At 43.9% G+C, this 72089-nt stretch overlaps 1 long non-coding RNA gene across 1 annotated transcript; it reads right to left on the reverse strand.

The window, feature by feature from the left end:
• Window positions 1-21185: 21185 nt before the first annotated feature.
• LOC147709483 (uncharacterized) lies at window positions 21186-50816 on the reverse strand. The gene is made up of 3 exons (XR_015296698.1): window positions 50679-50816; window positions 31226-31287; window positions 21186-21228 (listed from the first exon to the last, which is right to left on the reverse strand). It is a non-coding gene; the product is annotated as an uncharacterized LOC147709483 (long non-coding RNA).
• Between the last annotated feature and the right edge of the window lie 21273 nt (window positions 50817-72089).

The following is a 72089-nucleotide window of genomic DNA, read 5'->3' on the forward strand; positions in this document are numbered from 1 at the left end:
TATTTTACTGTGTTTTTGAGCAGTGGCTCAAATTGTTTGGCGATGGGATACTGCGTCACAAATGTGACAGATATCCTGTCTGCTGTATTACAAGTGCCCTTGGATATAATATTTTATTGGGAAATGAGGATGCCGCCAACAAGGAACAGATAATGCATTTTCCCCTGCTTTGTTGCATAGCCACTGGCATAGATAGTGGTCTCCACATAGTAAGCAGGGAGCTCTGATAACTCAGCAGCATGGACACAGGGCAGACAGGTGGAACAGGAGGTGTATCGATGTGTGCACTTCTCAAATTATTAAAGCAGGTTGACGACTCTGTCCAGTAACACCTACACAAGCATCAATGACGGGAACGTGGACCCCTTGCGGGGTTAAGGTTGTACGCATCCTAGAACCAGGCCACAACAGTTAGAACAATTTTAGCTAGCCTGTGGGCTCTGGGTGTAGGCGTGCTTTGGTTGTCCTTGGTGCTGAAAGGGAGCAGCAAAAGGCACTGAGTTTACCACTTACGCTGTGCTGCAAGAAACAAGGTGCAAAAGCACACAGGGGACACAGTTAACAACTTGTCTAGCCAGCAGAAGATGCTATAAAGCACAGGCTTTCCAGCCAAATCATAGGATAGCCAGGGCAACCAGGTGGGCACCATCTAAGGTCTCAACCTTGGTGCATGCCTTATCGCCCTCAAATATGAGAATTGTGGCAGAGGTAAAAAGGAATGTTGTTTGTTAGCAAATATAACATATTTCAGTGGTACCATAATGGACCAGAGTTATGGTCTGCCTGCCAAATGTAAAAGCAAGCAGAACTTAGATTTAATCACAGCAGAGACTACTCTGTCTCCACTCTGATTAAACCCCTTCTCCTGCCTTGTGGATTAAGGATTGCCAGAGGCAGAGTACTAATAGAGAAGGGGTTCAAAAGCTATGTGTTGTGGAGAAAGGACCTTCAGTTTTAGGATGGCTTGATAAACATATTTCATGTATCATATTAGACCCCAATAGGCCTGAGCAAGTTTTGATCACTAGCAAAATGTGGACCATGAAAGAAACATTCCAAAGAAATTTCCCTATATATTTTCGGGTGAAAGGTGATGTTTGGATGGAGTTTCCCATAGAAATCTGTTCAAAGAAAGTGTGGTTCCAGTGGCACACAAACAAGGACAATTCCACTGGGTATTAGAAATTGAGCAGATGTTGAACTGGACAAGTTACAGAAAAGAAACAAGGTATTAAAGCAGTGGAGCCTGCAGAATGGATTTCCCATTTGGTGATGACTTGGTGGGCCAGTGATCAGGTGGTGTGTGGATCCCAAAGACCGTAACAGAAATATTGGATGGATACATTTTCCTTGCCTAACATTAGATAACTTTTAACCAAGACCATATCAAAATATGAAACTTGACTTGGTAGCTAATTAGCATAGAACCTTCTTCTTTCTCCAGTGATAAGGAGGACTTAAGGCCAACCCAAGCCTTCTTTAAGCACGTGCAACAGCTGGAAAAGCGGTCCCTGCACCCCTGCCTTCGGGTTAGCCCTTGATGGGGAACCATCTACTGCTCATCTGCCTCTGGGATGCCCCTAATCGATAGAAAGTGCCACAAAAATGCTAGAGTGGAGGTCCCTGTGCATCTGCCTCTTGGTTACAGTTGGGAAGGTGATGTTTGGATGGAGTTTCCCATAGAAATGTATTCAAAGAAAGTGCGGTTCCAGTGGCTCACAAACACAGACAATTCCACTAGGTATTAGAAATTGAGCAGATGTTGAACTGGACAAGTTATAGAAAAGAAACAAGGTATTAAAACAGTGGGGCCAGCAGAATGGATTTCCCATTTGGTCATGACTTGATGGGCTAGTGATCAGGTGGTGTGTGGATGCCAAAGACCTTAACCAAAATATTCGATGGATAAATTTTCCTTGCCTAACATTAGATAACTTTTAACCAAGACCAATGGGTTGAAATGGTTCTCCATGATTGGCTTAGCCTTTGCTTACCACCAGGAACATTTTCTTTCTTAATCCTTTTGGGTGTTTCTAGTTTGCCCGCGTGACTTTTTGGGTTGACCAATGTGGCAGCAGTCTTCCAAAACTGCACTCCACCAGCCCAAGGAATAATCCATTATAATCCTACCTGATTGAAACCTGAAATTCCCGTCAACTAATGAGCAGCGGTCCTACTGTCTAGAGACATGCAGAAATGTTGTTGGGGGGGCAGGGGTCTCCGGACGGTGCTTCGGCCTCCCTGAAGGCGCAGCCAGGTCTGGAGCTTACATCAGAGCAGGGAGAGCTGAAGGTGGCAGGGGTTGCTGCTTCTCAGGGCTGTGTGGATGCTCAGGCAGTGACAGGATTGGCCTGAATGGAGAGACAGAGTTGGCCATCCCACTGTGCTGTGGTTTGGAGTGACTGGCACTAGTTAGGGCCTATGCCTTGGGCGGCGAGAAGATCGGAATGGCCTGTCCCCCATCCTGGGAGACAAAAAGGCTGAGGTGAGGTGATTAGGGGCTCAGGAGATCACGGGGTCCCACGTGTGGCAAACCTACATTGTGGAGGAGAGGTGGGACTAGAGCCTGCAACAGAGGAGAAACAGAAGGGTTGAGAGATGAAGGGAGCCAGCAACAGGTAGGCAGCACAGCAAGAGCTTAAATGTGCTAGCTGGGGACTGGCATGGGGTGGGGAGCAGTGAGGTGCTTGTCCTGACCTTTGGCCGAGCCTAGAAGAGGTGGTTTGAAGACACTCTCAAATGGGAAGCCCTGGTACATGAGAGATAGAAGGGACACACCGACAGCTGAGGAGCAGCATTACTTGAGAGGAAGGTGTATGAGGCAGATACTGCAGGGTGTGCAAAACAGAATTCTCCCTCTAGGTTGTGTGGCTAGCGGTAAACAGTCATAATGTCGATTCCAAAATATAGAATGGACATAATATTGAAGTAAAAATATAGAATTGACAAAATATCGAATGGACACAATATAGTGGTTAAAAATATCGAATTGAAGGTAAGTAATATCGATTTTCAAAATATAGAAGTCAAAATATCGAAGTATACAATATAGGCATAAAATATATCGAATTTTTAATAATATCAAATTTTTTAAAGTGTTTTGTATGTTAGTATATGTGTGAAAAGTGTATATTAATTTTTGTAATGTATGTTTAATTTATTTTAAGTAATGAATTTTATGGTATTTAATTTTTGTGTAATTTAATTCTGTAGTGGGTTGTGGGTTTATAGGGGAATAGGGTGGGAAGTAATTTAATCATATTAAATTAAATATTAATTTTTAGCAATTATTATACATTTTTAATTAAATTTAGCTTTTTAGTTCTGTAGCGGGTTGTGGGTTTATAGGGGAATAGGGTGGGAAGTAATTTAATTGTAATTAATTAAATATTTTTATTTATTTATTAGTATTCATTTTGAATTTATTGTTAATTTTTAATTCGTAATTAATTTTTATTAATTGGCAATTAATTTGTATTAATTGATTAATTGTTAATTATGTTAATTTTCTACATTTATTTTCTGTAGCGGGTGTTGGGTTTATAGGGGAATAGGGTGGGAAGTAATTTAATTGTAATTAAGTAAATATTTTTATTTATTAATTGGTATTGATTTTAAATGTATTGGTAATTAATTTTTAATTGGTAATTAATTTCTATTAATTGGCAATTAAGTTTTATTAATTGGTAATTATTTTGTATTAATTAAATATTTGATAATTATGATAATTGCATTAATGTATTTTCTGTAGTGGGATGTGAGTTTATAGGGGAATAGGGTAGGAAGTAATGTAATTGTAATTAATTACATAATAAAAATACTTTTTGTGTATTGATAATTAATTTACTGTTAATTATTAATTGGTATTAATTTTTATTATTAAATAGTTTTTGTTATTGAAAATTAATTAGTTGTTAAATAATTACGAATAGGTTATTAATTTTTAATAACTAATATGTATTTGTGTTCCTAATTAATTATTACATAATATTAAATTGGTTATTAATTTCAATTAATGTTTTATTGGTATTGATATTTAATTTATTTTTAATAATATATTAAATCATTACTTTCCCTACTGTTAAACTCACTGGAGTGGGAATAGTAATTTTCACCCTCCCGCTGTCCAACGCGTTCCCTACTGTTGCACTCTCTGGAGTGGGAATAGTATTTTTTACCCCTACGCTGTCCAATGCTTTCCCTACTGTTGCACTCTCTGGAGTGGGAATAGTAATTTTTACCCTTACACTATCCAACGCTTTCCCTACTGTTGCACTCACTGGAGTGGGAAAAGTATTTTTTATCCCTACGCTATCCAATGCTTTCCCTACTGTTGCACTCTCTGGAGTGGGAATAGTAATTTTTACCCCTACGCTATACAACGCTTTCCCTACTGTTGCACTCTCTGGAGTGGGAATAGTATTTTTTACCCCTGCGCTATCCAACGCTTTCCCTACTGTTGCACTCACTGGAGTGGGAATGGTAATTTTTACCCTTCCAATATCCAACGCTTTCCCTACTGTTGCACTCTCTGGAGTGGGAATAGTAATTTTTACCCCTACTCTATCCAACGCTTTCCCTACTGTTGCACTCTCTGGAGTTGGAATAGTAATTTTTACCCTCCCGCTATCCAACGCTTTCCCTACTGTTGCACTCTCTGGAGTGGGAATAGTCATTTTTACCCCTGAGCTATCCAACGCTTTCCCTACTGTTGCACTCACTGGAGTGGGAATAGTAATTTTTACCCTTCTAATATCCAACGCTTTCCCTACTGTTGCACTCTCCGGAGTGGGAATAGCAATTTTTACCCCTACCCTATCCAACGCTTTCCCTACTGTTGCACTCTCTGGAGTTGGAATAGTAATTTTTACCCTCCCACTATCCAACGCTTTCCTTACTGTTGCACTCTCTGGAGTGGGAATAGTAATTTTTACCCTTATGCTATCCACTACTGTTGCACTCACTGGAGTGGGAATTGTATTTTTTACCCCTACGCTATCCAACGCTTTCCCTACTGTTGCACTCTGTGGAGTGGGAATGGTAATTTTTACCCCTACGCTATACAACACTTTCCCTACTGTTGCACTCTCTGGAGTGGGAATAGTATTTTTTACCCCTGCGCTATCCAACGCTTTCCCTCCTGTTGCACTCACTGGAGTGGGAATAGTATGTTTTACCCCTACGCTATCCAACGCTTTCCCTACTGTTGCACTCACTGGAGTGGTAATATTAAATTTTACCCTCCTGCTATCCTACGGTAAAATATTGTACATTTTTTATTAATAACTTAAATTAATTATATCTTAATTTTAAGGTTATTGGAGTATTTTAAAGTATGTTTTAGTTAATTATATTTATTATTTCATTAATTTTAAATTACTTTTAAGACATTTAAAAAAAATCGATATTTTGACTGACTATATTTTTTACAGACTATATTTTGGATTCGATATTTTTGTACTTACCTGTTTGTAGATAGGAATTCGATATTTTTGCATTCTATATTTTGGCAACGATATTTTGGTAAGTCTATATTTTGTCATTCTATATTATGTCAGTGATCCGTGGCTAGCATAGACGAGGGGGTTGCGATCTACGAATAGTGGTTGGCACATGGCGGGATGCTGCAACACCTGAAGCGATAGACCAACCCCCCATCTTTATGCATATAGACTGCTAGACTGTGAGCCCCGCGTTGAGGGGGAGCACACACAACATGGGTAAAGATGAGAACCCTAAGACCAATTAGGGCAACACCATTATGCAATATGTGACACCCACAGAGCTCTACCTTGCGAAGTAACAGACAAATGGGGCCTTAGCAGATTGATCTGGGTGGACATATGGGAAGCTATTCATGGATAGTGCACTGCCTTGAAGGGAAAATAGATGCAGTCACTATAGAGGTTGGCCTCCTGCGCACAGACATACATAAGGTTGCCAATAGGGTAACGACTGCGGAACGATCACAGATTCAAATGGGTCCCGAGGTGGTGACACTCAAGGAGCAAGTAACACGGCTCATGGTGGAAATCAAAAGTGCTGGAAATTTGAGCTTAAGATGCTGAGGGTCAATCACATAGGTATAATCTGTGGCTGCTGGGCCTCTCTGAGAGAATGGAGGGTGACTCGGCTGAACACTTCCTAGAGGAATGGATCATACGTACTTTGAAACTGAAAGGGTTATCAGACATGTTTGCTAATGAAAGGGCCCACAGAACACTGACAGTGAGGATGCTGCCAGGGGCCCCCAAGGGGTATGATTAAAGCTCCCATTAGTTCCATTTTTAATGATTTTTACAGATTATACAGACGGAAACACATCTATTTTCCGGTCTATGTTTATTTCTAAATATAGATAAATACAGAAAATAGGTTTTCTTTTGGACAATACTCTCCTCTGTCAGTCATGAGGGCGAGGTCAATAACAATGCAGATTGACAGGCAGGGAAGCTCATAAAAAATGTAAAATGTTTTGTAATGAAGCTGAAATAACTGCAGCAGTGCAGCTGCCTACAGTGTTCAACAATGCAAATGGTTTCCAATGACTGTAAGTTACTTTAAACAACTAAAATCCATTGGACATTCTAACGTGAGTAAATATTTGTCGACTAAATAAATGTGGAAATATACCCATTACAGCATCAGATTTTACTCTTAGCACAAAATAAATATGGATAAATACAGATAAAATTGACAAAAAATATACATGGATAAATATAGATGGAAATGTAAAAAAAAATACCATAATACCAGAAGCCCTAGTTTTGATAGCAAGGATTTTTAACTATAGAGACAGAGAAAGTATTTGGGTTGTGCCCATGAGGCGGGAGAGCTGTGCTACTAAAATCATGAAACTGCTATCATCCCGGATTATGCACACAAACTGCAGCCACAGAGAACATCCCATGTGGACATTAAACAAAAACTCATAACTATGAATCTACCATACATATTGATGTATCTCAAACTCCTTCGGGTGAAAGTCAATGGGAAAACCAACTTATTTGGAAGACCAGAAGACATGTGGTCCTTTTTTGAGGTATGGGACTGTATTCACCAACACAACAGAGGGACTCCTTGATCCAGACGAAGTAGGAGATGCATAGGAACCACGAACATGGGTACCGTTAAGTTACAGAGATCGGAACACCTCCCAAGCCAGTTCACGCCCGGAGTGGTGGTGCATGAAGATGGTACACTGGCTAGTTAGCCTATAGAGCATGAGGAGAGCAAGCAGTCAATGGGTGAGGACCGCATACCGGAAAATCAAAGCTTGGCAGGGGAGGCTGAGCACCAGAAAAAGTAAAGAGGATACCTGATGAGTAGGAAGTGTTTAGGAAGATCTGAATACTATTTGTAGCCGAGGAATAACTGAGGAATAATCCGTTTAACATGCAATGGGTCCGGATTACATGTTCAGCAGGGGTACTCAAAAGGTAAAAGGGTTAGTGCTTTAGAGGACAGCTGGAGGGAGGCCCAAGTGGTACTTTGACCCTGTGGGACTGGAGACTGCTTAAAATTACCTCCCTTCTGCGCACTAAAGCTGCTAGTCAGTGTTTGGATGATCGTTGGAATTAAAATCTTGGTATCTCGATACCGGATGTGATAGGTTGTCTTGCGGATTCTAACCATATCTGATGGGCAAGCCTACAGTGTTGTTGTTGTCGTTATGTGTTTACCCAGTAGAAGGTAAAGCTCCCAATGCATGTCTTGTTTTGTTACTGAATATGACAGTGGAATCAGTGGATGTTATTTTAGTTTGTTCACTGCAGCCAAGGGTATAGTTTACAAGACACCAGGAAAGGAGCGGGAACGCCTGATCGGTTGGTGTGGGGGGGGGGGCCTGTAAGACTTACCACCTAAATACAAGGGATACCTAGCTATAAGATCATGACATGAAATGTCAGGGGACTCGGTGGGTATGTGGAGAGGCACAGAGTGAAGTCCTTCTTACACAGACTGGGGTAAGCATAGCATTCTAGAAGGAAAACATTTGGTGGATGAGGAGGTAAACAAGCTAAAAAAGAAATGGGGAGGGCAGTTATATTTATCAACATATTCTTCATATGCCTGGGTGGGTGTCCGTCTGATTGATGCTGGAAGTCCACTTTAAACTGTAATGCTCAGAAGCAGACCCTTATGGCAGGTATGTCCTATTACACGGGATGCTAGGTGATACAGAGGTTTGCATCCGGAATGTGTATGCCCCCAATAATGTTGATAAAGATATCTATTCGAAGATACTGGCCTTACTGACTGACTGCATGGCCAATAAAATACCGTAGGTCGGGAACTTCAATTGGATGCTCAATAGAGATGTGGATAGTTTGTCCCCAAGGCAATCCACAATGATGGGTATGACTGAGGCAGTGCGACAAGCAATGCAAGATGTGGCTCTGTATATATCTGGAGAGCAATGTACCCATATTCAAAGGAATACTAATGCCACTCCCTTACCCATGGCACATACAGCAGGCTGTATCATGCCCTGGGGGAGGCTGCGTTGAATGTTGGGGTACAGTCGCCCACATATCTGGGGCAATATTTATCAGACCACTCTACTCTGATACTCAAACTTAATAGGTTGGGGCTTCCTGATGGTCCCCCAAGATGGAGACTATTGTCTGAGGCTCTCTTTGACACAGACTGTAGGGATATGCTGGGCAGCCTAGTTGGCAGATGATTGGGGAGCACCGGCCAGCAGAGGCATGGAGTGGGAGGCACTGAAAGATTGTCCTGTGAGGAAAATTTATGAGTGAAATCTATGGTCTTATAAGGCAGCTTCAGAGGGAGCTGGGGGCAGTACAAGGCAGACTAGCAGATACACAAAGACTGGAAGCACATTCTTGTGATGCATGGATGGAAATGGTGACTATGAGATGGACGATGGCAGAAACTTGGCATGGACTGGACAGGCTCACAAGGAGAGAGCATTGACAGATATTGCACTGACAGTGCACAAACCTAGCAAGCTCTTAGCTTGGATACACACATGAGAAACTGCCAGGCCCATTATTATGGCACTAAAAGAGAGGATGGTAAAATTGTAACAACACAGGTAGAAATTAATATTATACTCCGGGACCATCTGATGGGACTGTATGGCGAGGAGTGAAAGACTGACCTTGAGTCTATCAATATGTACCTAGCTTGGGTAGAACTCCCAGTAGTACAGCCGATAATCCAAGAGGAATTTAAAGTGGCAAATTCCCCAGAATAGCTGAGGGAAGCAATGGGGAATCTTCCCCTCGAAGCAAGATATCAAGGGGAGATGATTTTCCAGTGGAATTTTATAAGGTCTTCTCCACACAGTTGGCCGAACTGTTGCTAAAGGTGTACTGGGAAGCTTGGAGGAAGGGCATGTCCCACCCACCCTTAGGTCTGAAGTGATCTGTACGGTGCCCAAACCAGGGGGGTTATACAGTGGACTTTTCCTCTTATAGACCCCTCACCCTTCTGTGCGCTAATACAAAAGTGCTAAGCAAGATATTGGCTGAGCGGCTGCAAGCATGGGTTGCTGCACTAGTGCATGAAGACCAGTGTGGAAAATCACAGGCAAGAATTACATTGAGTCACAGTAAAAGAAAACATCAACAACCCCCTACACAATGTGGCTTACTGACACACTTTTTTCTTATGTAGAATCCAAATAAGGTCCAGTGAACAATTGATACGCACATATAAGTGGTACTATTGGTGTCACTTTTTTATTAACTAATGACCTTTGGATCCAGCAATCAATAGTGGTAAAGATATCAGTAAGCCACATTGTGTAGGGGGTTGTTGATGTTTTCTTTTACTGTGACTCAATGTAATTCTTGCCTGTGATTTTTGCCTTATATGATTTTGATGTCTTATATTTGATTTCAACTTTTGTGTATATGCAATGAATTGTAATGAATTGTTATGATCAATTGTTTTTATTATATTCTTTCAAAGATCGTTCTTTGAAATTTTAAATTGTCATTTTGTGTAAACTTGTTTATGTTTTTATTAAAAGACTGTGAACGTTCCTATTTTAGTGTGGAAATTAAAATTCATTGTTTAGTTTTTTAAATCTGATGATTGAATGCTTAGATAGACAGGTATGGAGATATAGTAAGTCCATACATGAGTGTGCACCCAGGGATTTCCCTTTGACTGATTGTCACTGTACCCTGTTCCCTGGTGTTAGTGGGGTACCCTCTCTCTAGATATATCCATGCTGCTTGGCCCTGCCACCGCACTGTCCGCTGTTGCTGGAGCTGACGCTTGTGCAGCTGCTGCTCCACTACCTGATGGCGCCCCTAGGTATAAAGAAGCATTTGTCAACTGAGTAGAAATGTCTAATTGTCACTAAAATAAATGCATTGCACATGTCACTTTCATTACTTTCATGCCCCAGTGAGTATGGCGGACCTCAGTCCACCAGACTTGTAATTAGACCCTATGTCTTTAGTGTCCCTGAGATTTAGGGGACAGGAGGCAAGAAAGCAAGCCCTTGGAGTCACTCTGTGTTCAATTCATGCAGGTTCAGTCCTTATCGCCCAGGCAGAGAGAGAGCAGCAGCAGGGCAACAGAGAAAAGCAAGAGTACAGCAAACAGTAGTTCCATCAGAGTGACAGCCCTTTAGCAGCACAGCAGGTCCTCTTCTTCCTGACAGAGTGGTCATAGGTTCAGAAGTGGACTGAAGTTGTGGTGTCAGGAATCCAGTACTTATACACAGTTGTACCTTTGAAGTGGGGGAGACCTCAAAGAAATCTTTGAAGTGCACAGAGGTCTATGCTTCCTGCCCTGGCTCAAGACTCACTACAGGGGGTATATAGCCCTTTGTTTTGGGGCAGGACACAGCACTTTCAGGTGTAAAGTGTCAGCTCCTCCCTCCCATCCTGCTCAGGATGACCAATCAACATGCAGATGTCTACTCAGTTATACCTACCTTTCCTTTGTGTGTGGCTGTCTAGAGGGAATACATGAAGCCAGCTGTCATCCACCCCAGACGTGTAATTCAGAGATAGGCAGAAGGTGCCTAATGGCTAAAGTAAGTAAATATCAACGTTATAAAGTGCATTTAGTAAGCTGTTATTTACTATTCAACTTCATCATGAGTTGTGAGTCATTTGACACCAAACTTGAAAAATCTATCTCTTCAGAAATGGAAATTACACTTAAAAGGTCTAATAAGGTAATCATAATGTTATGCTATGGGAGGGAGGGATAGGCTTTCCAGTAGTGAAAAACAAATTGGGTGCTTTTCACTACCAAGACATGTAAATCTTAAAATTACATGTTCTGCCATTTAAATACACTGCCCAGTGGGTTATACAGGGCCTACCTAAGGGGTGACTTATATGTAGAAAAAGGGAAGGTATAGATCTGGCAAGTAGGTTAACTTGCCAGGTTGACATGGCAGTTGAAAACTTCACACACACGATCTTAAGTGGCAGGCCTGAGACATGGTTAAGGGGCTACAAGCAGGCTGCAGGCCCACTAATAGCATTTCATTCACAGGCCCTGGGCACATGTAGTGCACTTTACTACAGACTTATAACTAAATTAAATATGCCAGTTGGGTATGAGCCAATATTACCATGTATAGAGGAGAGAGCACATACACTTTAGCATTAGTTAGCAGCAGTAAAGTGCTCAGAGTCCTAAAGCCAACAAAAACAAGGTCAGACAAAAAGGAAGAGGAAGGCAAAAAGTCTGGAGTGTTCCTTAAGAGAGGGCCATTTTCCAACTACCGCCATAAGATCACGATGATGCTAGGGGGCCTGATGCAGTCCACAAATCTTTGGAACATGCTGCCTATCTCGGTGGCGGGCGGGTAGTGGTGGCAAAAAGGACCTTCCTGCCTTTACAAAATCCAGAATACTCTGCACATGCTTACATGTGATATTGTCAAATTATTGGATACCCTACTGATATCCTTTGTGTGGGCAAGAAAGAGAAGCAGAGCAGCGATGCCTTTACTTAAACTGGGCTTAGAGGAGGGCGGCATGGGGTTACCTGGCCTAGAGTTGTACCACTATGTTACTAAGCTGCAAAGCAAGGTGCATTGGGTGGCGAAGAGGACAACTGGGAATAGTGACTGTTGAGAGGAACTTGTGGAAACACCCCTCGTAAAAGAGTTACTTTTGAGATGGTCAAGAGTAGCTAGAAATGTCCTGTATATAGTACAACCAACAGCTGATATCTAGTTAAGGTTGTTTAGCAGGGTGCTGAGACAACCCAGCTTTGTGCAAGATTTGGATTTTTGGCCATTGTTGTCATTCTGATGTATTAGTGAAGATATGTAAGGAAGGGGGCTGTAAATCACTACGAGACCTATATGCTGGAGATCTTCTGCTTTTGCAGAAGCCTTTGGATGTATTCTCATTGGGAACTGGCTACTTCCTACAGTATGCTAAAATTGCAGGGACAGCACAGGAAATATGGACAGGGTTTCCGGTGACTTCCCCACAGTCGGAGACATTGCAGATGGTGCTGACTGTGGGTTCTGCCCGGCACCTGGTTTCGATCTTTTAAAAAAGCACTTTGAAGGGGCAGGGTTGAGGTAAGCCCTAGATTCTGACAAATCTGGGTGGAAGAGCTGGGGGAGTAGAAGACAGACAAAGAGTGGCAGACAATGAGCCAATTGATTAAAATGGTTTCGTGCAATGCCAGGTTCAGACAGATACATTTTAATTAAGTCTACTCCACATACCTGACCCCCATCAAACTATGTTGAACCTACAGGGACAGGGGTGTAAGTTTCCCTGAGAAGTGAATAGTTGGAGCCTCCTGTTTCCATTTGGCCTGGCAATGTCCAAGAGTGCAAGCATAAAAGATGACTGCTGTGACACAGTGGAGAGCAGTGACAGGCATTCTGTTGGAGGACACCCCGATTAAGTGCCTTTTGGTATTATAAAGCAGCACCATCAAAAGAAAATGCAGGGAAAATCCTTACAACTTGAACTTGCTAAACGATGCGTAGGCGTGGGATAGCTGGGTGGCACAGGCCCCTCGTGAGTTATGGCACGGGTACACTGTTGAATGGGCACTAGCAGAAAAGACGCGTATATGACGTAGTAGAAGCAACAAATTAATGCAAGAGGAGTTGGAGATGTGGGCGGATATGCTGGAAGCATTTCTGGACATGCAAGGGAACATACCTCGTTTGGGTGCAGACACAAGGTTCCAACAATGGTACACAATACTGATGCATGGGCGGAAGTAGACAGGTGGAGGGTGGATAATTTGACCTAAGGAGGGTCGTTATGACAAGGTTAGGACACACTAGGGACACTGGACGATTGAGCAGTTTCTGGTATTCCCACGGTAAATGGCAATGGGTGCTATATATGTAAATCCCTGTAACAGAGGGAGTGCTGCTCCACACCGGCAAAGGATATTAGACTATGATGTAAGTTGACACTGTCATGTTGTTGGTTATGGTTTATTGCTTCTTGTTTACAGCTCTATGTAAAAGTGAAACTGATTTAAAAAAACTTTTTAGGATATGTGAAGACATCCTATATTTTTAGTCTGATATCTTGATCAAGGGAGGGTTGAGAGGGGAATACGATGAGAGAATAAGTAAAGTTTTGAATGTGTTGAAAAGCACGAGTTTGACTGTAGAATTCAAAAGGATGTAAAGTTGTGGTACAATCTATTTCATATTAAGGGCATGAAGTGAGTGGCTCAGGAATATTGTTAGTAATACACCTTCACCTACATGCGAGCATGATATAAAATCCTTTTCTGATTTAATTGAATTTCACTCCAAGTTCAAAAGAGACTTTTTCAAGAACACCTTTGAGTTAAGACAACTGTTACAGATAAGAAACAAATGTAATGTAGTAAAATTGTACAAGAAATCTTTGTCTATCAAACCAAATATTTCACAAGCAACAGCTTGGTTTTACAGTGTGGTCGACATGTTTCATGCCCCTAATCCCCCTGAAGTGTTACAGAAGGTTCATCAGGACCACAAGCAATCCCAATATAATTAGCTGTGTTTTGTTTTAAAACAGAAAATTAGTGGTATCTCAAAAAAAGTGCTCAATATACTTCAAGTGACACAAAACAATATGTAGCAATAAATTTGTATTTCTTTATTTCAAGAAAGCTACATTTTACTTCTGCGATTTACCCATTGCATGTGACACTCATGATTAAAGCACACGGTGGAGAGGTCAAAAGAAAAATCGGGGTGTCCACACAAACATGCGCAAGTAATGCACATATTAAAATAAATCTACACATACCAATTTGGTCTGTAATAAAGGGCCCCTCAGGATACATTTGGAGTTGTGGACCCTCAACCAACTGTATTGAAGAACAGACTCACTAAACAAAAGATGCTGAAAGAACAAAAGTGGATTGGCCTTGCAAGGCACACTGATCTAACTATAACTTAATTGGATGAGGAGAGAGTATTGCAGACGCCAACCTTGCCTTCTAGGTCTCTGAATGGTAACTTTCAACTTTTGGGGAGCCATTTTGAAATCCCTTTTGTATGTGTTGGCCATAGTCAATGCATAATGTCAGAGCATTGCATGGGGCTGTGACTCCATTACTTGAAGAACCACCATTGTTCCTGAAGTGTCAGTAGTCCCACCAGGGCTTTGCATCAATCTTCAGTGTTCAACACCCTCCGCATGCTTTGCAAGATCGACAGATGGATCCCTACCGGAACCAGAAGGATGGTCACCATGGCCCTCGTCAGCAGTAGACTGGACTACGGCAACACCCTCTACGCAGGAACCACAGCCAAACTCCTAAAAAGACTATAACGCATACAGAACGCCTCCGCACGCCTCATCCTCGACATCCCCCGCCACTCCCACATCACAGCCCACCTGAGAGACCTGCACTGGCTCTCAGTCAACAAGAGGATCACCTTCAAGCTCCTCACCCACGCCCACAGAGCACTCCACAACGCCAGACCAGCATACCTCAACAAACGACTCACCTTCTACACCCTGAACTGCCAGCTTCGCTCCGCTGACCTCGCCCTCACCACCGTGCCATGCATCCACAGGAGTGCCAACGGTGCCAGATCTTTTTTCTACCTCGCCACCAAGACATGGACACACCCTCCCCACCCATCTGCGACAGACCCAGGACCTGCTGACCTTCAGGAGACACCTCAAGACCAGGCTGTTCGAGCAGTAGCTACACCCCCCTCCCCTCCCCCCCAGCACCTTGAGACCCTCATGGGTGATTAGTGTGCTTTACAAATGCTTGATTGATTGATTCCGCTTCTTGCCGAGATTCAAGAGCTATGGAGCGGTACCATGCAATGCTTGAGGCTAGAAAGAGGTAAAGAGCGAAGAGGCTAGAGGTAGGAGGCACTGCAAAAGCCAGAAGTAAGGATGTAAGCTAAAGAAGGATGTGTCCACCACACAGCTACGTAGGGTAGGGAACTTTATATTGAGTCCAGGTAGTACGGAGTGAGTATTGCAGGAGCCTAGAGCCTGCAATGGATGTAACAGCAACACAGTGATGCTGCAGGGGCCATTCATGGTAGAGCAATACTAGAGTTAGGATCAAGAGTGAGGGAGTGCGCTGGAGCATACTAGGACTGCTGCTACAGCCATCAGGAAGGAAAGAAAATTGCAGGGGCCTAGTGGGTGTGACAGATGCTCTTGAATCAAGGAAGGCAGAGTTTAATAGATACCTAGGATGGTTGCCGATGGAAGGAAAATGTTGAAGCCTGGAGCAAGGGAAGACTGCATCCACCTGGAGAACACAGCTTAAGCTGTTGTGTTGGCAAATAGATGATGTACTGTGTCCGATTATTACTGGGATCACTTAAGACATCACACATAAAGCAAGGAAATGTCAAACCTAGCCACAATGTAAGCATGGAAGTACCACACATCAGCACACTGAAACATGGCAGCTGTGTGCATGAGTGTGATGATGTGAGTGCACGAGTGGGATCAAGTGTAAATTCTTCTTGCAAAAAGCATCTTTGAGAGGTTTGATCTAACCACAGAATCAGCACCCGAGATAATGTTAAATCTCTTAATAGCCCGATATATACACAGTGTTTTCTTTCAATAATTGAGTATCTATTTTTGGGGCCAGTCAATAATCTGGACATGACCATGATTGTCTCTTCATCGTCGTCCTTTACTTGTTTGAGTACTGCGCCTAACCCTTTGGCGCTTGAATTAGAGACTAGAATGCACTGTCTTGTGGTGTGAAAACTCTGCAAGGAAGGAGCACCACTTGAACACCCTTTATAGCTTGCAACTCTGGGTCACAATGAGGAGATACCAAGAACTGGACTCCTTTCTTTAGAAGAGTTCCCAATCCATGAACCCGACTGGCAAACTGTGGTACAAATTTATTTTAGTACTCAACCATCCTTAAGAAAGTGACCAAAGCATTCCTGCACCCTGGAACAGAAAGACTCTCAATGGTCCTCACCAACTGCTTTTTGGGACTGCCACCATCCTTAGTTAGCCTATGTCCCGGGTACTCAATCTAGATTGAACCAATATTTTGTTTCTCTTAACGTGATGTCCCTCTTTCTAAACCTTTCCAAGACTGACATCAAACTGCAGTTTTATTCTTACTGCGAAGAGTCATACATAAAGACATCATCTGGTAAATTTTAACTCCAGGTATACCTCCCAGAACATTTTCCATTGCTCTCTGGAAAAAGGAGGTGGCTAAATTCAATCGAAAGGGCAACATTGTGAACTTAAACAATCCAAAAGGAGTGATAAAAGATGTTAAGTCTGTAGATTCACTGCCTAGTTTAATTTGGTTGTACGCAGCTTTGAGGTCCAAAGTGGAGAACACAATTGAACCATTGAATTGGGCAAGCAGCTCTGCTATGTTGGGGAGGCATTACCTGTCTGCGACCACAGCCCTGTTCAGAGCTCTTAGGTCCACGCAAAGTGTTACTTCCCCTGAAGCCTTAAAAGCCAGAACCACTGGTGCAAGCAATTTTGTTCCTTCTGTCTCCACAATGATACCTTCCTCTTTCAACTTATTGAGTTCAGAGAGCACCGCCTGTCTTAAAGCCAACAGTTCTCCACACAGTTTACATACCACCAGAGAAGGCTTCTCTTTGAGTACTATCTTGTGTAAATAATTTTACAGACATTCTAAGCTTTCACTAAAGACTACTTTAAACTCATGGCGTAACGCGCAAGTCAAACCACTCTCACCCTCATTGTTTAAGGCAGGGGTCTCCAACCAGTAGCTCGGGAGCTACTGGTAGCTCACTAGCACCCTTATAGTAGCTCTCAGAGGTGAAGCCAAACCAAGCCAATCTCAGAGATTCTGTGTATATTAAAGAAGGCAGCACTGCTCATTTCACTACCCATAAGAGTTACAGACAGCCAAACCAATGGCAGGGCCTGTTGATAACACTCAAATACACACTGTGGTAGCCTATCAATCAATCAATCCGGGATTTATAAAGCGTACTACTCACCTGTGAGGGTCTCAAGGCGCTAGGGGATTGTGTGGGTGGATTTGGGCAGCTCAGGTAATTCGAAAAGCCAGGTCTTGAGGCTTTTACTGAATGTTTTAAGTGTGGGGCTTCATCTGATGCTGCGGGGGAGTTTGTTCCAGCTCTTGGCCATGATGTAGGAGAAGGGTGTGCCTCCTGTTCTAGTTCTGTGGATGCATGGGATTTTGGCCAGCGGAGCAGAGGTTTCTTTTGGGGGTGCTGAAGGAGATACTTTTGTTGAGGTATTGGGGTCCGGTGTTGTGGAGGGCTTTATAGGTGTGTGTGAGCAGCTTAAAGGTCACTCTTTTTTTGACAGGGAGCCAGTGGAGTGCTTGTATATTCAGGGTAATGTGGTTGTGTTGTGGGATGCTGAGGATGAGTCTGGCTGCGGCGTTCTGGACAGTCTGAAGTTTGTGGAGTAGAGATTTGTTGATTCCGGCATAGAGGGTGTTCCCGTAATCCAGCCTGCTGTTGATGAGTGCATGGGTGACAGTCTTCCTGGATTGGGGGGGTGGGTCCATTTGAAGGTCTTGCTGAGTATGGAGAGGGTGTTGAAGCAAGTGGAAGCTGCAGCGTTGGTCTATGGGTCTGCCACATGAACCATCTTTATCCACTTTAAATCTGCCTAAAAAGGAGATTGGCCATGTAATCCGCCCTGCTCGATCAGTCGCACTGTGTGTGACATCAAAGAGTAGTAGCAGCAGTAACCATGGCTGACCCACCAAAGGGTGTGACTGCAAGAACTAGAGTGAAAATGTGTTAGTTGGGAGCATGATCAACTAAAGAGCTGAGGAGAAGAGAGTATGCATCCAGGGCAGAGAAAATTAAAAGCATCACATTAATTTTGTTTGTGTGTGTGACATTGTGTCCTTCCTAAATAAACAGTGTTAATTCCTTAAAGCTACTCCTAGCATCAAGGACTGCCAAATATGTATGCTGGTCTCTATCATAAGAGTGTTGCGCACATTCATGGTATAATTGTGCCATAGCCATAATATTTTCGTCCTTGACTATTTTGGGCATACAAGTCTAGTTATTACATACTTGCTGCCATCACTGACACATTAAGAGCACGACTGGCATGCTTTTAGCCATCCCTGATAGAGTGGCAACCGCTTCTCCCATAACAATGGCCATTACTGATATATGTTGGGCATCCAGATGTGGCACAGTGGTAGCCCTGGTTTAATGGTGGGCATTATTGGCATAACAGAGGCATTCTTAATGTTATGGTGAGGAAGCATGCCCTATGATTCCAATACCATGGTATTAGAAGAATTATTTATCCATGAGAGACATTTTTACATGGCGGTACTCATTGAAAACAAAGAAAAACAATGAAAACTGATTTGATTTTTAAAGGAAATAAATTATGCTTTTTCAGCAAAAGTTTTTCTTCTGGAAAATTGAGTTTAATTGCTCAAAGTGGAAAGGGATTTTGATAGAAAAATATGTATTTTCAAAAGCGAATATGCTAATGGCGACAAAATATCGCAATTCTAAAACACATTTAAAGTTGTTAGCTGACTGATAATTCAATTTGAGTTGGGGAGACTTATTGCTGTGGTAATACCCTTTGTAGCACACAACATGTGATGATTTGAATTTTACTTGATTACAAGCATTTAATATTGATAAACGTTTTCCTAGCATTTTGCTGATAAATTCACCTTGAATTTTTGGGTGGTTAATACTGATAATTGTGCTTAAGGTGGTCCTAGTGTAATGTTAATACATATCATCAGCATTGTACAGTGATAAAATATGCTAGTAGCTCAGCAGGACTTTCCTTGAGAAGAAGTAGCTCTCACTACAGAAAAGGTTGGAGACCCCTGGTTTAAGGCATGAACCTTCACCTCCCACTTTTCCTCCCATGGGCGATGTATCTTTCAAGACAATATAAGTTTCTTTGTTAGGATCTGAAATAACATTGAGGTCTTTTGGGTGAAACCAGCCAATGATGCTGTCACCCTTACATGAGATGTAGATCTTCCCTGCTGTCAAAGGTCCCATGTACTCAAGATGACCTATGAAGTCCCGAGTAGTTTTATTGACTGACCACCATAATATAAAGGTTTAATATCAGGGTTGAACACCTCAACCTTACTTTCAACCTTTTAAAATAGAAATCTTTGACAATAAAATAAATCTTTGCCCCAGATTTAAACTGCATATCTATCTCTTGACCATTCATTTGACACCATACACCATATAGAGGGCAGTTACCCATATTTTGCCCAACCTGAAGCACCATCTCTCCGCAATGTATATTGTCATGCTGAAGCTCACATTTATCATCAAACAGGACTTCATGCACTGTCTTAGTTTTTTGTTTTGATTTACAGTACTTGGCAAAGTACCCCAATTTTTTTATATATACAACACTTGGACAGCATTGAAGGACAAGAATTTTCATTCACTAATTCTCCCAATGTGTCGCAGCTAAAACATTTACCTTTAAAAGGTTTCTTGGGGTTGGAACTGGGAGCGCTGGAAGTGAGACTATCCATGTGCTTTGTTGGCACTTTGTTAATACAATGTACTTTTTCTATTGGTGCCAGGCCATTTTCGTTTTTTCACCTCCACACACGCAAGAGAATGTTTGATCTTTTTTGCAATTAGCAACACTTGGTCTAACATTCAGTCATACTTTTGCCACAATTCATCTATGATGTTTTCAGTGTTGCAGCCCAACATAATATGGTCTTGTATTTATTCCTCAAAAGTACCTACGAACTACATGCAGCACCCAATTTGCACAGGTCAGTGATATAATTCTCAACTGACTATTGTGGTTTCGGGATTATTCTCCCACAGTTGTGTATATTGTACTCACTTTTGGAAGATAGTGCCTGTCTAGTTTATTTATGCATAATTTGGACACATGCTGTTCTGTTGGGCATATGCAGTGAAGGGGCAGAGAGGCTTTCTTCTCTGCACTCAGAGATGTTCTGCAGAGACAGGCATAGTGCAAGAACACTTCTTCCTCTTGGACTGCCTGATGTTAGTTTTCCCGAGGAGGACAAGAAAAACTGTGGTGGGGTGATATTTTGCATCCGAACAGTAAATCTGCACAGAGTCTATTACTCACATCCATGGTCAGACAGAACTAAGATTCACTGAAAGATAAAATTATAAAATAAATGAAAAAATGTAACAAGAGTGCGTTAAATATATCCTGGATAATATAAAGTAAGTATGGGCGAAATTTGCGAATTCGTGTTCCGCGAATTCGCGCGAAAGCGAATTCGCAGTCCGCAAAATCCGCGAATTTGTGTGAACTTGCGAATTTTTTTATTCATGTGGTCGAGAATATGGGAGAGGAAAGGTTTAGCTTTTTTAATTTATTGTGGTGGATTTTCAATAGAGGAGAATCTTCAGAGAGAGAATTTGGCACTTCCGCCAATTTAAACGATGTGCCATTACTCACCTCTAATACCTAGGAACAGGTTTTGTATACTTTGAACAAGAGAAGAATAAGTATTCATGTAAATGTTTACCACACACACTATAGATATAACTGACTCCTAGAGAGATGTGCATTGTAGATAATTTTAATTCTCTTTGATATAAGGTTAACAATACTAAAGGCAAATATGTTTTATTTACATCCATGAAATTAACATTTCACCCCTAATTCTTTTATTTAAATATCAATGTAAAATGTGTCTCACAATTTTCTGCATGTCGCTGGCGGGTGGGACGACGCTTCGCCTCACTGCATTGTGGTTGCCGATAATCGTATCTTGAATCTCTATATTATCAGTGTCCAGTGTAGGATCTTGGCTCTGAAAAATATAATCAATGTAAATAGTTGACCTAATGCAGTCAGAACAGTATGCATAGGGAGCCCAAGTCACGAAGGTAAATTTAGACCAAAAGTCTAACTTTACTATTTTTCAATATTCACAAAGGTAAACTTAGACCAAAACTCTAACTTTACTACTGTTCAGTATTCACAAAGGTAAATTTAGACCAAATGTCGAACTTTACTAGTACTAACTTACCTTTGTGAATACAAAATAAAAAGAAGTAAAGTTAAACTTTTGGTCTCAGTTATTCATTTGGTCTAACTTTATCTTTGTGAGTCGGGCCCATACTGTAGTGTGCTAAGGTGAGGTTGCATCAACCATATAAAGGGTACAGACACAATGCAGTTCTCTTTACCCAGTCCTGCATCTCTGACAATCACCACCAATAGGCATTCCAGAGCGTTCCTTTGTTCTATGATGCCGGCTTTAGCTTTGAGATCTATTGTGACATCCCACACGGCTTTGGCCCTTTGACATATGTTCTAAGCTAGTTAAAGACATCGGGTTCAAAATCTGATCCAATCAAAACAAGACAATGGTGGATTTGGGGGCATCCACTATGTCAGTGCAATCCCTTATAATATTCAGTGTTTTTTGCAAGACGCAAGGTTTTACAAAACATAATTTTGGTGTGCACGCTAGTTTATAATGTTATGTTATGATATGTTATCAGTTTTGTTGAGCACGACAGCTGCCCCAGCAAGGGGGCGTCCCGGCGCTAAGAACCAAAGCATAACCAACTGAGGAAGGGGGGGGGACGAGACTACAGAGGAGGGAAGAGGTGCGTTTTTACTGCTTTGCGAAACGCGGACAAATTGGTGAGGCAACGAATGTGGGGGGCAGGGAGTTCCATAATTTTGCTCCCCTTACTCTGAAGGAGCGATCTCCGATTCGGCAGAACTTTGTGCGGGGGATCACAACAAGGTGTTGGCCCATGGAGCGAAGATTGCGTAGGGGGTATAAGGTGTTAGCAGTGATCGGACAAGTTCGGGGCCATCAGTTCTAAGGATTTTGAAGGCGATGGTAAGAGCCTTGAACTGGATGCGAGCTTCCATGGGCAGCCAATGGAGCCTCTGTATAGTGGCTCTGGCCGAGCATCTTCTGGGCAGGCCTACAATTGCCCTGGCTGCTGAGTTCTGAATCCATTGGAATCTGGATATCTCAGCTCTGTTAGCGCCCAGTAAGAGGACGTTAGCATAATCCAGCCGGGCAAGGATGGTGGCTTGGACAATGAGCTGCCTTGTCTTGGGGTCAAAAAAGCCTAAGATGGGGCTAAGGCTTCTCAGCAACCCAATACATGTGGATGCCACTTTCTTTGTGTGCGACTGGTAATTCAGTGCAGAGTCCAGCCATACTCCTAGGTTTTTTACCAGGGATTTCGGAGGGGGGGTAGGCCCAACAAAGGGGGCCACCAATGGTCGTTCCAACCGCTGGTGTTCTTGCCCAGGAGTAGCACCTCGGTTTTTCCTGCATTTAGTTGTAGACAATTTGCAGTCATCCAGTTGGCGACTGCAGCCAACCCATCCCTAAATTTTGTGGCAGTGGCAGTGGGCGCTTCCGTGAGGGTGATTACCAGCTGGGTATCATCAGCGTATGAAACCAGTGTGAGGTTCTATTCTTTGGCTACTGCCGCAAGTGGTTGCATATACACGTTAAAAAGGGATGGGCTAAGGGCAGAGCCCTGGGGGACTCCTTGGCCTATCGCATGGGGTTGGGATATAAAAGGGGGGCTGACACACGAAAGGATCTGCTCGTGAGGAATGATCGAAACCATTCCAGTGCCAGTTCACTGATCCCAATGCTTTCCAAGCGGCCCAGTAGGATATCATGGGAGACCGTGTTGAATGCTGCGCTGAGGTCGAGCAGTATCAGCGCAGCACTCTGGCCGGTGTCCATAATCCTCCGGAGATGTTCAGTGGTGGCCAGAAGGGCGGACTCTGTACTGTGCCCAGGCCTGAACCCGTGTTGGGAGGGGTCCAAGATGTTGTTTTTGGCCAGATGGTCAGTGAGTACGGCGTTCGCATGCGCTTCAGCTAATTTAGACACCCACGGAAGCAGTGAAACTGGTCTGTAGCTTTCCGGTTTTGCAGGGTCTAGAGTGGGTTTTTTAATTATGAGAGTAACCCAAGCCTGTTTCCAGCATGTGGGCACAGTGGCTGACGAGAAGGAAAGATTAAGGAGTTTGGCCAATAAAGGTAGGAAGAAATCCAACGCTCTTAAAAAGTGGGCTGGTCTCATGGGGTCTGAGGGGGAACCCGATTTCACCTTTCTGCAGATTGTAGCTAGGTTTTTAAGAGAGATAGCCGGTAGGAGGGTGAGCTTAGAGCCTTTGTGAGCCTCAATGGAGTCACCAGTGCGGACAGAGGGGGTATGAGAGAAGGTGTTATATATCTTTCTCACCTTTTCTGTAAAGTAGGTGGCCAGATCGTCGCACTGTTGCGTAGAAGAGATGCATGAGGCCGGGTTGCCACCATTTTGTAATTTTTGTACTAATTTGAAAATAGTTTTCGTGGGGTTGGGGCTGGACTCAATTTCTTTAGCATAAAAAGAGGCTCGCGACATGCGTATGGCTTTGTGGTATAGCTTGAGTTTAGCCAGATAGCATGCTTTCTCCTCGTCCCTGTAATCTTTCCTCCACAGGCGTTCAGCCTTTTTACACTCTTTCCTAATTTTTTCCAAATTCTCATCGTACCATGGATTAGAGGGGGTATTCCATCCTCGAGTCCATTTAGCTGGTATGATAGTGTCGAGTCCTTTCGTAATCCACTCTTGAAAAGCAGCGTATGTTAAATTGATGTCGCTCGCAATATCTAGATTGGGTTCACCTAAACTGGCAGGGAAGTTCGTACTGTGGAGTTTGTGCCAGGGCCGATTAAAGTGGGAGATGGGCAGCGCTTTCTTAGGCTGAGTGGCGGTCGTGATCATAAATGTGGCCAGAGAGTGGTCTGTCCATCCCATAGGTTTAGGGGGGTCCACCTTCACTTCCGGAATATTGGTAAAGACCGGGTCGAGTAGATGGCCAGCAGAGTGAGTGGGGGATAGTATGCGAGGGGTCAGTTGTAGCGCAGTAAGGTCTGCTAGGAGATTACTAATGGTCGGATCCTCGAGGGCGTCAAAATGGAGGTTTAAGTCCCCCAAGATTGTACAGTTAGGTGAGCTGGCAACAAGGGCATGGGCTGTCTCTAGGAGTTCCTCTATAAATTGGGAGGTGGGCCCCGGGGGTCTGTAAATGAGGAGGCCAGATAGGGAAAAGGGAGGGCTAGTGGTAATTTTGAAGCGAGCACATTCGCATCCCGTAATGTTTTCCTTCACAAAAGTACAGTTATATGACGTTCTGTATATTGCTGCAATACCGCCTCCTCTCGAGTCTCTATTGATAGAGGTCATGGAGAATCCTGCCGGTAGCGTGAGATTAGGGATACTGGTGAGTTCATCTTTGAGCCATGTTTCGCTTAGAAACAGTATGTCTGGGTTGTCCTCTATGAGGAGCGTATGAACCTCGGGATGATGTTTAACCAGGGACCTGACATTAAGGTGAGATATTGTCAGCGAGGAAAGCTTCATACTAGTATCCCTGTATCTGGGGAGATTAGGTTCAGCAATGAGTAAGTTACAGGACTTACAATTGAGGACGGTCTGTCCCACGCATCCCTCTAGTTTGTCACATCGCGGGCCCGGGTTGAGTGCCAAGAGTTGTCTTTTCCCATAACAGTGTGCCGCTTGCGTTTTTTGAGCAGGGGGACTGGCGAGAGGCGATGACTTGGCGAGGACCGGCGAAGACGGGCTGGCCTTAGGCGCGCCTTCGACGCGCAAATGGCGCGCCCGCTGCGCCCGTCCGCTGCGCGTACGGTGAATACACATGTTTTTATAGGAGAGAGAGGGGCGGGGGGCGTGGTCTCGGAGTGGACGTGGCCTCGCTGCACGCCGTGAATGGGGGCAGCCACTGTGGGTGTTTGTTTCCTTCCTGAGACAGCGCTAGGTTCGCTGTACACAAGGTTTCACAAGGCACGTCCTGGGGGTGCCAAGGAATCGACGAAGGTGCAGTATTAAAAAGAGTAAACACAAGATAATCGTGACACAAAGTTTAAAATTAGCAAAGCTCTCTCCCGGCTTTTCGCCTCAGGAGGGTAAGTGGTTCCGTATATAGCACTAGCGATCAGCGCTTTTATACAAGAGAGGTGGGGGCGTGGCCTCGGAGTGGGCGTGGCCTCGCTGCACGCCGTGAATGGCGGCAGCCACTGTGGGTGTTTGTTTCCTTCCTGAGACAGCGCTAGGTCCGCTGTACACAAGGTTTCACAAGGCACGTCCTGGGGGTGCCAAGGAATCGACGAAGGTGCAGTATTAAAAAGAGTAAACACAAGATAATCGTGACACAAAGTTTAAAATTAGCAAAGCTCTCTCCCGGCTTTTCGCCTCAGGAGGGTAAGTGGGTAATGTGACATACTCCCTCATGTGAAAGATGTCTATTAATTAATTTTTGGGGATATTTGTACATTTATTTCTGTATCTGGCCATGCTTTGTAGGCCCATATTGATTGTGAAGTCACTAGTAACAGGAGGGTTGTAAGGCAGTCTTAGTAAGTGAGTAAAAGTAAAAACTTTGCGTTATCACTATAGTTACTATAGTGATAACACAAAGTTTTTACTTTTACTCACTTACTAAGACTATAGTATAGTATATGAATGCTGTAAAAAGACGCCAGTGGTTTTGTTGGGTTAGATCGCTAAGCACAGAGAGTATTAAATGGTTTACCGAAGTCTATCCAATTGTCTTCACAGCACGAGTTCCTTTCCCATCTATTTATTTTGGTGTCATTTATCCTGTCTGCCTATTGATCTGCTTTTAGAATAAGATGTTTCTGGTGATTTAGTTACGTTTTAGTTTTTTTAAATGGACACACGTTGCTGAATGTGTCTATGAAGAAGAGTTCTCTGGTTTGCCTATAATCAATTGTCATGCCAGAAATGTCAGACACCACATCAACGCTGAGAAATGAAATTACAAAATGACAGAGGTAAGATGACTGTGGACAGCCCAGGTGAGGTAGCCTAACAAATGAGATGACTGCACAATATAAGAGACAGGTTATATGAAACCTGTTTCAGATTTAGCTTATATTGGAAACAAGTTCCATATAGCGATGGACAGGAGATTAAAGCTGCAGAAATGAAGATAAGCACTGCTTGCAGGATACTCCAGGATATGTCTTCGGGATACTACCGAGGACTGCACATGGTTAGTGGTTAGGGTTCAAGGAATTAAAGAGTTGATACCTCGAGTCAACAAACTCTAATGGCCTGGACTCTTAAAAAGAAGCCTAGTTATAGTAATAAAACAAAAAACTCTAGGAAATCCATTAGGGCCAGGGTGTAATGCTGTTTGTTGTAAGTTTCCAGGATCAGTTAGAATATACTTTATATTGAAAACATCCTTATCCCACAGTATCAACAACGACCAGCCTTTACAGTGCTGTTACTACCCGACTGCGACGTTACCACCCATTACTTTAACCAGTACGTCATTACAACAACTTGCTGAAGGGTGAACATTGTTGGGATGGTGTTGGATTTTTAAGTCCAACACCTTCCCTACTGATCTGTAGACTGGAGTTAGAATAGTAATGTTGATTAGTCCAAAGTCTATGGCCCCCCAAAGCAAGTCATTGTAATGACATACATGGTAAAGTAACACATGGTAACATTGCAGTCGGGTAGTGAATGCGTTGTAAAGTCATGCAGGTTAAATGCATGCAGGGTTCTGTCACACAACCTCTTTATATATAAGTTCACTGTGACCATTGATGTCTAAATGTGCAGAACACAGGTAGGCACTGACACAAACATGCCTCAGTATCTGTGTACTCGACTCCCAGTTAGAGCACATTTTAAAGGAATTCTGAAGAAGGCCAAGGAAAACAGAAAACAAAAAGGCAGAATCAAAGAGGCCAAAAACATAATTGCATTCAAAAATTATTCAGTGGGTGCACACAGAGTCCACTTACAGGTAGAATGAAACTCTGCATTTTTGAGGCAAAATGAGACTCACAACCACTCACCCTTTGGAAAGTGACCACATAAACATGAGAAAAGCTCATCTAACTTCGCAGCACAAAATGGTCACAAGAAAATCTTCAGGGCCATCTAAAAACAATATACCCAGTGCCACACTTAAGCCTAATCTAAGTATCTGATGCCAAATGATTTTCATTTAGTTATGGTATTTGAGGTTGTACGTGGCATGGACAAAATGTGCTATGATCCTGCACTCAATGATTATTGTGACGCCTGGGTGGAACTTTACTATCTCCTGCAGCTGAACCACACACACACATCCTGTTTGGATTTACTGCATTGTTGTTTATTTATGTGTATGTCTGGTTTGGACCAGAAGCCACTTTGCAGTGCAAAAAATAATAGATGATCAATTGACCTAGGCCATCTTTTTCCAGGTAGTAGGTATATGACAGACCTTTTGGAGAAGTGGGATGTCAGACATTTACTTCGGGCTCCTAAAATAATGGGAGATAATGGCACCTAGGCCAGGATGAAGAAGCGAATTTATGATAGTTGTAATGTTTTGACAGAGTGTCTGCAGATGATCCTTGAGTAAGAATGTAAAACATGATTCAGATGTAAGATACAGAGCTTTTAGTTTTTCTACTAAGAGGAATACATTGATGGCTGGTGGAATTACTGATCCATTGAGATGGCTCTGATTTGTTGAAGATATTACTCTGATGTTTGTAGATCTTGTCTTCTAAGACCGTGTGTATGATACTGCTAAATTGACCAATGAAGACTGTGGTGCTTTTGTGGACGTGTTGACTATCTAAAGAATTTAAAGATCTCTGTTGATTGGCTAGGAACATTTTTCATTTCCACTTCCGCCTAAAGTTTCAAAAATGAATGATCACAGCCAGGAAGTCCACAGGAGAATTTACCTTGTACAGTCCTTTTGGAATTATCCTACCCCTGTGACATCAAGGAAATCCACCTCATCGAAATAAAGGGTTGAGTACATGATGAAAGTGGCTAAACATTCTCCTCTGAGAAAGGAAGACACTGATTTATTGTTTAACAAGGTCATTTATTGGATTAGGAACTCCAGTCACTGATATTCGTAGATTTGTTTTGACAGTGTAATGGCTAGGTGTTACTTGCCTGTTTCAGATAATTTTGCTTGCAAAAATTGCACTTCTGGCCTTAGATCTCCACACGTTGCCCACACTTAGTGCTTCCATATAATTTATGTATAACTCTTCGTTTCTAATAACACAAAAACCTGACAAGACTAACAGTGGTTCTCCTAAGGAAAATTCTGTCAGTGACTCTGATTGGGGTACAAATCAACTTTATTGACAAGAGGTTCCCAAACCCACACAGATTCAGGATGATAAATTGGCGTTCCTTGCTTAATGGCTAACCCTGGGTGTAGTTTGCGTAGTAGCGCTACACGAAGGGCAGTTCGCCATACGCAAGCTACGCGTAGCTAAGTGAACTGCATAGTGCACTGTGCAAAATGCTGTTCGCACTGATTGCAGAGTGCCGGATGCTTGTCTGCACTGTGCAATCAGTGCAAACTGCATCTTGCAAAGTGCAAGCAGTTGTTTTCTGCCGCTCAAGTAGATTTGTAATCGAGTGGCAGCTTTCTCAACGCGGATTGGTAGTTTCTGTCGCGAGCATACGCGACCACTCGCAATGAGAAACCTGACCTCCCCGCGTTGGGAATCTCGCTGGGAGGTTTAGTTTCCAAGCTTGCGATCGGCAACTTGAAGTTGCTGATCGCAAACGAGGAAAAAGTCTCGCCGGGATGTCATTTTGCTCGCTCGCGGTCACTAACTTGACGTTGAGGACTGCGAGCAAACAAAAAATGCCCGCTACGCTACGCGGTTTTGCACTGAGCTATGTGCAATTCGCGTAGCGCGTAGTTGCGCAAACTACGCGAGCGTAGCGTAGTCCTACACCCAGGGTTAATATTTGCAAATTCTTTTTGTAACAGGATACCAGTCATTAGTAATAGAGAAGGTAACTTGGCACTATTGTCTGGGAGTATTTTGGGGGGAATGCTATGATACTGTTCAATGAAGGCTCCACTCACTCCTAACGTAGAGTTTGGTGTTTGGCCCAGTGTGAACATCCTGTCTTGGAATGTCACTGGTATGAACACCAAACTTCCTGATCCAGACTGGGATATCTTTGTTGATCAATTTGACGTCCGTTTTAAGAGACGTGGTTGACCTTACTGGCTCATAGATCAGGTACTGTGGGTAGGCCCTCTTGCTTTTTGAAGATTTGGGTCAGTATTTAATTGGTCTACAAAATGAGGCAGCTGCCAACCAACTAAATAGATTTTCTAGGCCTAACACTTATTGCCCCTTGTTGGACCTTTCCACTTGTGCAGGGTCATCCCCAAAACTTTTACTTTCCTCCTGTATTTTTTGCCCTCCTTTTTGTTGGCTTTAGAAACGTTTCCACTGCTAACCAGTGCATATGCTCTGTCCCTAAAATGTAATGGAAAATTGCACTACAAACACTTTCAGTTGAAGTTTGCCATGGGAATCCTCTGAAAATAAATATGGAGTTTAGGCCCCATAAATTGCAAAGGTGCTTACTGACTCTGGATGAATTAAATATAGAAACCGTTTTGCACTTTGAGTATCGGGAGCTGTCTAGTAACATATCACGGGCTGCATAAATTATAATGAGCCAGCCTTTTATCCGGCATAATGCATCAGCAGTGTTAACAATTTATAAATCTCTGAAGTTTTAGATCAGTTGCACCGGCTTTAGAGGTGTATCAAGCAAAAGCCATGGGTGCAGCTCAATATGGTTCTGAATTATGGGGTTGTAACACTTTGTCAGTCCTGTCTAGTGCAGAAAATAAATTCCTAAGACTCTGGACCCATATTACCACTACACCTAGGTATGAAAGGTATAGCTGTTGTAACTAAATTCAGACTCCTGTTATATTGGTACGGAATTTGGTGCACTGAGGAATTGGAACCTTATATAATATGCTCACTAGATCTATTAATTGTGGATCGTGCATGTGTTAACCAGAGATCCATGACAAGATATGTAGGGAAATATCTCAAAGAAACATATTGGTCTTAAATTAAGATGTCCTGGTGCCACTCATTCAAGTCAGGAGGTACTGTTGACCACTTCCTTGATTTTAAAAACAAACCAAAGCCTTTTTTACACAACGTTATCACTTTTGATGCCAAAAACTGTACACAAAATGTAGCAATGGAAACCTGCTGTTAGAGGGTTTTACTACTAAATGAGCAACTTCCAGCTGTCCATCTTCTACTGACTTATACCCAGAGTGGCGTAGCATTAGGCTGCTGAAGAGGTGGCTCTGAATACCCAGGGCCTGATTAGGATGGCGGGTGGACGAAAGTCCGCCCGCCATCCTAGCGGTGCTGGGACCGGCCGCCAGTGGGGCAGCGGTCGCGCACCTGCAATTAGGATGTCACCGCCATCGTGGCGGTGGCATCCTCTATTCCCGCACCCATGCTAATATGGATGGCGGTGTCGAGCAGAAACCTCCACCATATCACACTCTTTTTCTGCCGGTCGACTGGTCGACCGGAGGAAAAACGTCGGACGGTCTTTCCATCTGCCGGGGTCCCCCCGCCATACTATTATGGCGGGGGGGGGAAATGGGTGGCCAGTGGGAGTGAATGTAGGGTGGATCGCCACCGCCATGCGGCGGTGGCAATCCACCCTACATTCGAATCGACCCCATAGTATTTATTTTTGTGATCTGTTTTTATCGCAAACTGTTATTTACTATTATGTATATTTTTTATTGTTTTATGGGTTTATCTCCGAAATTAACAGTATTTACATAGTCCTAAATACCACATGAATCGGCATGGTTGTATCTTTGTGATTTGATCAATGAAAGCTGTGTTACGGAGTGCTTCCTTTTCTTTGATTTACCTTAAAAATTATTTAATTTTCTTACCCTCACAGTAGAATAATGCAATCCCAAGGCCATAAACATGGCTAGCAGCAGCGTATCCATTCCTGAAAGGGAAAGTGACAGTTTCTTTATTATTTGTATATCATCAAGTTGAATTTGTTAATGTTTGTTCTGGTGGGTAATTAATGTGAATGGTTCCACCATTATTGGTAATGGAGTAACTAACAATGCCACAGACCTCCAGCAGGTGCAATGCCCTGACCATTCAGCTTATGACATAGGGCCTGGTTACAAGTTTGGCGGATAGGGTTACTCCAGTCTATAGAAATTGTAATTTGGTGTACGTTTGTAGTGTAGTATCACATCCGCCAAACTCGTAATTAGGCCCATAGAGTCATCCTAGTTGTTGCACACAAATACCCACTGTTGAAGTGTGCAGGTGTGCTCCTGAGAATGCCAACAGGGAACAGTGGTCTCCCATGACACACTCTGACATTGGGATGGAGAGTTTCCAGTGCATTCTGGCTACAGAGCCATGGAAGACTGGGTTCAGTCCTTGACGTCACTGAAACGAGTCAGGACATGTTTGCCCCTTGAAGGACTGGAATGGTGCCAGTGAAGATCAAGGTACCATATCTACAGGTACAACAGTCAGTATCTGTGATGGAGGCATCCAGCCTGACTTATTCAAGGGCAAGGTGCAAAAAAGTTATTTTGTGGTTTAAAAACCTCTGATATATAATGTCACAGGACTTGAAACTGCAAAATACCTTTTTGCAACTTATATTGCAAATCAGAGCTGACAGCAAAGAGTCATTTCCCTCCCATTTATGAGTAGCAACAATACAAGATCGCAACCATTGCAAACACAAGGAGATGACAGACTTTTCAGCCACTCACCCCCAGTCATTGATCTGTGTTGAATCCATCATCGTTATTTAGCTCACTTCGCCACCCCAGTCCAGACCCAGCCATATGCAAGTCAGTGTTGACCCTGTTCCTCTTGGGAACAATCCAGCCTGAACTGCCAAGCCAGGTCTTCACTGGACCAGAAACAAGCATCCTGGGACCCGTTTTGGGGTAACACCCCTCATCAGCCAGGCTAGCTTGAATCCAGTGGCAAAGTGAGCAAGGGACCCACATCTGGCCATACCCTGCCAATGTAGGGGGAACAAGGCAAACACAATAGGATGATGGAGAGAGCGCTAAAACTTTTTAGACACTCACCCCCAGTCACTATTAGATTTGGGTTACATCTATCCTGATAATTTTGCTTACTTCGCCACCCTAGTTAAGACCCAGCCACATGCAAATCAATCTTGACCCTCTTCCTCATGGGAACAGTCCAGACCAAACTGCCAAGCCAGGGCTTCCCTGCCCTGAAACAAGCATCCAGTTGAACAAACCATTCGTCAGTTGCCAGTTCCTAAGTTAGGGTGGTAACTTATTTACAATATAAAGTGTTCCTACAGTGAGAGCTGGCCCTGTGGGCCAACTTCCCATTTAGAAATTGTGTTTGGACTCAAGTGGCTGGAACTTTTGTGACTCCTGTCAATATAGCTTTTTCAGTGATACTGATTACTACCCTAGTAGAATCCCCAAACAAAGTCTTGTTTGCAAACAACTTGGTCAGCAAATTTCTACCTTCTGGTTTGTGAACAGAGCTACAGGCGTCTGAGCCACTGTACCCTTGGGGCACAGTGTGGGGAGGATCAGTCCTTAATTTCACCCCAAAGTCAGCAGTAGGCAGACAAATTCTACACAATCCAAACTATTTCCTCTTTATTTGACAAATGGTGTGGTTTTGGCCTGAAGAAGTGCACGTCTTTTCATTAGCATGAGGATTGCCATCATATAAAGGAGGAAATTGCCTTCAGTGAGTGAACCAGCACAGGATCTCCACTGGCGTTTAGGGGTACGGGAACTGCAAAGCTGCTTCTGTAACACCAAAGTGTGAAGTAGCCATAACAGTACTGCACTATATTCATTTTGATTCCACATTCTGGGCTTTGCAGTTTAATCAGTAGTGGTTTTTAAACATAGAGGAACTGCTCCTTCTTCTGACCCTGTTAAGACACCAACCACTGCAGATATTCCACCAGAGGAGAGGCAGAATTTATCCGTAATTCCGCATTACAATCATTGGGGCATATTATCAAGGGATTTATCTCTGCTTTTTTGGCTTTAAAAGCCAAGAAAGCGGAGATAAAAGTATCTCCCTATCAGCAACAGGGTGCTAACACGTAAATTTGCATGTTAGCACCCTTTTTCTCTACGCTTCCCCTTACATCTCTAATGAGATGCAAAGGGATGCAAAGTTCCAGAGAAAAATAATAGGAGAAATGTTGTTAAGCGACATTTCTCCTATTATCAAAGATATCGCTGACCGCGGTTAGCGCTGCTTTTTTACACCTGGTAATTTCCTGACTTAGCTAGGAAATCCGAAGGTCCCCCTACTCGGAGGGGAACAGACCGATGCACAGCATCTAGACCGTGGTCTTATTCAATAAACGTTATTCATCAAAAGTCTGATTGTTTTATTTCCAAATGTTTTATTCTTCACGAAGTGAGTATTCTTTGGTATTTTTGTTCATAGTGATGTTATACACCAAAAGCATGTTACTACGTAATCCATAATTCAATCATTATGATCCTCAACAAAAAATTCCCGATGCATTTCGGGCAGACGCCCTTTCTCAAGGGAAATGCTCTACAAAAAGAAACAAATGTAACCAAAATCAATAATCTGGAGGCAATTAAATATTCGACCGAATATCAGCATGCATTAACCGAATTTAGAGTGACTAGACAAAAAGTGGCGATGGTTAAAAATAAAATGAAACGTGACATGAAATTCACCAGGGTATACATTGTAAAATGAAGGTAACCAAAGAGGTGCACGCGTGCAAGAAGCGGAAAAAATAGCAAACAGTTACAAACAGCGGCTGAAGCCTTGCCAAACCCTAGAACGGGTGTGAACAAACATCAACGTGCTCGAATTAGGCATGGGCGGAAAATCCGTTCCGCTCGCGGACTTTGCGGATTTTCGGGAAATCCGCAATCCGCGAGATTTGCGAATCTCCCGCAAAATCCGCAAATCCGCGAGCAGCGGATTTTGCTCGCACTGCTCGCACTGTTCGCGTGAGTTCGCGTGAGTTCGCGCCCCGCGAATAAGTGCAAAATTGCAGAAATACGATTTTAGCAAAACTGAAAGTAACTACTTACCAGGTTCAAAAGTTCAGGCTCATCATTAGTAGCCATTTCCTGTAGTGCTTCCTGAGGGGCCCCTCCAGAGTTCAGTTGCCAGTTGAAACTATTATGTGACCCTGCTCTGAACCTCAGAATAGTTACACATATGCCACAAAGGTCCTGAATTACAGCTAAGGGAGACAAGCAGGAGCCAGGCTGGAAGTTAAAATCCATTAATCAGCCCCTAATTCATTATTGTCAGTTGGGGCAGGGCAGGTGTTGTAACTAATTTTGCAACAATGAAAGCACTTAGCAAGTGCAAAAGATCACTAATCAGGGCGCACTAAGGAAGCAGGTGCCAGCTAAAAAAATATTCTGTGACACATTAATCAGCCCCAAATTAATTCAGGTCACTTGAGGCAGGGAAGGTGTGCTTTGCTTTGCCGAAAATAATGTACACTGGACAACCAGAGGGTGTGGTGATGAAACAGAGGGTGGCATGGGTGGGCCAGAGGGTGGCATGAGTAGTCAGAGAGTGGCAGTGGTGACAGAGAGTGGCAGTGATGAAGAAGAGTGTCCCAAACAGGCTGGACACGTAGAAACAACAAGTTCGCGAAACTTGCGACCCGACAGGTAAGTTCGCAATTTGCGAAAGTGTACAAAACCCTCGCGAACTGGCAGAAACACGGGCGAACACAAAAAAAAAAAATCCGCAAATTCGCGGGAATTCGCGGATTTTGCGGATTGCGAATCCGCAAATCCGCAAAATGCGCGAACGCGAGATCCGCAAAATTCGCTCATGCTTAGCTCGAATGCGCTATAGCGGACTTACGTTAAGAAGTTAGTAAGGTGCCTCGCGGCGTGCCAGCGGTGTAATGATCCCGGTGGTGGCGGTTCTAACGTGTGTATAACTAATGTGCAAGACACAAAGGATGGACTCGAAACGTGAGATTAATAAACAAGAAAAAAGGGCCACAGTGCAGGGAAATAGGTCGCCATATTAGAAAGGGTAAAGTACATATAATAACGAAGAAAGATATGTACAATAATGAATGGTGTGCAGTTAACAGTGATAAGCAAAGAGTTATAAATAGCACAAGAATTCAATTCGGTCGTTCAGCCCGTTGGGCACCATCGTGGAAAGGAAACGGATCCAGAAGTTCTCTCGTTTGAGTAAAGTGTTCTTGTTGTTGTAGGTTACTGGTACTTGTTCCAAAATCAGAAATTTGAGTTGGGCAACTGTATGTCTGGATTCAGCAAAGTGAGAAGCAACTGTGGATTTGAGATTGTTGGTGCGTATATTGCTTTTGTGTTCCAAAATCCGTGTGCGGATTTTTCGTTCTGTATGTCCCACATAGCATTTACCACATGGACACTTCAAAAGATATATGACATTATTCGAGTTGCAGGTAGCGTTCACTTTCAGTTTGATGGGATGCCCTTTCATAGGGTGACAGATGACATTACCAGAGATGCAATTGTTGTAATTCGAACAGTTATAACAAGGTCTCAGTCCTTTGTAAACCCTGTGTGTGTCATCAAGGTTTGGTTTAGATAGGATTTCCTTTAAATTTCTGCCTCTTGTAAATGCGAAAATGGGTGGTTGGTTAAACAAACCCTTGAAATCTGGTTCAAGGGTAAGAATGGACCAATGTTTACGGATGATGGCTTGAAAGCGGTTTGACGTGTTGGAGTATTTGGATACTACCACTAAACGTTCTGATTGTTCTTTAGGCTTGGGTTGCAACAAGGCGAGCCTGCTTTTCTTGTCGGTTCTTGCCATGGCAAGGTCCAGTATGGGTGTGGGGTATCCTCGTGCTTTTAGTCTATCCAGTGTGTGTTTCATTTGTGTCTTGCACTCATTCTCATCTGAGACTATGCGTTTGATCCGTAAAAGTTGTGCATAGGGTAAATTATTCTTGAGGCCAGAACGGTGGAAACTACTGTAATGAAGGGTCGAGTTTCTGTCTGTGGGTTTCCGATATACAGTAGTGGACCAATCTCCTTGACTCCTGTGAATTTCAACATCTAGGTAATGTATGAGATTTTCATTGTGTTCCCATGTAAATTGGATTCTTTGATTGAAATGATTCCATGTTTCCAAAAAGGCATTCAAAGTGTCTGTATTGCCCTCCCACAGGAGGAAAATTTCATCTATGAAGCGTAGATAAAGACGTCCATGTTCTTGCCAACTGGTCTGACTCATGATGTAAGATTCCTCAAATTGCTTCATATAAATGTTAGCATAGCAAGGAGCTGCCGAATTTCCCATGGCAGTGCCATTAAGTTGGAGCATCCATTTGTCTTTGATGGAGAAGTAGCTGTGGTACAGCGTGAAATGGAGGAATGGAGGTATACAGTTCACTGTATACCTCCATTTCACATGATGGAGGTATTGAATCTATTGAACACGTCTTATCCTCATCCGATTTAGATGCGGATTTCAAACTATTCCTAATGCAACTGACTAATTTCACGCTGTACCACAGCTACTTCTCCATCAAAGACAAATGGATGCTCCAACTTAATGGCACTGCCATGGGAAATTCGGCAGCTCCTTGCTATGCTAACATTTATATGAAGCAATTTGAGGAATCTTACATCATGAGTCAGACCAGTTGGCAAGAACATGGACGTCTTTATCTACGCTTCATAGATGACATTTTCCTCCTGTGGGAGGGCAATACAGACACTTTGAATGCCTTTTTGGAAACATGGAATCATTTCAATCAAAGAATCCAATTTACATGGGAACACAATGAAAATCTCATACATTACCTAGATGTTGAAATTCACAGGAGTCAAGGAGATTGGTCCACTACTGTATATCGGAAATCCACAGACAGAAACTCGACCCTTCATTACAGTAGTTTCCACCGTTCTGGCCTCAAGAATAATTTACCCTATGCACAACTTTTACGGATCAAACGCATAGTCTCAGATGAGAATGAGTGCAAGACACAAATGAAACACACACTGGATAGACTAAAAGCACGAGGATACCCCACACCCATACTGGACCTTGCCATGGCAAGAACCGACAAGAAAAGCAGGCTCGCCTTGTTGCAACCCAAGCCTAAAGAACAATCAGAACGTTTAGTGGTAGTATCCAAATACTCCAACACGTCAAACCGCTTTCAAGCCATCATCCGTAAACATTGGTCCATTCTTACCCTTGAACCAGATTTCAAGGGTTTGTTTAACCAACCACCCATTTTCGCATTTACAAGAGGCAGAAATTTAAAGGAAATCCTATCTAAACCAAACCTTGATGACACACACAGGGTTTACAAAGGACTGAGACCTTGTTATAACTGTTCGAATTGCAACAATTGCATCTCTGGTAATGTCATCTGTCACCCTATGAAAGGGCATCCCATCAAACTGAAAGTGAACGCTACCTGCAACTCGAATAATGTCATATATCTTTTGAAGTGTCCATGTGGTAAATGCTATGTGGGACATACAGAACGAAAAATCCGCACACGGATTTTGGAACACAAAAGCAATATACGCACCAACAATCTCAAATCCACAGTTGCTTCTCACTTTGCTGAATCCAGACATACAGTTGCCCAACTCAAATTTCTGATTTTGGAACAAGTACCAGTAACCTACAACAACAAGAACACTTTACTCAAACGAGAGAACTTCTGGATCCGTTTCCTTTCCACGATGGTGCCCAACGGGCTGAACGACCGAATTGAATTCTTGTGCTATTTATAACTCTTTGCTTATCACTGTTAACTGCACACCATTCATTATTGTACATATCTTTCTTCGTTATTATATGTGATTTACCCTTTCTAATATGGTGACCTATTTCCCTGCACTGTGGTCCTTTTTTCTTGTTTATTAATCTCACGTTTCGAGTCCATCCTTTGTGTCTTGCACATTAGTTATACACACGTTAGAACCGCCACCACCGGGATCATTACACCGCTGGCACGCCGCGAGGCACCTTACTAACTTCTTAACGTAAGTCCGCTATAGCGCATTCGAGCACGTTGATGTTTGTTCACAACCGTTCTAGGGTTTGGCAAGGCTTCAGCCGCTGTTTGTAACTGTTTGCTATTTTTTCCGCTTCTTGCACGCGTGCACCTCTTTGGTTACCTTCATTTTACAATGTATACCCTGGTGAATTTCATGTCACGTTTCATTTTATTTTTAACCATCGCCACTTTTTGTCTAGTCACTCTAAATTCGGTTAATGCATGCTGATATTCGGTCGAATATTTAATTGCCTCCAGATTATTGATTTTGGTTACATTTGTTTCTTTTTGTAGAGCATTTCCCTTGAGAAAGGGCGTCTGCCCGAAATGCATCGGGAATTTTTTGTTGAGGATCATAATGATTGAATTATGGATTACGTAGTAACATGCTTTTGGTGTATAACATCACTATGAACAAAAATACCAAAGAATACTCACTTCGTGAAGAATAAAACATTTGGAAATAAAACAATCAGACTTTTGATGAATAACGTTTATTGAATAAGACCACGGTCTAGATGCTGTGCATCGGTCTGTTCCCCTCCGAGTAGGGGGACCTTTGGATTTCCTAGCTATTGTGCTCACACTGTTTGGTCAGACAGTGCAAACCCGATTGCATGCTACAATCCATCACAACCAAACAAAATTTGGTTCACCTACGCTGTGCGAGTTCCCACTCAATTTAAATTTCCTGACTTAGCCATGATATCCTATGGAAGGTGGATATCATGGCTAGGTTTGTGAGCCCCTATCATCAAGCTAACGCCAAACTTCGAGAGATTATCGTTGGTTTTCCAGCGATAATCTCTCATTTGGCAGTTAGCGCGAGGATTTTTATCACTTCTGAGATAAGCCTTGCTGATAGCACGCTATCTCAGTGATAAAAATCCACGCTCCCCGGCGATAATGATCCTAGCGCTAAGTGCGCTTAGCGATAATTATCGCTGGGGATTGATAATATGGCCCATTGTTCTCTGTAAAGTGCACACACGTGTGAGCACCCATGCTGCTCGAAGCACGCAGTGTCTTCTTTGAAGCGCACACACACGATACAGCATGGAGAGACCATCAAAAAGCAAATTATAATTTTGTCACATCGCTCATATTTTAAAAGCAGAGGGCAAAAAAAGAGTCATTTGCTTGTTGTCAGAAGGTTACAAGTTGTGATGCCATTTGCTGCTTGCGTTTCAGGAATAAGAGTGCGGCTGCAAGGCAGCATAGGTAGCAGCACCGTCTGGAGGCAGGACATGCACTTTCCTGCATTTTTAAAGGCCATAAAATAATCTGCATTGTTTGGCATTGAAGAAAATAATGCACATCTTGCAGAAAATTACTTTTTATTTAATCTGTAAAGGGGCGTGTTATTTATGAGCAGATACCCGCTGCTCCTGCAGCGAGGGCTTCTAATGTTCCACTCAGCCGCGGCCCATGCAGGTAAGAGCGGTGGGGCCGGATGTGGGGGGATTGCGTTGAACAATGATGAAGGAATAAATAATAAATGTTCCCTCTGTGTCGTATGTTGAAATCCAACACCCCCACCTCCCACCCGGCCTCAACGTTCTCAGCTGCAAGGGCCGTGGCTGGTTCCACCTCTGGCGGTGATGTCAAAAGATAAAGATCTGCCTGCTCCCTCTTCCTTCTTCAGTGCACTGGCCCCACATGATGAGGCTGGCTCGCAATTTCTGTACAGATCATGATTGCGTTTTCAAAGGAAATACATCAGGCATTTGTTCATGTTTAAGACACTTCAAAGGCCACTATAGCTTCTTGAATGAAACTTAATTTAAAATCACTGGTGTTCCTTTGTAACATGAATTTTGTACTTTTTTTAAACGTATTAGTCTGAGATCATTACAGAAGCATTAGTACACGTTTTTAAGTGTTTTCAGCATATATTTACTGTCCGAAGTGTGTACTGATAAGGGATAAAATGCCAGCCTTCTGTGATTTTGTCTATTTAGGTCAAGCATTCGAGACCTCTTGTATATACTTTAGTATATACTTATATACTTTAGTATATACTTATATGTGTATGTACTTTGTGGGCTCTGGAGATCAGCCCTAGGGCTTGACTGCTTCCGCTTAGAGACTTTTTTTTTCTGTTCAACTGCCTCTATTTAACTGTCCTGATAGAAAGCGACCAGCAGAGGTCAGTAAACTACCAGAATTGCTTTCTGCTGAGGGACTTTCTTTTTTTAATTTTTATGGCAACTGCCTCTTTTTCACTTTCTTGATAGAAAACGACCAGCAGAGGTCAGTAAAATTCCAGAATCACTCTAGCATTCTCTAGATTCCAGTCCATATAAATTGTCTTCCATGAGCACCTGTAGACAATAATATTTTTTTTAATTTTTTTATTTTCGGTGATATGAGCACCAAAGGCCCTGATTTTATATTAAAAACAGAGCTTTGGACTATACCATTTCCTGCTGAAAGGCAATATTTCTCTCCATGTGTTCCCATACCTTGTGTGTCACGCAGTTTGGTGCTTACTTTCCCTCCATGTTAAAGAACAGTATATTTTTCAGCACCCAGGCTAATGTGCTGCATAGCTAAATACATATAAGGTGCCAAAAGCGAAACGGTTTGCATTGCAAATGCTTGTTTTTTTGTAGCAGACAGGACATTGTAATACTCTCATGCCAACTTACAAACCTGGCCAGGTGGCAACAGGCCTGGTTCTAGAGGGCGGGCCAGGTGGGCCATACCCTCCTGAGGTTGCCCGGTGGCCCTCCCAAGGCTGAGTGTAAGTAAAAAAAATATTGCTTGTTATTTTTCTAAATGATTTAATTGGGCCAATAGCCTTGCTTTCCGAGTCTAATTGTTTAATATTGCTGAAAAACACAATGCCTTGGGCTAACTGTAGGGCCTGGGACAGGTGTGGTCAGTGGGGATAGCTGTTATCATGCACATGTGAAAAGGAGGGAAACCTGTGATGCTCCTACCATGTCAAAGAGACACGAAAGCTCTCAACATACAATACTTACTAGATGACATAGATCCGAATTTATCTGATAGTATTTTGCCATCCCTTGGTACATAATTGAAAATGTACAATTAGTATTTATGTCTTAGTGTTTTTTAAACGTTTTTCTTGCTTTATTCTTAACTTGCAGCACTATAAAGCACCAGTGCCACATATTTTGACTTTTCTGAAGTGAAGACGTTTGACAAGTTTCACTAACACAACTCAACACAGACACAGCATCAGCAGGGGCAGTAAAGTTCCCATTTAAAGAAGAACACCACTGGCAGCTCTCCTGTGGCAGCACTGCCTACTCTTAATTTCCAGAGGTACTCGGTGGGTCTAACATAATTAGAAGGAACATAAGGCGCAAACACAGCACTTTGTGGCCGACGGTGACTGTGCATTAACTTTGTCCCAACAAAATCTCTTGTTTGCCATATGCGTAGATAGAAATGGAATATAGATAGAGCTGACAGATTCTAAATAGATAAGATCCTCCAGTGGGTTAATGCACTTGCTGCCAATATGTTCCTATAATCTGTGACTTGGTATATTCAAATCTTGTCAGCTTTTCATTTCTGACAACTTGTATCTTCTGCCATCAATATAAAAATTCTGAACTGCTCATAATCTCAGATCTGGATAAACAACACAGTGCTTTGAACTTGAAATAATTGTATTATTTCTGGGGCATTTTGAAAGGTAGAACACATACGAATGTTATTAGCTACCGATTAACTAGTAGCTGGGGTGGCAGCCTTTCATCAGTAATCCAGAAAGCCCAGGGGACATTTTACAAAAGGTGCCCCGGGGGCGCAATCGGCATTTGTGTCTGCTGTGCGCGCCCCTTGTGCACTTTGGTGTTATAGAAGGGGAGCAGACGCGTGTGTGTCCCCTCTATAATGCTGATAGCGCTGGCCTACTGAATGCTGCAGCATTACCTTCAGAGAGTATGCCCTCATTTGCATAGGGGCGTACCCTATGCCAGGGCCGGCTCTAGGCTCATGGTGGCCCTGTGCAGGGAGCGTAGGTGGGGGCCCCGGAAGAGGGGGTCCGGACCCTCACGGACATCGATTCGCCAAAATGTTATGGGTGACAAAAGCGACATGTCACTCCCTTTCACACCCAGTGGCATCACAGGTGTGTCTAACCTTGGACTTTCGACGGCCTCTTATTTACTGCTTGAGGTGTTATGGAAAGAGCAAGAAATGGAGACAACAGAAAAGTAAACAAAGCTCCATGGGCCCTCTTTAGTTTCTGTTCTCTCTGTCAGTCAGTCTATCTCTCTGTCAGTCAGTCTATCTCTCTGTCAGTCTCTCTCTCTGTCAGTCTATCTCTCTCTGACAGTCTATCTCTCAGCCAGTAAGTCTCCCAGTCTCTCTCTCTCTCTCTTAGTCTCTCTCTCTGTCAGCCAGTCTCGATCTCTCCCAGTCAGTCTCTCTCTCTCCCAGTCAGTCAGTCTCTCTCAGTCAGTCATTCTCTCTCTACCTCAGTCAGTCTCTCCCTCTCTCTCCCTGTCAGTCCCCCTCTCAATCAGTCTCTCTCTCTCTCTGTCAGTCTCTCTCAGTCAGTCAGTCTCTCTCAGTCAGTCAGTCTCTCTCGAAGTCAATCAGTCTATTTCTCTCAGTCAGTCAGTCTCTGCCTCTCTCTCTGTCTCTCTCTCTGTCAGTCAGTATCTCTCTACCTCAGTCAGTCAGTATCTCTCTACCTCAGTCAGTCTCTCTCTCTGCCAGTCAGTCTCACTCTCAATCAGTCTTTCTCTCTCTGTTAGTCAGTCAGTCACTCTCTTAGTCAGCCAATCTTGCTCTCTCTCTCTGTCAGTTTCCTAGCCAGTCAGTCTCTCAGTCAGTCAGTATTCAGTCTCTGAGTCAGTCAGTCAGTCAGTCTCTCTCTCTCTCTCAACTCTCTCTCTCTCTCCATTCTCTCTCTCAACTCTGTCCACTCCATCTCCACTGTCTCTCCACTCTCTCTCCACTGTCTCTCTCTCTCCACTTTCTCTCTCTCGACTCTCTCTCCACTATCTCCCTCCACTGTCTCCCTCCACCCTCTCTACTCTCTCTCCACTCTCCCCCACTCTCTCCCCACTCTCTCTCTCCACTCTCTCCACCCTCTCTCCCTTCACACTCTCTCTCTACTTTCTCTCCTTTCTCTCTTTCTCTCCGCTCTCTCTCTCCCTCTCTCTCTCCACTCTCTCACTCCACTCTCTCACTCTCTCTCTCACTCCCTGTCTCACTCCCTGTCTCACTCTCTTTCCACCCTCTATCTACTCTCTCCACCCTCTTTCTACTCTCTCTCCACTCCCTCTCCACTCTCTCTCCACTCTCTATGCACTCTCTCTCCTCTCTCTCTTCTCTCTTTCTCTCCACTCTCCACTCTCTCTCTCCACTCTCTCTCTCTTCTATCTCTCTCTGCACTGTCTCCTCCACTGTCTCCCTCCTCTCTCTCCCTCCACTCTCCCTCCACTCTCTCTCCACTCTCTCTCCACTCTCTATGCACTCTCTATGCACTCTCTATGCACTCTCTCTCCTCTCTCTCTTCTCTCTCTCTCTCCACTCTCCACTCTCTCTCTCCACTCTCTCTCTCTTCTATCTGTCTCTCCACTGTCTCCTCCACTGTCTCCCTCCACTCTCTCTCCACTCTCTCTCCGCTGTCTCTCCACTCTCTCTCCACTCTCTATCTCCTCTCTCTCTCTCTCTCCTCTCTCTCTCCCCACTCTCTCTCTCTCCTCTCTCTCTCTCTCCACTCTCTCTCTCTCTCTCCACTCTCTTTCTCCACTCTCTCTCTCCACTCTCTCTCTCCACTCTGTCTCTCCACTGTCTCTCTCTCCACTTTCTCTCTCTCTCTCTCCACTGTCTAGCTCCACTCTCTCCACTCTCTCTCCACTGTCTCTCCACTCTCTCTCCACTCTCTATCTCCTCTCTCTCTCTCCTCTCTCTCCGCTCTCTCTCCACTCTCTCTCTCCACTCTCTCTCTCCACTGTCTCTCTCTCTCTCTCTCTCTCTCTCACTCTCTCTCTCTCTCCACTCTCTCTCTCTTCACTGTCTCTCTCACCACTTTCTCTCTCTCTCTCCACTCTCTATCCACTGTCTAGCTCCACTTTCTCTCGACTTTCTCTCTACTCTTTCTCCACTCTCTCTCTCTACTCTCTCTCCACTCTCTCTCTCCACTCTCTCTCCCTCCACTCTCTCTCCCTCCACTCTCTCTCCCTCCACTCTCTCTCCCTCCACTCTCTCTCTCTCTACTCTCTCTCCACTCTCTCTCTACTCTCTCTCCACTGTCTTTCTCTCCACTCTCTCTCCACTCTCTCTCCACTGTCTCCCTCCACTCTCTCTCTCTCTCCACTCTCTTGCTCACTCTCTCCACTGTCTCCACGCCGCTCTCTCCACTCTCTCTCTCTCCACTGTCTAGCTCCACTCTCTCTCCACTCTCTCTCTCTCTACTCTCTCTCCACTCTCTCTCTCTACTCTCTCTCCACGCTCTCTCTCCACTCTCTCTCTCCACCCTCTCTCCCTCCACTCTCTCTCTCTACTCTCTCTCCACTCTCTCTCTCCACTCTCTCTCTCCACTCTCTCTCTCCACTCTCTCCACTGTCTTTCTCTCCACTCTCTCTACTCTCTCCCCACTCTCTCTCCACTGACTCTCTCTCTCTACTCTCTCGCTACTCTCTCTCTCCACTCTCTCTAAACTCTCTCTCCACTGCCTCACTCCACTCTTTCTCCACTTTCTCTCCACTCTCTCTCTCCACCCTCTCTCTCCACCCTCACTCTCTCTCCACTCTCTCTCTCTACTCTCGCTCTCTACTCTCGCTCTCTACTCTCGCTCTCCACTCTCTCTCTCCACTCTCTCTCTCCACTCTCTCTCTCTCCACTCTCTCTCTCTCCACTCTCTCCCACTCTCTCTCAAAAAGTAGTGTGCGTTCCATGGGCATCCGCAGAAATGTTTCCGGGGGGCACATTTTTAACTTCATCTCCATCCCCCTTGCACCCTTCTCCCCTCTGCCTTGCAGCACCCTTCTCGCCCTCCCCCTTGCACCCTTCTCCCCCTCCCCCTTGCACCCTTCTCCACCTCCACCCTGCACCCTTTTCTACCTTGCACCATTCTCCCCTCTGCCTTGCACCCTTCTCCCCTCTGCCTTGCACCCTTCTCCTCTCTGCCTTGCACCCTTCTCCTCTCTGCCTTGCACCCTTCTCCCCTCTGCCTAGCACCCTTCTCCCCTCTGCCTTGCAGCACCCTTCTCGCCCTCCCCCTTGCACCCTTCTCCCCCTCCCCTTGCACCCTTCTCCACCTCCGCATTGCACCCTTTTCTACCTTGCACCATTCTCCCCTCTGCCTTGCACCCTTCTCCCCTCTGCCTTGCACCCTTCTCCTCTCTGCCTTGCACCCTTCTCCCCTCTGCCTTGCACCCTTCTCCCATCTGCCTTGCACCCTTCTCCCCTCTGCCTTGCACCCTTCTCCCCTCTGCCTTGCACCCTTCTCCCCTCTGCCTTGCACACTTCTCCCCTCTGCCTTGCACCCTTCTCCCCTCTGCCTTGCACCCTTCTCCTCTCTGCCTTGCAGCCTTCTCTACCGTGCACCCTTCTCCTCTCTGCCTTGCACCCTTCTCCTCTCTGCCTTGCACCCTTCTCCCCTCCCCGTGGCACCCTTCTCCTCTCCACCTTGCACCCTTCTCCCCTCCGCCTTGCACCCTTCTCCCCCTCCCCGTTGCACCATTCTCCCCTCTTCCTTGCACCCTTCTCCTCTCCACCTTGCACCGTTCTCCTCTCTGCCTTGCACCCTTCTCCCCTCTGCCTTGCACCCTTCTCCCCTCCGCCTTGCGCCCTTCTCCTCTCTGCCTTGCGCCCTTCTCCCCTCTGCCTTGCACCCTTCTCCCCTCTGCCTTGCACCCTTCTCCCCTCTGCCTTGCACCCTTCTCCTCTCTGCCTTGCACCCTTCTCCCCTCTGCCTTGCACCCTTCTCCCATCTGCCTTGCACCCTTCTCCCATCTGCCTTGCACCCTTCTCCCCTCGGCCTTGCACCCTTCTTCTCTCTGCCTTGCACACTTCTCCCCTCTGCCTTGCACCCTTCTCCCCTCTGCCTTGCACCCTTCTCCTCTCTGCCTTGCAGCCTTCTCTACCGTGCACCCTTCTCCTCTCTGCCTTGCACCCTTCTCCTCTCTGCCTTGCACCCTTCTCCCCTCCCCGTGGCACCCTTCTCCTCTCCACCTTTCACCCTTCTCCCCTCCGCCTTGCACCCTTCTCCCCCTCCCCGTTGCACCATTCTCCCCTCTTCCTTGCACCCTTCTCCTCTCCACCTTGCACCCTTCTCCTCTCTGCCTTGCACCCTTCTCCCATCTGCCTTGCACCCTTCTCCCCTCCGCCTTGCGCCCTTCTCCTCTCTGCATTGCGCCCTTCTCCTCTCTGCCTTGCGCCCTTCTCCCCTCTGCCTTGCACCCTTCTCCTCTCTGCCTTGCACCCTTCTCCCCTCTGCCTTGCACCCTTCTCCTCTCTGCCTTGCACCCTTCTCCCCTCTGCCTTGCACCCTTCTCCCCTCCACCTTGCACCCTTCTCCCCTCCGCCTTGCACCCTTCTCCCCCTCCCCGTTGCACCATTCTCCCCTCTTCCTTCCACCCGTATCCCCTCTGCCTTGCACCCTTCTCCTCTCTGCCTTGCACCCTTCTTCCCTCTGCCTTGCACCTTCTCCCCTCTGCCTTGCACCCTTCTCCTCTCTGCCTTGCACCCTTCTCCCCTCTGCCTTGCACCCTTCTCCCCTCCGCCTTGCACCCTTCTCCTCTCTGCCTTGCATCCTACTCCCCTCTGCCTTGCACCCTTCTCTTCTCTGCCTTGCACCCTTCTCCTCTCTGCCTTGCAACCTTCTCCCCTCTGCCTTGCACCCTTCTCTACCGTGCACCCTTACTACTCTCTGCCTTGCACCCTTCTCCCCTCCGCCTTGCTCCCTTCTCTACTTTGCACCCTTCTCTACCTTGCACCCTTCTCCTCTCTGCCTTCCACCTTTCTCCCCTCTGCCTTGCACCCTTCTCCTCTCTGCCGTGCACCCTTCTCCTCTCTGCCTTGCGCCCTTCTCCTCTCTGCCTAGCGCCCTTCTCCTCTCTGCCTTCCGCCCTTCTCCCCTCTGCCTTGCACCCTTCTCCCCTCTGCCTTGCACCCTTCTCCCCCTCCGCCTGGACTCCAAAACGTAAGCTGATCACTTTCTTCAAACAAAATAATTTTGACCTAATAGACAAGCTTTTTATTTTTAGTAAATGCATGGCAGGTGCTCTACTATCAGTTTGCAGTTTCCATCCAGTATCCATATGTACTCTGGCCATACTAGGAAAGTGCCACCATCCCAAGCCAAGGATACACACTAAATACTAAGAACTACCAACAATATATCGCCCAAACAAGGGTGGGCAGAGAGCACATCACCCTCACATGCATTCATGTTTTAATGAGGCTGCTTTTCTCTCACAATAAAATTAATGTTTGTACAAATGCCATTTTGACACCTCTATGTGCTGTACATAACGATTGTCACTGTAACTCAGCTTACTGAACTCAGAGGGAAGGTTGACTTGGTACACCGAGAGAATAACAAATGACTTGGAGGACTTAAACAGATGTCAGGGTGAGCATGAAACGGACTACGATAAAGCAAGCACTTAAAATTGTATTTTGTTTAAAAGAACCATGACTTGTCGGAAAACACAGTTTCTATTATGTATGAAAGTTCCTAAAAATGTCAGAGAGTGATTACAAACTATATTACACGGGCACGTATGTTGGAGGAAGGACCTACAGGCTGTCTGAACAGAGATCAGATAATCTTCCTTTCCTTGCAGGCCCGTTATCCCATTCCACCGAGACCTCTGTTTCACCTTTCAACAATAAAAATCACTGTCTCGTTCCTTGTCCCAAAACTTGGTGGCTGAGGAAGTGCTTCTGCATCTGGAGCGTTCTTTCTAATAATTATAATTCACCATGGGCCAACCTGTGCACAAGGCACACAGCAGATCACTGCGTCGTCGCCACATGCCAGCATGCCAGCTCTCCACATTTACCGAGGCCCACTCAAGAGGGGTGTGCAAATCGCTTTCACTTTCGCAATGTTAGACATGCGTAGTCGAGCTGGCTGAAATCACCCAGAAAAGGTGAGCATGCTTTTAAAATGCTGATGTGGAAACACAGAGGCAGCATCAACATTGTAATTGTGTCTTTATATAACTTGTAGGGGAGGCAGGGAAGCAGTTTTTAAGGGTGCCACAATCACATTAAGAGGTCCCCAGCCCATGCAGGCCCCCAAACCCTGAACTCCCCCCCCACCCCCCCTCACACCCCTCACCCCTCACCCCTCACAGCCCTGGCCTCCTCCCTTCTCAAAGGAGTAGTGCCCTGAGGAGAATGCACTATCTCAGGGCCCCCACCCCCTCCTCTTTCCGGGCCTGGCTCGTGGCTTTGACTGAAGAGAAACATTGGAAGTTGATACTTTGTTTCTCTTCAGTCAAAGGTCAGCAGCACGAGGAGCAAGGAGCAGGCTGCAGGCAGCAGCAGCTGCTTTAGAGAGAGAGACACAGCTCTCTACCGGAAAGATCAGCTGAGGGGCCCCCTTCATCGACTGGAGACGTGGCGGCCCCTGGGGTTTGGCGGCCCTGTGCAGGTGCACAGTTTGCACATGCCTAAGGCCGGCCCTATGCAAATGAGGACATTCCTTTGACTCTGCGCCCGAGCCATATTGCAGACATGGGTGCAAAATCAAAGAAGACCGCAGCAGGCGCACTGACAGTGTGCCATTTAAAAGGTGGTGCACTATCAGTGCGCCCCATGAGAGCAGGCCTCTGCGGGGAAAAGGGGGGTTCTGTGGACCCCCCCAGACATCCCCTTGCAGGCGGGTGCAGTAAAGGGATCTCTAATCCCCTTGGAAAGTGCAGGCGGGTGCCGCCTGCACAGTGAATACACAGAGCAGCTGCTCTGTGTTTTCACATGAATGCGCTGCCCCCAGGGCATTGTGGGTTCACCATAATAGGGTGCATTATCATTGTTTGCGCCCAGCGCACCCTTTGCAAGGTGCGGCGGGCGCAAACAATGATAATGTGTAATACGGCCCCGGGTGAACAGCTTTCATACCTGTGGCTCGTTAGGTCAGCGAACATGATCAATAATTGTAGATCCTTGACCAGGAAATAAATGTTGATGAGGTGCAGGGATGAGAAATGGGGGAGGGTGATAAGAGTAGAGAGTGAGGATAAAAAAGATGAAGGTAAGAAAAAAGAAAAAGATGGATAAAACAAAAGAGTGGTAAAGGAAGAGGTGGATGAATTAAGAGCAAGAGAGTGGGTAGAAGGGAAGAGAAGAAATATAACATGTTGATTAGAGAAGAGCATGAGGGTGACGAATGTTAGACTAGAGAAGGCGAAGAGGATGGTGTTATAGGTGACTCTATGATGAAACATTTTGAAGTGGTATTAGCCATTGAATACCACGGATCACATGATCAATTTCCAAGCACGCATATTCTTGGCTGCAGTGCACAGAGACCTTACACTGCCGCACACAGATGAAACAAAAATAGGGGGAACTTTGGTTACAATAGTAAGGCGGAATTACCAAATTCCTCCAATGTGCCCGGGCTAGTGTTAAATTAGTGCTGGGCTGTGCTCAAGGTATCCCATATGTCCCTGTGGTGTTTACACTGCTTTCTGTAGCTGTGAAAGAGGCTTTCTGAAGCTTGCAAATATATTTGCTAATATATATTTCTTTGAACAATTGCTCCTTCCCTTGGAAAATTAGGTGCATCCGACCTAACGTTGTGTGTGTTGCGAAAAGAAGATAATTCACAGGTAGATCTTTCAGAATATGAGAGTGGAGTTTCATTAAAAAAGTATTTCAACTATAATTTAAGGGACATTTCTAGAAAGAGGTAGGATGATAGCATCAATTAAACATCACATCCACGTAGCGAGGCAAACTGAAATGCCTTTATGTTCTTGCATTCATGCTTAAGGGCTGGTTTATGTTTTTGAATCATAGAGAGTGGGTCTATCTAGATTAATTAATCATGACATTGTTAAGTAAAGATTCACATAAAAAATAAATCAATTCACTGAATATTTTCGGTCGCAAAAGTGGGGAAAGAAGCAAGGAAATGAGTCCCCGGAATTACCTTCATTAAATGTAGTTGTATCAAAAATTAAAGGAACATGATAGTGCCTCATCTTGCATTTGAACATTATTTGGGCCCATCCAATTTCTCAAATATGTTTAGTGCTGTGAAGCATGAAGCATACATTCTGTCACATATTGAATACGTGTAATCCTCAACAACGCACTCATCGGCATTTCCCTCACAACGTTTCACAAAGGTTCCTGCTCACCTGTTGATGGGCGGTTCTGTGGAGAGATGCCTTGTACCTGCAGAACGATTCTGTTCTTGAGGTTTGGTGCTGTTTGGTCACTGAGGGTTATATACCTCACATATTTCCTGTTTGGTGATTTCCCGATTATGTAAGGGGAACTAAATTGCCCTAGAGAGCGAGCACAAAACACAATGGAATGATGTCATCAAATCCAATTCTAAAAAGCGTGTTGTTTATTGTAATAATTACGGCGACAGACTGGAGGGCTCCCAAAACAATGCTTCGGAACCGGTCTGACAGTGCCTGTCTATCCCGGAAGGGCTTGGCAGCCGAAGCCTGAATTCGGGATGTCCCAGCTAAGGCATGCATTCATGTTTAAACGTTTGTTTCCGTCCAATAGCGAACATTTCCCACATCCACCAAGTGGTGTCGTACGTGTATTTGATGTCTTACCTGTAAAGAAAATGGGTGTTATCAAATATATGTGAGTGCCTGTATATGTTATTTGTACTTAAGGTTGTGGAGGGCTGGAAAGAGTCAGAGAGCAATTTTGGTGAAGTTTGAGCTCTCAGCATTTTAAACTATAGGGAACATGTATAAAGCTTACTAATCTCAAAATAGATATTTAAAGTATTTTTAATTTGATTAATTAACTAGATTAAAAAATGCTACGGAACTTTTAAATTAATTGAAATTAAATTTGCAATTAATGTAAATATAATTAATCAAATTACAATATTTTTCCAGAAGGTCAAAATGAGAAAAAAAATTGACACCTAAAATAAATTAGTTTACTTTTGATCATGCATTGATGATTTTGAAAACTTAAGTATAGAATTTGTTAAAAGAGCCTACTCACCGTACCAGAAGTACGGTGAGTACAGCAGGGTTTCGCTAAAGTTCCCGGCGTGTTTCAGGCTCATCTCGCCTTTCTTCAAAAGGATGGCAACTCCCTGTACTTCTGGTTGACGCTGCCTTGCTGAAATAAAGAATAACACATCGTGAGAGGCCATCCAAGTGTCTGGTGTTATCTTATGGAATATATTGCGGCCTGCCTAGGTCACGGAGAGCCCCTCCCTGCGGACGAGCAGATCGAGTACGTAGTGGCAAGAGAACATCGTGTTTTCCAGTCAGTAGAGAAAACAGCATCACGGCAGCACAGGTGACACAGCAACCCACTGTGGTTGTTTTAAACAATTGTGAGGAGTTTGGTGGCTGGCCCTACTACAGGTTTTAATGCCAAAAGACTTCAAGTACCAGAATGCAGCGCAAGCATACGGCCACTGGGCGGAACCAGTCGTGTTAAGCACTACAAGTAACACCTGCAAGCTGCCTCTCCCTGTTGCCAACCCTTTGAAGAAAGGCGAGATGAGCCTGAAACGCGTCAGGAACTTTGGCAAAACCCTGCTGTACTCACCGTACGTCTGGTTGATGCTGCCTTGCTGAAATAAAGAATAACACCTTGTGAGAGGGCCCCCAAGTGCTGGGTGTTTTCTTATGGAATAAATACATATATATATATATATATATAATTCACTGAAAAACCATAGGTTTCAGGCCTTATATAGTGAGGAATTAGCATTTAAAAAACCTTTAAAATTCACTCAAAAAACTATAAGTTTTTACAAAACCATTGAAATTGCTCCTATATAGTTAGTTGTACTAACTATATTTCGCGCACCCGCAATCCACTGCTGATGATGTCACCCATTACATCATTCATGACATGGTCAGTGACATCACTGATGACATCTCAAAAGACATCACTGATGACATCACTGATGACATCATCCAGTGAATGTGGTTTGCTTCGTTATTTAAATATGCATTATATATATAGCAATTTGCATTGAAGAATGAAAGGATATATAAAAATAAATATTTGGATGGAGGATTTAGTAGCAGTGTAATTGACTGTTTACTTGACCAATTTATAGTGTCTCACTAAATATAGTGGATAGTGACTAAACTGTTTGAATATCTGTATCACTTTGTCAGTTGTTGTGTAAACTGGTTCTCCAGTTAGTCACTAGCTATGTGAAAGTCTATATTAGTTATTGATTAGTTAACTGAGTATTTGTATGGGAGAGTGAATGTGTGTGTGGGTCGGTGGGGAGTGTGTGACTGCCCAAAGATGTGATTGATTCACTAGATATATGAAGTTAAAACTACATGTTCTAACAGTTGTTTGGGTGAGTGAATATCTTTATGTGTGTGGTGATGAGCAAATATATTTCTCAATGGTACATGTCCAACAAACTAGAAAAATAAAAGGCAGTGTATGTGTCAGTTGTTGTATATAAATAAGTATACATAAGACTCAATGATTGTGAGAGTGACTGTATGGATAACTTTATACTTGTAATAATGATTTTATAATTCACTAAGTATGACTTACTATCTAAATGAATAGATGAAGTTATGTTTGTATAAGTGTGTAGCTAAGTAAATATGTAAGTATGGTCCATTGTTTTCATAAGTGAGTAGGATGACTTCATATGTGAATACGATGTGTGCTCGTTTGTAATAAGGTGTATAAGTATTTTTGATAGTGTTCTATTGTTCATTGGCAGCATGTATGAGTGAATCTACAGGTAAGTGATTAGATGTGTGTTTACATCTATGAATCACTGAGTGGGTTTTTAGATACTTGTATTGCTGTAGCAATGGATTCAACTATGATACTCTGTATTTTAAAAAGAGTGATGAAAGATGTTACTAGTGTACGAAAAGGTGTATGTGATTGTCACGTGGATGATTTCATCAGTGATGTCATCAGTGATGTAATTTGAGATTTCATCAGTGATGTCACTGACCATGTCATGAATGATGTAATATGTGACATCATCAGCAGTGGATTGCGGGTGCGCGAAATATAGTTAGTACAACTAACTAATAGGAGCAATTTCAATGGTTTTGTATGAGTGACATGTCCAGCTAACTCTAACACCCCTAAAACTTATAGTTTTTTGAGTGAATTTGAATGTTTTTTTAAATGCTAATTCCTAACTATATAAGGCCTGAAACCTATGTTTTTTTCAGTGAATTTCAAAGGTTTTTTAAATGCTAATTCCTAACTATATAAGGCCTGAAACCTATGGTTTTTTCAGTGAATTTGCAAGGTTTTTTAAATGCTAATACCTAACTATATAAGGCCTGAAACTTATGTTTTTTTCAGTGAATTTCAAAGGTTTTTTTTTATGGTAATTCCTAACTATATAAGACCTGAAAGCCCACCAGGAATCTCCAGTGTGCGCCAGGGGACTGCATTGCAGAGAGGTGTAATAAAGCCACGCCACTTTTTACACCTCTCTGCAACTCAGCCCCCGTGCATGTTTGAAGAGGGGGAACTAATTCCCCTTGCATACTGGGGGCCCCTGGGGGCCTACTATCCCACCTGGAACCTCCAGTATGCGCCAGGGGGCTGCATTGCAGAGGTGTAATTAGGCTATGCCCCTTGTTACACCTCCCTGCAATGCAGCCCCCTGGCGCGTTTGCAGAGGGGGAACTATTTCCCGATGCATGCTGGGGGTCCCTGGGGGCCAACTAGCCCACCAGGAGCCCCCAGTATGCGCCATGGGGGCTGCATTTCAGCGAGGTGTAATGAGGCCACACCCTTTTTTACACCTCTCTGCAACACAGCCCCCGTGCATGTTTGAAGAGGGGGAACTAATTCCCCTTGCATACTAGGGGTCCCTGGGGGCCAACTAGCCCACCTGGAACCTCCAGTATGTGCCAGGGGGCTGCATTTCACAGAGGTGTAATGAGGCTACGCCCCTTTTTACACCTCGCTGCAACGCAGGCCACTGGCGCGTTTGCAGAGGGGGGACTAATTCCCCTTGCATACTGAGGGTCCCTGGGTCATATCTGCCCAAACGCTGATATTCCGAACGATTGAAAATGACTTTTCTTGAGAAACATTTGGTTTTGGATTATCATGTCCTATACTTTGGAATTGTTGAAAGACTGACTTTGAGGATGCTATAAATTACTCAAGTCTGCCCGAATTGTGTGGGTAAAATTGATACCTTGTCACTTTGAATAAGAATGTAATTACGTCTCGTCTAACATTTGGAAGAAATATCTAGTTATATGACAACAGGATACCAACATAACTTGAAGGAAATAAGAACTCCCTGAAGAAGTTCTGTTGTACAGAACGAAATGCGTCAGCTGGCTGTGGTACATAAACTTAAGGAAAATAAAAGCATTTGAATATATACCAAGATTCAGCGCTTCAATAAGGACTCTAAGTGATATGATATGATTTGATTGGACTTATTGTGCAAGTGGTGCTGTTCCAAACTTTGGAATATTCTCCACTACTCTCTACTACGTACGCTCTACTACTCCACTACTCTCTAATACTCACTCTCTACTACTCATTCTCTACTACTCTACTACTCTCTCTCTACTACTCACTCCCTACTACTCAATATTTACTATTCTCTACTACTCACTCTCTACTACTCTCTACTCTCTACTACTCACTCTCTACTACTCTCTACTACTCACTCTCTACTTCTCACTCTCTACTACTCTCTACTACTCACTCTCTACTACTCTCTCTACTACTCCCTACTACTCACTCTCTACTACTCACTCTCTACTACTCTCTACTACTCACTCTCTACTACTCACTCTCTACTACTCTCTACTACTCACTCTCTACTACTCTCTACTATTCTCTCCCTCTGCTACTCACTCTCTACTACTCTCTACCACTCACTCTCTACTACTCATTCTCTACTACTCTCTACTACTCTCTACTGCTCACTCTACTACTTACTCTCTACTACTCACTCTCTACTACTCTCTACTACTCACTCTACTATTCACTCTACTATTCTCTACTACTCACTCTCTGCTACTCTCTCTACTGCTCTCTACTACTCTCTACTACTCACTCTCAACTCTATTACTCACTCTCTACTCTCTACCTCTCTCTACTTCTCTCTCTACTAGTCTCTACCTCTCTACCTCTACCTCTCTACCTCTACCTCTCTACCTCTACCTCTCTACCTCTACCTCTCTCTACACGCACACATATACACATATATATATGCATATATATGCATATGCATTTATATATATGTATGTGTATATATATACATACATATATAAACATATATAATCTGCATATCTATATAACTACAAATATAAATGCATGCATACATATACATATATGCATACATCTGCATGTGATTTACATTAAAGTTTTAAAAACACTAATAAAAGCAAAGCTAAAAAGCCACCTCATTACAAACAGATTGGCTTTAACTTAAACGAGGGCGAGATCTATTGCATTTTCAATGCTTGTTTACTTTGGTTCCATCAAGAAGGCATTCAGATGTGTCACACATTTGCCATTAATTCTGAATGTTAGCACTCTAGTTGCTCATTAGATCACTTTAGTAAAGCTACTGCTCACCAGGGAAGTCTGCTGCTGGTATTCAAAGTGCATGTTTCAGTAGAAGAGGAATTGAGAAGTCACTCAAAATGTGCCCTCCTTTTTCTTTCTGAAGCACTAATCATACTTTCTATGGCAAAATGAACCCCCTCATGTTGTTCCTTTGTAATTTAAATGTTTTCAGACTTACAACTTCATTCCAAATAAGATGGCTTCTGGTGTGCCATACTTTTGTCATAAGTAAGACTGTTAGCGCTCTAGTTGTTCTTTAGAACACTCTGGGACATTCTGTCATTGGGCTATACTTGGGCTACATCTGGGTGATATTTGGGCTACATTTGGGCTCTTTTGTCTCTGGTGGCCATCTTGGGAGACTGCATGTCAGAATGTCTTAATGAAATTGAGGAGGCTTTGAGAAGTCACTAAAAATGTGCCCTAAATTTTCTTTCTGCAGCACTAATCATACTTTCTATGGCAAAATATACCCCCTCATTTTTTTCCTTTTTAAATTAAATGTTTTAAGAGTTACCACTTTATTCCAATCAAGATGGCTTCAGGTGTGCCATACCTTTTCAATAAATAGTACTGTTAGCGCTCTAGTTGTTCTTTAGAACACTCTAGGAGCCTGCAGTAGAACACAAAGGAATCAACTGACAGTCTCTGTCCTTGTTGGATGTACATGTTTTACTGAGAATGTCAGACTTCATTCTCACATGACTGAGAAAGATAATGTGAATTTACAGAAAATATGCTTTCAGTTTTGCTTATAGATCCCCTTCGAAACCACTGTGGGAAAAGCATGAGATAATAGTTTTCTTTCAAACATGATTCATGATATCCCTGCAGAAGGCTTTTTCACATGGTAAAATCACATTAGAACACACCACAATTCCTAAAATGAGTATGGTACCATCAACAAATGATTTACAATGTAACTAAAGTCCTAAAACCCTCTATTAACTACAATGCTTTTTAATGAGGTGCTATAGTGTATATTGGTCCCAAGATGGCTGCCAACACTTCTTGGATGAAGTGCTGACAGCCAATCAGATCTCACAATGCGATGTGTGGTTAGGCTCCGCCCAGATATATATGTCTTTTTGAAGTTAATTTAAAAAAAAACTACTGGAGCAATTTTCCCCAAATATAGCAAAGGCACATCTGCGTACCAGTCCCTACAATTTTGCAAAGTTTGGCGTAATTCCGTTCAGCGGTTCGGGCTGTAGCCGTGTCAGAACGTCCTATGGAAATTAACATGGGGAAAAGCACGTTTTGGGACCCCTCTTTTTTCTCAGCCCCCACTTCACGAATCCCCCCGAAACTTTCTGGGAAGGAGCGGAGCGGAGCTGGCCAATAAACCTTGGAAAATTACACGCAAATTCCTTAACCGGCGCCAAAGTTATTCCCAATAGAATGTTGCGGATTTCCTATGGTAGCTAGGTCCTAACTATATATACCTACTGGCTATCGCCAGTAGGTAATATATATATATATATATGTATATATATATATATATTTTTTATCCGACAAACGCCGAAGCTTCTCAAGATGCACTCGACAGTGCGTCTGCCATTCGGCATCACGGTTCAGTCTGCCCCAGACATCCAAGTTTGTTCTACTGCCTGGTACATTTCTATGGCCAACATACCACTTCATCAGAGGCAGTTCTCCTGTGCCCATTGGAGCGCTTTTTATACTACATGCTGATTGGTTGAAAAACCCCTCACGGGTTCAACTATGTATTCGATTTCTTCATACAGCATGCTGGGATGTGTATGGCAGGCTGAACCATGATGCCGAATGGCAGCCGCACTGTCGAGTGCATCTTGGGAAGCTTCACCATTGGTTAGATAAAATTATGACACATGTGACGTCCTGTGCAAGATTGTTATGTTATATGTTATGTTATATGTTGATTTGTATCGCGCTCTGTTAGTCGGGACTTTCCTGGTGCGGTGAGGAAACGGTGTCAGAGTGAGCGAGGAGACAGCTATTCAGAATGTGTGTGGAGGTGGGTTTTTAACAATTTTTTTAAATTGGTTAGGTTGGGGGAGTATCTTAGAGCATCAGGAAGGGTGTTCCACATCTGAGCTCCCCGTACCGTCAGAGATTGCCCCCCCAGGCGAACTCTCTTAAATCTGGGGACAACCACCTGCCTTCGGGAGGCAGATCGCAGCTGACGGGTCGGTTGGTAAAAGGCAAATCTTTTTGCGAGGTAGGGCGGACAAGGTCCATGCAGGGCTTTATAAACGAGAACCAGAGCCTTAAAACGCACTCTTTGGGCCACTGGAAGCCAGTGTAGCTCCCTCAGTTGCTTACGAACGCTGAGCCTCCTAGGAATGTTATAAAGGAGTCTCACCATCGCATTCTGGACTACCTGTAGCTTTCTAATCAGAAAGTCAAGCGCCCGATGTAAAGGGCGTTCGCATAGTCCAGGCGGGAGAGCACGAGTGCTCTGGCTACCGTTTCTTTGGCCAATTGGGGGAGAAGGGGAAAGAATCTTCGAAGGATGGTCAGGGAGCCAAAACAAGTCCCTGCCAGTCTGGAAATGTGGTAACGGAAACATAGATCGGCACCAAACCAGACTCCTAGGTTCTTTGCAATCCCAGTATCTCCCTTGGACCAAATGGACTCCCTAAAGTCAGTTGGAAATTGGCCATAGAGCAAGATTTCCGATTTGTCCTCATTGCACTTTAGGCAGGCTCTTGCTAGCCAAGCAAATACAGAGGACAGGCATTGACGGACTCCTGATGTGCAGATATTATCCTTGTTCCAGGTAAAGTGAAGTTGGGTGTCATCGGCGTATGCCATTATCTTCGCACCCAAGTTCTCTGCCAACAAAATCAAAGGGGTCAAATAAACATTGAATAAAAGGGGACTCAAGGTCGACCCTTGTGGTACTCCAGTCCCTACCCTGCGGTTAGAAGAGTAGAAGGTGGGGAAGCCAGATTTGTTGAGACCTGTCTGAAAGGAAAGAACTAATCACCATCTCGAAGGAATGAGAGGCTGAGGGAGAGGAACCTTCCTGCTCCGGTTTCCAGCACAGTGTGTCTTGATGCAAAGTGCCTGCTCCCATCACATCCAGATCCTACCAAGGATTCTGTCTCTCTAAACTCTGTACGCATTGGAACCTACTATAGGTGTTTAATGAAAGCTCGATGTGACTACACATCCCATCATGCTGTATGAAGAAATCAAATATTCAGTTGAACTCATGAGGGGTTTTTCAACCAATCAGCATGCAGTATAAAGAGTACTCCAATGCGTGCAGGAGAAATGCCTCTGATGAAGTGGTACGTTGGCCACAGAAACACGTCAGGCAGTACAACGTCTTAATACCATCTGCTCGAGGACTGCTGTGTTTCTAATAATAAGGTATGGCTAGAGACTATTTACAGGAGGTGTTACTGGTAGCTAGAGAATTGGTTTTTTAATCGAATATCCTAATGAGTATTTGTTTGTGTTTTTGTAGATTGTTGGTACTGAGGAGAACTCTGCATTTAGGAGTTTGAAAAGCGTCGACCTGTTTATGGGTCCTTCTGTCAAATTTGAATTATACTAAAAATAGTGTTCATTAAGCAGGATTAATAACCCTGAAAGTGTACTCATCACATTAATTATCATTCTTAGGATGTGAAACTGCATATATGTATATAAATTTTATATTTTTGACATTAGGCCCTAAGTATTTTTGCTTTGTGGTACGATTGTAGATGGATGAAAGGTTTTGGCCAGAGTGAAAGTGTGGATGTGTTGTAAATTTTGTAAATTTCTCTGTACCTTATGATCTAGTTGTAATGTTTTATTGTATATTTGTACATGCACATACAAATTGTTTGTTTGCTTATGAAAATAACCCTTTGTTCAACTAGTGCTAAAAATAAATGAATAAACTAGTGACGTAAATCAAAAAACAGACCATTATGTTTACTTCATATAGGTCACTATAAAATGATTTAGTGTTGTCCAGTACTGGCATTTTTTGTTGTTCTTTGGATAATTTCGGCTCAGCCTTACTTGTTCAGAGTCACAACCCTGTGTCGTTTTTCATAGAAGTGGTACGTTGGCCACAGAAACACGTCAGGCAGTACAACAAACTTGGATGGCTGGGGCGGGTTGAACCATGATGCTGAATAGCCGACGCACTGTCTAGTGCATCTTGAGAAGCTTCGGCGTTTGTTGGATAAAAAAAAAAATATATATATATATATATATATATATTCACTGAAAAAACCATAGGTTTGCGACATGTCATAGTTAGGAATTAGCATTTAAAAAACCTTCGAAATTCACTGAAAAAACAATAGGTTTCAGGGCTGTTATAGTTAGCTCGACATTTCACTTGTAAAAAACCATTGAAATTCCTCATTATAGTTAGTTCTGCTAACTATAACTCACGCACCCGCAATCCACTGCTGATGATGTCACATATTACATCATTCATGACAAGTCAGTGATATCACAGATGACATCACAGATGACATCAGCATGTGAATATTGTTTGGTTCGTTATTTAAATATGTATTATTTATATAGCAATCTGCATTAAAGAATGAGTGGATATATAAATATAAATATCTGGATGGAAGATTTAGTAGCAGCGTTATTGATTGTTTACTTGACAAATTTATAGTGACTCACTAAATATGTTGGATAGTGACTAAACTGTCTGAATATCTGTCCCTTTATCTACACTGCTGCCGCTGCTGCCAAAGTTTCTCACCAGCCCTGCCACAGTCTGAGGGGACTGCAAAGCCTTATTGAACACACTTTGCTCCCGCATTTTGCTCATCCCAGGCGCAGGTTTCCGGGGACTACATCACCCAGCGTCCCCTTGTGGCACCTGGCCATCGCGTCACGGTAAAGCGCCAGGCGCTTTAAAACTGCACAAGGGCTCCCGCAGCGCGGGACACATGCGGGAGTGCCCGGGTGAAGCCCGTTTCAAGGGCGGGCCCGTCCACTCCCATCAGCGGTCGGAAGAGGCTGGGCTGCTCCACCCCCCCAACATAGTTTCCCGAACTTTAAGTAAGCTTGTGCTACTGGACTTGGGCAGAAGGGGTGTGATTATCTTTGTTTATGGGTTTGTGTTGGATTAAGTTGAATTCATATCCTGCTTCAACTCTGCAGTACTGAATATACCAGGGTATGAGCAAGTCTACACACAAAGGGGGGTGGGGACAGGAGTGGTAGGGACGTTAGATGCCTTCCCCACTCGGGCTGAGTCCATTTTAATACATGAGATACAGCTAACCAAATGGAGGCTTTCTTTGGACCCAGCCTGTCCCTCCATAGGGAAAATTCCTGTAATACAGCCAACTGCTAACCCAACCTCATGTTCTCAAACTTCCCCAGTGACAGTAGGCAGCCTCCAGCCAGGCTCATCCAATTTATGCTCAGTGGATAGCATATCCTTCTCTCTTTTAGCTACCCCTACTATTATGCTTACAAGACAACAAAAGTCAACACTAGCTCCCCGAGATAACGCACAAGCAAAGAAAAGAAAAGCACGCAATGCCCCTAAAGCCAGCCTCTAGGTTTCAAAGCAGGCCAAGAACAAGAGTGTTGCACCAGGGAGGGGAGGGATCCTATTTCCACCTGCTGAATCTGTTACCATCAAGCCAGGAGTGTCTCGCGTAAACCCAACCTTACTGGGGCCCGACACTTGGAACCTTTAGAAGTCCAAGATGATTTTCTAAATCTGATGGAAGCCAAGCTATTAGCCTTGATTGATCCCCTCCTGTCTAAATTAGGCTAAATAGATCAGAGACTAACCAAGATTGAGCAATATATACTTAAAGCTCCACTCCCCCACTCTGAGAGTAGCCAGCCGGACGCTACAGGAGACAATCAGGTGGAAAACATATTTGGGCCCCTCCAACATGTTGTAGCTTGTAGCCCCCTCCCTAGTAATCCCCCCCAAACCCCACATACCACTCTCGCAACAAATCAATGCTCCATCGATACGTAAAGAAGGGCCAAGGGCCCAGTGGGAAGAATACAGGGTCATGGAGGGGACACGTCATCAGGTGTTTTTCTTCAGCTGCCTCCAGGAGCAACACCCTACACTATAGTTCTGGCCAATGTCCCGAGACTTCGACCCCAAGAAGAGGAACATTGGTCCTCGCTCAAGAACAAGGCCCTTCATTACTTGAACTCTAGGACTGGGCTTGGGAATCACCTTTTCTCTGAGTTTAAGATGGTCAGAAGGGTTGCATGGGTTGGCCAGTTAGCTAAAGACCTGGATGGGGACTGTGTAGTCTTAAGCTTCGGGTCTCCGGGAATGGTCCGGTGCAGCCTTGAACGAGCAGCCTCCTTCAAGTTACGTTAAGAGGCCATTAATGTTCTCCAGCTGGGTCATTTTTATCAACTGAGGACAAACTACAGTGGGTAACACAGAGGATACCAGTGCATCCCCTAGGCCCACAAAATTGCGTGGTCACGACCTCCAATAGATATGTGGTACTTAGTTCGCTGGAGGACAACGATTGACTGGGCCGTAATTTTGTTTCCCCCGTGCCTGCGGAATTAGTCCCTAAGGATGTGGGAGACGAAGTCCTTAATTGAAAAACTGGACACAAGGGGGTACATCGTCAGCAACAGTTAATGTTTCAGGGGGTTTAATAAATCGGGAAGACAGAACGGGGGGATGATAATATCCTGAACAAGTTAACTCCCATTAAAGTGAACCCTTTGGCGGGGGTAATCAATCAATCAATCAATCAATCAATCAGAGTATTTGTAAAGCGTGCTACTTACCCGTGAGAGTCTCAAGGCGCTGAGGGGAGGGAGTGCCGCTACTGCTCGAAGATCCAGGTCATAAGGAGTCTTCTGAAAGCAAGTAGGTCTTGGGTCTGCCGTAGGTGGGTAGGGAGGGTGTTCCAGGTCTTGGCGGCGAGGTAGGAGAAGGATCTGCTGCCGGAGGATGTTCTTTGGATGCAGGGGACATCCGCGAGGGCGAGGCTGACGGAGCGGGGCTGGCGGGTCGGGGTGTAGAAGTTGAGTCCGCTGTTCAGGCAGACTGGTCAAGCATTGTGGAGTGCTTTGTGTGCGTGGGTGAGGAGCTTGAAGGTGATCCTCTTGTCGACGGGAAACCAGTGTAGGTCTCTCAGGTGGGGGGTGATATGGATGCGGTTGGGGACGTTGACGATCAGTCGGGCGAAGGCATTTTGGATGCGTTGTAGTCGTCCTAGGTGTTTGGCTGGGATTCCTGCGTAGAGTGTGTTGCCGTAGTCTGCTGCTGACGAGGGCCTGTGTCACCGTTCTTCTTGTTTCGGACGGGATCCACTTGTAGATCCTGCAAAGCATGCAGAGGGTATTGTAGCAGGAGGAGGAGAAGGCATTGACCTGTTTAGACATGGAGAGGGAGGAGTCGAGGATGAATCCTAGGTTGCGTGCATGGTCGGTGGGTGTCAGTGCTGCTCCCAGTGTGGTCGGCCACCAGGAGTCGTCCTAGGCTGAGGGGGTGGATCCGAGGATGCGTACCTCCGTCTTGTCTGAGATTAGCTTCAGACGGCTGTTCTGCATCCAGTCGGCGATGGCCTTCATTCCCTCTTGGAGGTTGGTTTTGGTGGTGTGCAGGTCCTTTGTGAGGGAGAGGATGAGCTGGGTGTCGTCGGCGTAGGCGATGATGTTGAGGTCGTGTTGGCGGGCCACCTGTGCGAGGGGGGCCATGTAGATGTTGAACAGTGTCGGGCCGAGGGATAATCGATCCCTGTGTACTGTCTGGTGACAATCGGTCACACCCAGGTATTAATTACAGCATTGGTTTTCCAGGCTTCGCTTTGGTTTCCTGGAACATTGCCGGCCTGAAGAGTAAATTGTTATCTTCAGACGGTCAGTCTTTTATTGACACCAGCGAAGTTCTGGTATTCCAAGAAAAATGGTCAGTGGTGCCAGAGTACAGACAAGGTTACCTAAACTTTTTTAAACCCGCCATTGCGGGTCAAAGGGGGAGACCGATGGGGAGATTAACTACTTGCGTGAGACTGGATGCTAGGTATGTTGGACACCGACAGCAACAATATTTTATTAATCAAAATTAAAACTTTAGACGCAGAGGACCTTTTGATTTTTAATGTTTATGCCAGAGGGATGCCCGGTGTGAAAGCCTCTGGCACTGTTGCTCTCCTTGATTCCTATCTCGACCAGCACAAAGGAGGGGGAAATATAGTAGTAGCTAGTGACTTTAACTGCTCATTTGAACCACTAGGTACCAATGATGTAGACCTTGGTCTTGAGGAGGAACTTCAATGAGATATTCTGCAACTAACACTAACGCCCATTAAAAAATGGACGGAAGTTGCTTTACAGCTAAAAGTCTTATGCATGGAGCACGGGTTAAGGGCTGTAAATGGGAGGGCGAAGTCTGATAAGCAGGGCTCTCCTACTTACAGTAATGGGTTACGTAGCATCCGCATAGACTATATATTCCTAAACAGGGAATATTGGTCCTCCCTAAAAGACATGGCTGTGGTAGAAAGGGTCGAAAGTGACCACAACACCCTGGTACTGTCACTTCACCTGGACGGAAGATATGTTGTGGAAGGCCATCCCGCGGGTACAGAAGTGCAGCTCAGTAATGACACCAGGAGAGTAAAATGTGCAAATTGTTTAAATAAAGAGGATCAACTAGAGGTCATGAGTCAGCTGGTCGCCAAAGCAACAACTGACCTCCAAAATTGTGTTACTCAGCAGGAAATTGAGGTTAAGGCTATGTCCATCCATTCTGAACTTTTCAACAAGCTCAAGGGCTTTTTTATGACTAGTGCACATAAACCCAAGGATCAAGCTAAACAGACGGTCAAAACATGGTATTCGAAATCATGTAGGGATGCCTACAAAGCATTGGCAAGGGCAATAGGATGCTATTACAGGGACAGAATCAAATATGCGCGCGTGGAGTACAAGCGAGTGCAATACAAGGCTAAAATGGAATGGGACGAGCAGTTTTGGATGAGCATTACCATGCTGGTAAAGATAAAAATATGGTGGCATTTTGGCATCTGGTTAAATGGGCAAGGGCAAGCCCAGTCAATCACCTACCAATCATGTAGCTCCCGAACAGTGGGTCTCAGATTTTAAGATGCAGTTTGCCATTAGTGCTCGAGAACTTGAATTATCCCAAGGCCCTACCCACATCCTTGTAGGAAATCTCCCCTTGCACTTCACAAAGCAGGAGGTTGACACAGCACTCAACATGGTCCCGAGAGGTAGAGCGCCCGGGCCAGATGGTGTACCTGCCGACCTGTTCTTGTATCAAAAAGCTGCGTGGGCAACCTATAATCAGGCCCTAGTCAATGCTATCGCAGGCGGCTCTCCCATAACTGATTCATGGAGGGGGGCTGAGATCATCCCGATCTTTAAAAAGGGGGATCGCCCAGACCCTGGTAACTACAGGCCCATCAGTTTAATCGACTGTATCCAGAAGGTGACTGCTAGGTTTGTGCTGAGTAGAATTCAAGGGTGGATTGCAGAATTTGATATTCTTTCCCCCTTACAGGCTGGGTTATGCTCACACATGAGCACTATTGACCAGGTTTTTAGATTTGTTTTAATATATTGGCGTATAGTGATCCTCAAAGGTGGCACAATATATGCTGCGTTCGTAGATCTCAAATAGGCATTTGACCTTGTTCCGCGTGCTAAGATGTGGAGTGTCTTCGCAGAACTGGGCATGCCCTTGGATTTCCTGGCCTTTTTTAATTAAACTTCATGATGCGAACTTTGCACAAGTTAGATGGAGTCAGCAAGGGAGAGTGACAGAGAGATTCCTGATCGCCAGAGGGGTTCCTCAGGGGTGTGTACTGGCACCAACGCTCTTTTCTTAGTACATCAATAGGGCGATCCAGTACTTTACTAATCATCCTACCGATGCCCCTACATTGGATGGCAGGAAGATACCCCTGCTAATTTTTGCAGATGACACCTTGTTAATCGCTAAAACGCAACAAGGTCTACAAGCGGCGATTGCGAGATTCGAGGTGTTCTGCCTGGACCATGGACTTATAATCAATGTGGACAAGACTAAGTTCATGGTATTACATAAACAAAAGATTGTAAGAGGGAGGGTAGCCATGAACGATGTATTTTACAGTGAGTGATGAAAGGTTATACTACTGTATGATGAGGTGTATCTGATTGTCACATGGATGATGTCATCAGTGATGTCATCAGTGATGTCATTTGAGATGTCATCAGTGATGTCATCAGTGATGTCACTGAACATGTCATGAATGATGTAATATGAGACATCATCAGCAGTGGCAGGCGCGTGAGTTATAGTTAGCAGAACAAACTATAACAGAGGAATTTCAATGGTTTTGTACGAGTGAAATGTCCAGCTAACTATAACAGCCCTGAAACCTATGGCTTTTTCAGTGAATTTCTAAGGCTTTTTAAATGCTAATTTTTAACTATAACATGTCTGTAACCTATGGTTTTTGCACTGAATTTCGAAGGTTTTTTAAATGATAATTTTTTAATGTAATAATAGTTATAAGTATTTTTTATACTGATTTTCTACTGTTTTTTAACTGTTCATTTTTATATATTTTATTTTTAAACTACATTATATATTTTTAATATAAATGGAAAAAATCTTTTTTAAAATATTGAAACTGAAATTATTGTTTTGTGTTATATTTTTATTTTAATATATTTATATTTTTTTCTTTCTTTTTTTTACAGTTGGAATTACCTATGTTATCCTATGGAAGGAAATTCAATTTGCAGGTAAAGTATGTTCAAGTTACTTTTGTAATCCAGTGCTGGGCTCCTAAGTTTAGCACTGGGACCTCTATCTAAAACAGCCAAGTAATTACATTTTTATCGTTGGCACAATTTTTAGAGAATATTTGTAAGTTTCAAAAATCAACACTTTTTCAGCAAAAAGCAGGCAATGATATCCTATGGAAGGAAATTCACGTTACTGGTAAGTACAGTTAGAATAACTTTTCAGGATCAATACTGGGCTCAAAGATGCAGCACTGAGGTCTCTCCTGATAACAGGTGAGTAAATCGGAATTCGTAGTTTGGCTGATTTTAGAGGAATATTGTATGTTTCAAAAATTTACACTTAGAAACTTTTTCAGCAAAAAGCAGGCAATGATATCCTGTGGAAGGAAATTCAAGTTACTGGTAAGAGTATGGTTAGAATTACATTTCAGGATCAATACTGGGATCAAGGATGCAGCATTGAGGTCTCTCCTAATAACAGGTGAGTAAATCCGGGGGTGCAAGTAGCCCACCAGCGATCTCCAGTAAGCGCCACAGAGCTGCGTTGCAGAGAGGTGTAAAAAGGGGCGTGGCCTCAGAACACCTCTCAGCAATGCAGCCCCCTGGTGCATCCTGGAGGTTCCTGGTGGGCTATTTGAGCCCCCAGGGACCCACAGTATTCAAAGGGAAAACTTTCCCATCTGCAAACGTGCCAGGGGGCGCGTTTGAAGAATGAGGAAAGGAGGGGGCGTGGCCTCTGGCGCAATGCTGGTCTTTTCTTGTTTTTTTTATTTTTAAGAAGGAGGGCTGTGTAGCCCCCCTTCTTTTTCTATTGTTTGGGCCCTGGGGACACCATCCCCCAGGGCCTGCCCCTTAATTTTGTTTTACATTTTTAAAAAATGTGGAAGGGGGCTGCGTGGCCCCCCTCCCGAGGCCTTTTTTGGCCCAGGGGACCCCATCTCCCGGGGCATGGCCTTTTCCTTTTTTTATATATACATTTTTTTTAACTGTTGGGGAGGGGGCTGCGTGGCCCCCCCTCCGGGGCCACTTATGGCACCGGGGACCCCATCCCCTGGGGCCGGCTTTCCAATTAAAAAAAAGAATGTTTTGGAGATGGGGACCGCATGGCCCCATTCCAGTCCAGATTTTTTTTTTTAAAGTAATTTTTATTGTAGGCATACAGTTCCCATACCAGCATCAACACATTTACAGTTCCGCCTAGGCCATTTAACGATATACTTCCGTGTCGTGTTATACACAGCCTGCAGGCTCAAAACCCAGAGGTCGGGCGGCGGCAATCAATCGATCCTCCTTTGGCTGGTTGCTATCGTCAGGATCATCTTCCCCGCATCAAAGAGTGCATGTCTACTTTTCTTTCCTAACCTAAACAAACTATGTAACTTCCCTCCTAAACTGTCCCTCAACAGTGCTACATGCCCACCCTCCCCTATCCCCCCACCATCCGCTCATAGGGTCTCTTGTTGTGACTAGTCTAGGGTGCAATTTTGGGCCAGATATTATCTAGGTGTATGATGTACTCGGTATTTCCTGGGTGCAATTCCCGTCCGTGTTGAGGGTCTCCTCATCCTCCGTGAGCATACTATCTCTAAGGGCCTGTACTAGCGCCTCCCAGGCTGCCGCCATGTCCTTTTTTTTTTTAAATTTTTTTTTTTATTGAGAATTTTCCCCCCATTTTATAACATGAGCAGGGCACATTCATTGCAGTACTTTGAAACAAAAGATTATACAAAAAAAAAACCTCATACAATCAAACAAAATCTAAACTCTTTCTTAATCTTTTAAGAATCTACTCCAGACTTCCATCGGATAAAGGGTTCCCAGATTTGCACACCCAACTTCCTACCCTTTTTTCCCTTTCTAGCGTATATGGCTGTTTCCAATTTTTGTATTGACATTACTTTTCCTAGCCATTGGTGATATGATGGTGGGTTAGGATCTAACCAAAGAGAAGCCATTAATAATCTCAAGATCGCCATTGCCACAAATATAAAATTTTTACAATTCGAATGTTCGACAACACTTATCCCCAATAACATAGTGGATGGTGTTAACTCTATTGTTGTTGACATTGCCACTTGAAAGAAGTTCACAATATCTTGCTTCAATTTATCTAGGTGGGGACAAATTGCGAAAATGTGTATCAGACCAGCATCTGTGCTACCGCATCTAAAACATGTAGTACCTGATGTGCCACCCCACTGAGCAATCTTCGCCGGCGTATAGTATAGATGATACAACATCTTATAGTGCTGGGCTTGAAGGGACGAAGAGCATAGCATTTTTCTCCCCATTTCCAATGACTCAGTAAAGATGTCCCCGCCCATTTCCAAATCTGAAGACCATTTGTCCACCCATTTCTCTAGGTCATCTTTCTTTAGATTTGTCATTTCTAAATAGAACCTTTTAATAGTGCAATCGGAACCACTTTCTATAAGGTCCAACAATGTACTTCTTTCAAAACCCAATGCGCCTCCTTGTTTTTTCAAAAGACAGCTTCTTATTTGGAGATATTTAAAAAAGTGTTTTGTATCCAACATAAAACTGTTTTGCAAATCCGCAAATTGAAGCATACCTTGAGGACCCATCACATCACCAACTTTTCTTATCCCCCGATTATCCCACTCTTTAAATACAATACCCGAGAAAACCTCACTAGGTAAGGAAGGATTATCCTTTAATCTGGTGTATAAATTAAACTTCCCAATTCCCACCTTCTTTGATATCCCTTTCCATATATTATATGCAGCCATTACTGTCTTAAAACGTGTTCTTTTGTAATAGCTACCCTCCGTAAATCTTAAAAAGACATTTTCAGCATTTGTACCAAGAACCAAACCTTAAATTGCAAGCGACCCAAGCTTATCCCAACCCTCCATTTCGGCCCCTCCGATCAAACCAACCATATATTGCAGTGCTGCTGCCCAATAATATTGCTTTAGATCTGGTAATGACCAACCTCCTCTCTCCCGTGGGAGCGACATAAATCTCAATGCCCTCCGCGTCTTGCCTTTTGCTCAGACAAAACGATTGATCATTTGTTCACAAATTTTAAACCACTTATTATCGAATAGTAATGGGATTGCTCTAAACATGTACAAACATTTCGGCAAAATCAACATTTTAATGATATTGACTCGTCCTACTAATGATAAGTGGAGATTCTCATATCGGTCAAGATCTCTCTTTACTTTGTCTATTACTGGGGCTATATTTTTTTCCACCAAGTTATCAAGGTCAGCTGAAATATTGATACCTAAATAAGATCCTTCCTGGACCACTCAATTGTCCCCACAAATTGTCACTGAAATTTTGATAATCTGCGTCTTTGTGGTGTTCAAAGCATAGCCCGAAACACGCCCAAATTTAAGAGCCTCCACTTCTAATAACCCTATCGCGTCCGTGGGGTTTGGTGTTATCACCGCCACGTCATCAGCGTAAGCGAGAATCTTACAAGGACCCAATAGTGTATTTAGTGGAGAGATATCTGGGCAAAGCTCTATCCTGCGGATTAGTGGGTCCATATACATGGCAAATAAGAGAGGCGAGCAGGGACACCCCTGTCGTGTGCCTCTCTTAATGTGAAATTGTCCCGTAATCCCCCCGTTAACTCTTAAAGCTGCAACCAGTTCCCTATACAGAGTCTGTATGGCCTTCATAAAACCCCCCTTTATGCCAGCTCTTGTTAAAATGTGCCACAGATAATCCCAGGAGACCCGATCGAACGCCTTCTCTGCGTCTAACAACATTACAGCCATCGGGTCTCCTGTGATCTCGGCGGCATCGAAGAGGGTTATAACTTTCCGGGTGTGATGTGTCGTCCCTCTACCAGGAATAAAACCATGTTGGTTGCTACTAACTAAGGCGCCAATTACCCCTGCGAATCTTGTAGCGAGTGCTTTCGAATATATTTTAGCGTCGTTGTTTATCAATGTTATTGGTCTATAGGACCCTGGCTCAGTCGCCATTTTCCCCTTTTTTAATATTAATACAATGTCTGCGGCGCCCCAGGATTTGGGGATAGACTCCCCAATTTGCGCAGTTTGAAACGTTCTAATAAGGTCCGGACTTAAAATCCCCCAAAAAGTTTTATAGAACTCTAGAGGGAGTTGATCCGGGCCGGCAGCCTTTCCAGAAGGGAGATTGCCCATAGCTTCTTGAACTTCTATTTGGTCCAGCTGCTTCTCCAGCCCTTCTGCATCTTCAATAGAGTCATCTTTTCCGGATTGCAAAAATATTGTTGATCATATAGTTTCTGATAAAACTTCCTGAAGACTTCCCTTATTTTCTCCGAATCTGAATGTATATTTCCATATTCATCCCGAATCTCCCTAACCGTACCAGATGCTGCTATCTGTCTGGTCCGCATGGCTAAAACATGTCCAACTTTTTCACTATATTCATAGCATCTCTCTCTTTTTATAGTGTAGTACTGTGCTGCCTTATTCGCCAGTTCCTCCTCAGCTTCACTTTTTACCTTCATCAATTCTAAGATTGATTGTTCAATTGGTTCCCCCCTTATTACACATTTATGGAACTGTTCCTCCGCCTCAAATACGGCCCTCTCTAGATTACTGTCTCTGAGTCGTGTTACTTTCCGTTTGTATGCGCCAAAGCTACATGTCTCTCCACGGGCACCAGCCTTGAATGCGTCCCATACAACTCCTATAGGGGCACTCCCTCTATTGTTATCAAAGAACTCGCTAATCCATTTGGACATATGTTGTACGTAATTATCGTCCAAGAGGAGTGCTCTTTCAAAAGTCCAGGTCCTGCTTACTCTAGTTCTCCCCTCTACCTTCATCGTTAAGAGTAAAGGATTATGGCCGCTAAAAATTCGTGGAAGCCTTTCAATTTCGTGGAAGCCTTTCAATTTCCTTTCAATTTCGATTAGATTATTTTTTAATATCTAATGATCTATTGATCATTAGATATTAAAAAATAATCTAATCGAACACAAATACGTTGTGGTGCAGAGTAATATGTAAACCCTGTTTGATCCGATCTGATACTGCCCCAGACATCATGCAATATATTGTTCTCTAAAAGTTTAATCAATGCCTTATGCACTCTTTTCTTTCTACCATTATAGGACCCTATCCCCAACCCGTCTGCCCCATTAATATTTAAATCACCTCCTATAACAACCTGAGGTGGCCATCCTGCTAATTCTGCATCTAAAAACTGCAAGCTCTCAGGGTCATCCTGGGTCGAACCGTATACTGCCACCAAGGTTGTCCATACTCCATCTATCAAGACCTCGGTTATTGCCCATCTGCCCCATTGAT

This window comes from Lissotriton vulgaris, chromosome 6, assembly GCF_964263255.1.
Source record: "Lissotriton vulgaris chromosome 6, aLisVul1.2, whole genome shotgun sequence".
NCBI lineage: Eukaryota > Metazoa > Chordata > Amphibia > Caudata > Salamandridae > Lissotriton > Lissotriton vulgaris.